A 66,146-nucleotide genomic window follows, 5' to 3' on the forward strand; every position below is an offset into this window, starting at 1 on the left:
GGCTGTTTTGGATGGTACTGCTCTGAGTTTCTCCATTATATATACTGTTGAAATATCTGATTTCGGTTCCTTTCCATGTGTCTCTAGGAGTGGACTTACTGGCACATGGCAATCCTTGTCTTTATTTTATTATTTTGCATGTATGAGTGTTTGCTCTGTGTGTATGTATGTGTACCGCATGCATGCCTGGTGCCTGCTGAGGTCAGAAGAGAGCCATGGACCCCCTGGAACGGGAGTACGGATGGTTCTGAGCCTCCATATGGATGCTGGGAATTGAACCTAGGTCTTTTGCAAGAGTAGCAAGTACTGTTAACCGCTGAGCCAACTCTCCATCCCTGCCAGGGCCATACAGAGACTCTAACCTCTGTGCCAAGCTTAATGGCACATGCCCCTAAACCCACTTATTGGGAGGCAGAGGCAGACAGATCTCTGGCTAGCCTGGTCAACATAGAGAGTTCCAGGCTAGCTAGGGCTGCGTACTGAAGCCCTGTCTCAAAACAAAGCCAAAAGCACAAAAAGTTTCAGCTTCTCTACATCCTTACCAATGTCTGTTATTTCCTTATATATTAATATATTTAATAATATAACTGTCTTATAAAGTGTAAATTGTGGGTTTGATCCCTCCTCTCCATAAAGTCTAATTATGTTGAGCATGTTTTCAGGTGCTCACTGGCTGTATGTTGAGCATGTTTTCATATGCTCACTGGCCGTGTGTATACTTTCTTTAGATGAAAAGCCATTAAAGTCCTTTGCACACTTCTTTTTTTTAAGAAATTATGATTTTTAATTGTGGGGAGGGTTGTACATGTGGACGCAGGTGCATGAAGAGGCCAGAGGCTTTGGGCCCCAGAAGCTAGAATTACAGGTGGCTGTGAACCACCTGATGTGGAGCTGGGAATCGAGTCTGGGTCCTGGGAAGAGTAGTATGTGCTCCTAACTGCTGGGCCATCTTGCAGCCCCTTTGCTCCTTTCTTCACTAGGCTGTCCTTGTCCTGTTGAGTCGCAAGAGTTCCGCTCTGGTCAGAGCACCAAGCCCTGGCTAGAAACGAGTCATCTGCAGGTTGCCTTTTCTCCATCTGCAGGTTGCCTTTTTCCTTAAAACCTCACCTGCCCGCAAGGTTTTCGTGGCTGGAGAGGGGGGCCTTACTGTTTACCTCAAGGTGGCCTCGAACTCACGATCCTTTTACATTAGCCTCTCAAACATAACACACACCATCACGCCCCACTCCTCCCACTTTCTCCGTAGTGTTAGATGTATATCAGTGTCCTATGCCCTGAAGTGCTCCCCAAAGAGGGAGGGGGAGACCGTGAGACTTGGGGAGTCTTGAAACTTATCAGACCCAAAAAGTTCCAACAGCCTCAAGGCCACCCGCAGTTATCACAGGAGTAAACAGCCACTGAGGAGAGACACCTGTCCTGTGGGACTGACTGCAGCTGGGCAGGGTGCTCCAGAGGCCCGGCTCTCCTGGCCCAGCACCCGCGCTGGCGTGGGCTTTTGGTGACTTAGCCATGCTCCTGCATGTAACTCCTCCCTTGTACCCCTGCTGGAACTCCCTGTAAACCTACTGGCTCACTAAGATGGACTCTCTTCTTTAGTCTGTCATCAGTGCCCTACCTGGGCTGAGGTGTTTGCTCACACCTCCCCAGGAAGTGTGAACTGTTAACTTGGCCCAAAGCCTTACCACAATGCTGGCCGTAGTGGTTCACACCTATAATCCCAGTGCTTGAAGAAGGTAGAGAGTTGTGAGTTTAAGACCAGCCTGGGCTACAGAGGCCTTGTCTCAAATAAGACAAAACAAAATAAAACAAAGCAACCTCTTCTAATTGTTTTTAAACTTTCTTGAATCCCAGGAGTTTATCTATTTTGTCTCATCTACCCCTGATCCCAGAGTTACACAAATCTTCCCTTTTCCTTTCCTCTGAGAGCTCTGTGGCTTTAACTGCTGCATTTGTGTGTTGCGTACATTTGATTTATTTTGTAGATGATATGAGAGACGCAAGCGCATCGCTTGGAGTATTTCTACCTCTCCCAGAAAGCATCCTGAAGTGGCTTTCCCAGCAGCCCCCTGGGCTGGCCGCCAGCTACTCACCAGGGCTGTGCAAATGTAAGGAGGGTCACATTGTCTTTAGGCAGCGGGACATTTGGAGAGATCGACAGACTGGCAGATGTGCACCTCTGACACTGCTCAAAGGCAGCTTGTTGCACATACAGCAGAGATTTAGAGCCCTTAGGTCATGCAAGGGAGGGGAAGATGGTGCCAGTCTTAAGAATACCCCACAGTAAGCCAGGACCTGCTGGGCAGGACCAGAGACAGGCAACGTCTGCCTGCTGGACTTACGGCAATGGCACCGTAGAGTCGGGAAGTCCTGGAGATCACAGCCCCGGAGAGAGGACCAAGGGCTGAACATAGCCACAGTCCTCGCAAACACCAGACTCATCTGCTGCCTTACTGAGGACCATGACCTTGACATCCCTTCCCTAAAGGTGGTGACAATCGTGGCATTCCAGTGAGAAGTCATCAACCCTGCTGCCTGCCAGGCCTGAGCTGGCTCACAGGGGTGTGACGCAGGCTAGGTCAGCCACTCTGAGAAGCAGCTTCCCTGTGCGTCCCACAGCTGTGACTTGTGCATTTCCTGCAGGACTAGGTGACAATCAGGGGCAACACATACAGGGTTCCTGACAACCTGGCACATAGTAGGTGCTTGGCGGGTGGAAGTGGCCATTATTGATACCACACGCAGTGGTAAAAAGGCTGCGAGTCTCTTCCACGTGGTCTGAAGAGGACCCACGAACTTGTAGGTTCTCCTGATCAATCCAGTCACCGTACATGGCCTCACCGACGGGACAGAGAAGGCTGCCAGAGTCCCACAGTCTGAGAAGGGCAGAAATCTAGACGACTGAGACTATACCTCAGTGCTCCTCTTTTCTCCCCACTGCCTTCCTCTTTCCTTTCTGGATGAGTATCGCCTCCTTCGTTCAAGAAGGCCCAGGGGGCTGGAGTTTCCAAAGCCTCCTGAGAGCTGAAGGCAAGAAAAGTCAGAAGCCCGCATGAGACCACCGACAGCTGACCCTGTCGATCAGAGCTTGAAGTGGGTAGTGGGTAGTCTGTGTGCTAGAGGAAGTCCTAGAACTCAGGGCTGGAGGCTTCAAGTGTGACAGGCATCTCTGGCTTATCAAGTGGCCTTCCTGGCCAGGGTACCTACAGCAACACTCTTTGTCCTGGGAGTGAGTGCCTGAGGTCTCCTGCTCTTGATCCTCCAGGGTTGGTTTGGTTCTTTCGAGAGGTGCTGAGGCCGCCACATGGCCAGCCCCAGAGTCAGAGCTCCGGGAGCTTGGGTGACAACCCTGGGAACCGTAGCTGCTGTTGATGACAGCTGAAGAAGAAGAGCCTAGAGCCAGTGTCTGTCAGCAAGTGTCAACTGTGGTAACTGCTGTCTCCCTCCGTGGAAGTCGAAGTACATAGACGGTGAATGGGACCCTGTCAGGTGAGAATGTGCGACGGGACGGCATAGAACAGATGCCTGCCGTCTGGGATACCCTGGGGAACTGACCACGCCCAAGCCTCTCTCTAGACAGCAGGACCCAGGGAAGGAGCAACGAACAGACAAGGGTGTGACTTTCAATCACTTTTTCTAGGGACAAAAGGTGGAAAGTGCTGCTGACTGTCACAGGACAGCCGGAAGCTTTCAGGTGAGGGAAGATCCCAGTTAGTACAGCACTGTGTCCCAGGCCCTGGCTTCCTCAGCCTAGCCCAGCCCCAGGGTACTCACAGACGCTCACAGAGGATCGGTTCTCACCAGACATCCTGCAATACAGAAAGGTAAAGGATAAGACCATTTAAGAGGCTGAGGCCAGAGGATCACCATGGGTTTCAGGCCAGCCTGGGCTACAGACAGAGAACCTGTTTTGTTCTTTTAGCAACACAGGAAGATGCAGATCTCCGCTCTCCAGATGATGCACCTCCAGCCCCCACCTGCTCCCCTCGCCCTCCAGCATCTTGTGGTAGGTGGCGATCTCCATGCCCAGTGTCAGCTTCACACTCAACAGCTCCTGGTACTCACATAGCATCTGTGCCAGCTCCTCCTTGGCCTGCTGAAGAGACCATCCAGCTCATTCAGTTTGACCCAGGCATCCTTGAGGGTGCAGTCGCCTCGCTGTTCAGCATCAGTGATGGCTTGTCTCCAGGTTGGAGCACTGGGGAATGAAGAACACAGACTGTCAGAACAAGAATGCGATCTTGATCACATAAGTTATGATTGCTGATATTAACTTGATAGACTCACCGAGGAGTCAAGGCTCTAGCTGTGTCCATGAGGGGTGGTCTTGATTAGGTTGGTCCAAATGGGAAGACATTTCCGAGGTTTAGGTCATGGACCACGTACAAAGGAAGAAGGCCTAGGTGGGATCAAGGGTCATCATCTCTGCCTCCTAACTGCAGCTGCAACATGCCCGCCATGATGTACGGTGCTCCCCACGGCGAGCCACGAAAGTCCTTCCTCCCACAAGCTGCTTGTGTGAGGGTATTAAGAAAAACAGCTGAGACAGAGGTAAAGCAGCACAGTGATGACTCTACATAGCACAGTCATTACACACAGCGGGCCTGCGCGTTCCACTGCAGATGGGTGTTTAAAGTTGTGGGCTGAGGAGGTGAAAGCCATGCTACCTGGATAGGAGGGCCTGAGTCTGACTCCCTAGAGCACACAGGAAGAGCTAGGTTTGGCCAGGCACCCGCTTATACCCCAGCGCTGGGGGGGGGGGGGGGAGAATGCTGGCAGCTGACTTATCGACAAGTTCAGTGAAAGGTTCTGACTCAAAACGATAACACAGAGAGTGATGGATCAGACCCCAGTGTCCTCCTCAGACTCCGGACACAGGGCTGTGGACATCTGCATACGTGTTTACATACACTGCACATACACCGCACGCACTCACACATACATGCACACATAGGTCCCAAAGGTAAGGGAAAGAAGACATTATAATGGGACCCTTGGGAGCTGCTGCAAGCCAGGAGGGTAAGAGGAAACCTCAGTGACGCCAACGTTGTGGAGGCTGTCATGGGCTCCAGACCACCAGACCAGGAGAGGCACCAACAGAGTGTGGCTGGAGCACCCCCACACCCCCACACTGTGCAGAGCTTTAGCTGGGCTCCCTGCTGCTCCTGAGCTTGACAGGCTAGGCAGGGCAGCAGCCTTCCCTTCAAAGAGCCTATCTTACAGCCACAGGCCCATGTGCAGGGCTCTGAGGAAGCCCCAGGCTGCTGCAGTTCCAAGGCTAACAGGAGAGTGTTTCTGATGGAGCCTGTAAGCCAGTGCTGCCGGTTTCCCTGCGCCCTGCCCCCACAAGTCACGTGAGGTTCTGAGGCCACAGGCAGAAGAGTCTAAAATAATACATTACTAACAGTGCTGATGTGGTTCCTCGGCGGGTACACACACACACATACTCAGCATTTAGGAATTGCTGTCTTCAGGTGAGAGCCGGGGGACTTCATCCGCTGCTCCAGTCTTCCACTGGGTCCCAGTGTGAGGACAAGAATGCAGGATGGTCACAGTGGGCCCCCATCTTATCCCATGCACCCAGACACTTGAGAAAAGGAGGCCCAAGACCTGGGCTCAGGGAGGCCCACACAAAAGGCATGGGACAGGTGTGTTGGACACAGAAAAAACTGCACAACCAAGCTGCAATCCTGCCTGTTGATGAGAAGCAGGGGAGCAAATCCCTGTTCCTTTCTGCCCAGCTGTCCACTGGGTGAGTGGAGGTACATGCTGACTTTCCCCTTCCGCTGCAGGGAGAGAAAGAGGGGCTGTAGGTGTTCCCGGGGACTCTCACAGCCCGGAGGGAGGCCTGCTCCTTCCTCCAGGCAGCCCAGCCTCTCTGTGCCTGTGTTCGCTTTCCGCCCACCTGCTTCTCCACGTTTGCGATATCATGGCGGCTAAGCCAGTCCAGCATAGCATCACCCCTGGTGTGTCAGGCTGTCCCTGTGGCAGCCGGCCGCCAGCTGCAGCTCCTGGATCTAGTGTCCCAGAGGAGGAAGATGGTGATGAGATGAAGGACCAGTCCTGGGAGGCCACACCTATCCCAAGGAGCTTGATGTGATCCTGAAGCAGAGGTGGTGAAGCCAAAACCAAGAGGCCCTTCCAACTCTGACCAAGAACCCCACTCCTTTCAGACAGAACCTCATGGCCCTCCCTCCTGCTTGTCTCCCGTCCTGAGCCTGTCCCGGGGAAGGCAGGGAACGGTGTAGTTCCCATTCTTTAAGCACTCTCCAGTGTGAGCATTCTGACCCCTCTTCGTTCATCATCCTGTATTCGAAGAGGGCTATTCTAGAGGCCCAGCTTGCCTCTGCCCCTGGCATCACAGAGGCAGCCCCCTGCTTCTGAGGCCCACTCTTCCCTGCAGTACCTTCCCTGGTTCCAGTCAGAGGGAAGGAAGTCTGGTGTGTGTGTGTCTTTAGAAGAGGTTACAGACAGGACCAGGGTAAGGTAGGAGAAGTGGGGTATGATGGGAAGACTGGGGTAGGGCGGGAGGACCAGGGTAGGGTAGGAGGACCAGTGGCTGTCCTCTTCCTGTGTCCAGCACTTCAGGACAGAGGAAGTGGCATGCTCGTGTCAGGAACAGGGGTCAGGAGGGGGTAGTGAGATTGAACTGCACCTGCCATCCTTCCTTGGTGGGTCATTACTTTAAATTGGGAGTGTCCCCCAAAGCCCCATGTGTTCCTAGCTTGGATCCAGCATGGCTCTATTGGGGGAAAGTCCTAGTAAAGAGTTTGCGTCACCGCAGAGTGCCCTTGAAGGAGCTCTTGGGACCCGAGGCACTCGGCCTCTCTCCTTTCTCCTCTGCTTCCTAGATGCTGTGAAGGGAGCTGTCCCCTCTGCCATGGGCTCCCACTGTGCTGTGCTTCCCCAAGGCCGAGAATCTACGGACTGAAACCCCTGCAACCCTGACCAAAGCAAACCTCCACCTCACGTTCCCCAGCTGATCTCCTCACCATTTTGTTAGAGAAGTGGCAAGTTGGCACACTGGGATTTCACGACTGTGAAAATGGGGGTGAGAGCAGGAGCACTAGAGGCTTTTGCTCACCACCTTGTCAATTACTCCGAGTTTTCTTAGAATTCCGGCTTGTTCTCGAGGTCTTCCAATACCCATGTGTGGCAGAAAGGAGTGTTCTGTTCTCTCCCCACCAGGATACGCTCACCCACCACTATGCTGTGCTGTGACCTCCTTTCCTGTGTCACTGAACCTGTGCCCATGAGAGCATCTACTTTACAACGGGAGCCTGTCTCTGCCTCCTGAAGGGCTAGCTGCCTCTATCTTGGATTTGTTCGTCCACACTAATTTCATGGCTGAGAATGCCTTTGGATGGAATACAACAAGCTGCAGCCTTTCTGTGATGTTTCCCAAGAAGGAAAGAGGCTCCTCCTCCCCCGTCAGCACCCACCTTGGTCTGGTACAACGCCTCAGCTTCTGCCTTCCTCGAAGTGGCCATGGACCTCGGCCATGATGCTGTCCAGGTACAGATCCTGATTGTTGTTCATGGACAGAAATCAGAGAGGTCTCGCTGGTGTGAGTCTGGAGCTGGGCAATCTCCTGGATGGGGGATGGAAATGGAGTCAGCCCCTCAGCCCCTCCCCTCTTCTCCATCGGGCTTCTGTGGTCTCTGACAGAGCAGGTCACACTTGCAGGCGCAAGCACCTTTATCTAGGGTGTCGTACGCCCCTCAGATGCAGCTCCAGGCTGGAGAGGGGCAGCAGTGTGGGGAAGGGTGCTCCTCACCGCATCGTGCAGACCCTTGAGAAATGTGATGTCTTTGTCCAGAGACTGCACCTTGGCTGTGTAGGCTGCGCCTGCATGCTGCCGAGAGGCCCCCATGACATCATCAATACGTCCATCTGTCATTGCGCCAACCCCTGCCGCTGCTGCTGCCCTGTCCTGTCGCCATCTGACTTTCAGGATGCTGATGCAGTCAGTCAACATTGACTTTTCTCAGACTGACTGAGCCTTTGGGACAGAGGAAGGGAACAGGGACCAGTCTTCCATCGCTTCACCTACAGGACACTTGGCCCAGAGAGGCGCGTGCATTTCCTCAGGCCACTCAGGATTCTCTCCTGTCCCTTTTGAGGGAATGAGAAACAACTGTGATTATTTAAATTGAAGCCAGGTGCAGAGAGCTCTTGAAGGGCGGGGTGAACTGTTCTGAGAAACAACCAGCTGTGAGCTATCTACAACCAGCTGTAAACTATCTACAACCAGCTGCAAACTATAGAGCAAAAGTGATCTGATTTTCAGGTATAAAAACCCCGTGCTTTGCATGTTCGAGGTCGTCATCTCCTGTCTTTGGAGGGGCGACCCTATCGTGATAGCAATAAAACCTTTTGCTTTTGCATCGAGCTGTAGTCTGTGAGAGTTCTGGGAAGGGCGCGATCCTGAACAGTGAGACTCCAGGTCTTACACTTTCTATCCAGTTTCTGGCTATATGTCTTTCCTCTCCAACTTGCTGGAAGACCTAATTCTGGTCCTAATCAAACCCAGCCCCATCCCTCTCCAGGTATCCTGGATGAAGTCCAGAGTTGCTTAGGATACAGGTGTGGGAGACACCAGAGCCTGGACCAGAGCTTCTGATCTGACCTTCTTAAGCAGCACAAAGTGGTTCTCCACTGCTGTGTATTGGGTAATCTCTATCTCGTACCTGTGGGGGAGGAGAGAGATGGCCAGGATTCTATCTGTCAGGGAACCTCCTGTTTCAACTACAGGACAAGCCCTGGGGCTTCTGGGATCTGTGGATATTGTGATCTGAGTGTTACATGTGCCCACAGACTCATATGTTTGCACACTTGGTCCACAGGAAGCTTCTAGTCAAGGCTGCCATGTGGCTGAGGGGCAGGGCTGAGGAGTTAAAGCTCACCCCTACTTCTGGCCTCAGCTCTCTGCCTCTTGGTTGGCACCATGCAATTAGCCACTGCCACAGGGGCTCATCACCCTAGAGCTGCCAGCTGATGTGCACTCCCTGCCAGGAAGGACCGTGTCCCCTCAGACCATGAGCCAAAGTAAACCTCTCCTTTCTTACGTTGCTTCCTGTCGAGCTTTGGTAGCAGCAACTAGGAAGGAAATGGATATGTCAGAAGTGAGTGTCAAGAAGCCAGTGGTGTTCGTCAGAAGGCCTTGGATTTTGTCATCACATCCCAGGAAAATACCCAACTGCCTATATAACATCCCTAGCAGCAACCGAAGCATCCCAGAAGACCAGTGAGCCCAGGAACCTACCACCCTGGGAAGCTGTTACCACAGGGTAGGTATACCCTCCTATACCCAGAGCCCACATGACCTGACCTTCTGACCCTGGAGCTTTGGGCTTTGTTACATGACCCAGGAACCTCTGGCAGCCAGCTCACTTTTTCTTATAGTCCTCCACCGCGTCCCGCATGCCCCTCAGCTCTGAGTCCAGCCCTACTCTGTCCCCAGACAGCGTATCCAGCTGCTTTTTCAGGCTCCTGATGTGGGCCTCATACACAGGCTCCAGGTTCTTCCTGCAGTTGTTCAGGCCCAGCTGCTGCAGCAGCTCCCACTTGGTCTCCAGCACCTGGTTCTGCTGCTCCAGGAAGCGCACCTGGAACCCAGACCCACAGCCACCTGGAGCCCAGACCCACAGCCACCTGGAGCCCAGACCCACAGACACCTGGAGCCCAGACCCACACCACCTGGAGCCTGGACCCACAGACACCTGGAGCCCGGACCCACAGACACTTGGAGCCCAGACCCATACCACCTGGAACCCAGACCCACAGACACCTGGAATCCAGACCCACACCACCTGGAGCCCAGACCCACAGCACCTGAAACCACACAGGTAACATCACACCCCACAGATGTATGACGTTGACTTCCCAAGAGAAGGCGAGTGTTATAAAATTGTAGGGGTTGAGCCCTCCCTGTGCACCCTGGGATATTAACAAGTGTTCCTTCCCAGTCTTCCGATGCCACCCCTGCCCCCTCCATCACTGAGCACTTGCCCAAGAGGCAGCATCCTAACTTCTGTGGCCTGACCCTGGACACAGGAGACGTTCTCCCTCAGGTCTCAGTATGTCTTCTGTACTGTGACCCTGACCTCTAGCTTGCACTTGATTCTCCCTGCCCTTCTCGTCCTTTAAAAAACAAACAACAAACAAAAACTGCACCCCCCCCCCGCTATTGGACCTTCAGAAACTCAGCACTTTTCTCAAAATGAGGCTACCTCTATCCAATTTCCCACCTTCTCTCTAAAGTTCTGGAAAGAGCCAAACTTCATTTATTGCCTATTCTGAGCCCTTTGTAAGCATGAGGGCCCCAGCCGGGCGCCATCATATCCGTCCATCCATCCATATGGCCCAGCAAACAGGAGAGGCTCCCGCTGTGGTTGCAGTATGTCTTCCTGGAAGACTCACCTTGGCGATGAAGGAGGTAAACTTGTTCAGGGCCTTGATGTGCTCCTGTGCGCTCACCTTCTGGATCTCAGGGTCCAGCTCCACATTCCGGGGGGCCAGGAGGCTCTTGACAATGACATGGTGGGTGCTCCAATCGGACACACAGATGGACAAGGGTACCCAGAGCCACGCTGCCACACTGTTGATGAAGCCACTGGCTGGACCCCCTCCACACCCACAGTCATGCCCAAAGCTGTGCCCTGTGGCCCGAGTGCCGCCACCTGCCATGTTGAGGGAATGACACTCATCCCCTCCAAGACTGTAGTGGCTCCTGCTGCTGAAGCCAGCCCCAGCCTTGTGGCCAGTTGCCTGCTAGAAGCCACGCTGCCCACGGGCTTCCTTGGCACCACGGCAGAAGGCACACTGAAGTTGCCCTTGTCTCTGCCAGACCTGGAGTTCGGCTGCCGACTCACGGCAGAGCGGCGCTGGGGAAATGTGGTAACGCAGTGCCGGGGCAGAAGAGGGCTGCCTCCTTTTATCCCTGCCCAGAACACCGGAAAAGCACGTCTCTCCTCTACCTCCTTCCCTAACTAAAGGACTGAGGCAATTTGCAGAGCAGAGATCTCCAAGCCCTTGAGCAACAAAGCCCCTTTGATAGAAGGTGGAAATGCTGCCCTTGCACACCATAGTGGTCTAATTTGGAGTTTATCTGGTCCCTCATTAGGGACCTGTGGAGTTATCCCTTGCAGCGATCTCTTACCTTTATCTTTCCAATGGCACCTCCTTCCTCCTTATTTACCAACAAGGCACAGGGGAAATGCTTGCCTTCATCCAAAGAAAGGTCTTCTGAGCACTCCAGGCTTTTCCTACAAAGGACCCGTCTCCTGTCACCTGATCTTCACGAGGAACAAGGTCCTGAGAAAGGAGATGGCTCTGTCCTCACAGGTCTAGATTGATGAAAGAAAGAAAGAAAGAAAGAAAGAAAGAAAGAAAGAAAGGAAGGAAGGAAGGAAGGAAGGAAGGAAGGAAGGAAGGAAGGAAGGAAGGAAGGAAGGAAAAAGGTCCATAAAGTCACCATCATTTGGGTTATGCTAAGGACCACAGCTGTCCTGCAATAAACAGGCCTCAAGACAGGGTAGAAATGAGAGCCAGCACCGGTCTGACCCCTGTGCGAGCACTGTGCAGGCTTTCTGTGTCGAGCAGGCAGCGCCCGGCTTAGGGTGACTTTATAGGTACACTTTCACCAGGGACAACCATCTCCCGCAGCCGCCATTTTGTCCACTGGGATTTCTCTCCTGGCTGAGGTTCCCTGTCTGCCCTGAGAGCTCTGGCAGGACCAGACAGCAGCCGACCTCCAGCCGTGTGAACACATCCTGGCTAAAGTTAATCAGAGGCTTCCAGGGCACTGGTCTGTCAATTCCCCAACCCCTTCCCAAGCTGCCGGATATTAGGACAGAAGATATCAGCCCTTGGGAACAGGGAGGTCTGGTGGAATGGGATCTTCTTGAAATATCTCAAAACAAAGTATCTGGTGGCCATCTCAGTGTGGGGTCCTATCCATCCTCTGTGAGTGCGCCCAGGAGGGGTGGCAAGCTCTGATCAGGCAGAGGGCGGTGGAGAGCTTCCCCTGCAAAGACACAGAGACGCTCATGAGACAAGTGTGGTATGAGGGAAAAGGAGGCTGCGGTGGATCCAGGGCTCACACCGAGGGAAACCAAAGATTAGACACCAGTCTAGTGTTCAGAGAAAACAGTGGCCAAAGCGGTGATGAGGAGACAGAAGGAGAAGAGCCACCTTCAAATGAGAGGCTACTCGGAAATTTTAGTGCCTGCCTCCCATCACCAGCTCCAAAGGAGATTCCTGGGGTGAGTCTGCACGTCCACGGCCTGGTGGGGCGGGAGCCCAGTCTAGGAGGAGGGGCTCTTCCTCAAAATGGCGCACTGGCAACGCAGTGAGTGCTGGGGAGACTTGGGGCACACAGCACAGATTTCCAGGTGTCAAGGAACACGCCGCAGAACTGGGCCAGCCACCAACCCTCACCGCACCCTCTCCCCGAAGCTCAGGGACCACCCCGGAAGAGGGGAGCATGAGGGTTATGATAGTGAGAGGTCAGAGGGGACCAGAGAAAAGTGCATCTTCTGGGTCTGACGGGCGCCGCATTCGGGGGCTCCCAGCAGTGGGATTGCCCTCCGACAACATCCTCGCTCAGGGTGGGGGTGGGGAGGGCAGCGTGAACACCACTCCTGAGAGCTGTGGGTGGCTGAGTTTCTGGGCCCATCCAGAGATGCTCCGTTTTCTTCAAGGGTGTGGTTCCTGATGGTCAGCCATGCTCTAGTGAAGGGCCCCACACCCAGGAGCTCATAGGCCGTCGCTTGTTATTAAAAAAAAAATGGAGTTGATTGTTATAAAAACAATACAGCAGTAAGGTGCAGGGTAGATCAGGGAGGAGTCAGGGTGGATATTATCAAAACACACCATATAAAATTCTTAAAGAAAGCAAGCAAGCTGAAGAATGAGCGGAGCCCACCACACTCCTCAAAGCAGCAGTCTGTGGGGAACTAGGAAGGGGCCCTGGGGTCCTGTAACCCTTTATGAACTCCCAAAGAAGTCCTGAGTGGCCCCTGTGCACAGGCCCTGATCAACAAGGGTGTCATGGCTGTCGTGATGGTGACGAAGGCGACAGCAGTGTGTAACTGATCTCACTTTGGACCGTTGGCTCCTTCCCTGCCTGGGATAAGGAGATCTTAGTTGTTATCATCATTGTCATCGTGTGTATTTGTGTGTGTGTCTCCAGGAAAGACACGGTTTGCCTAAGTGGAGACAGCGCCCTCCTGATTGCCTGAGGATCTTCTCTAGCCCCACCCTGCACCATCTTGGCCACCCTTCAGTTATTCACCCATCCACACCCCTCTGTAGGTTCATTAGAATAATGAGCATCTGAAGCCTGGAGAGACTGATTCAGCCAATGGGTGTGGAGCTGGGAACCTACGTGTGTACGCGCCATGTTACACTAAAGAGACAAGCCGACCAGGCTGGAGACGACCTGGAAGTGGAATGTGGAATGTGGAATGCGGTGGAGTTTGTCTCTGCCTGTGTCGATGACCGACTCAGACACACACACACACACACACACAACAACGATGGCGATGACAACCAAGATCTCTGTGTCCCACACAGGGAAGGAGCTAATGACCCAAAGTGAGACTACATCAGATTTGTGTATTGGGGTCACGGATGCAGGTAACTCAGGGCCCCATAGCACCGAAAAGTCCCCAGCCCATCCTTTGTTTGCTCTTATGTGGTAGCAGCTGGATCGCTGGGGATTAAAAATGCCAGGTAACGATATCACAAATGTATCTGGAGTCCTGTGTCATGGGTTTGCTGACCGTCCCTCTCCCTCTCCAAAATGTCAAACGTCCCGATCTCCTGAGGGTGTCTGTGGGTCACCACAGTTGCTCTGCTTCAGGATGGCAAAGGTCATATCCAGCTGGGAGGAATCCACACACTGGGCAGCTATTGTTGAAATTTGGATTCTTTGAACAATTACTTTCAAGTATGCTTTACCAGCAAATCTGAGGCTGGGCTTTCTGGTGTGGGGTGGGATCTGGGAGGCCAGGCAGCTGGGCAGGGGCAGGGAACAGGCTGCAGGCAGCCCCCTTCTCCCCGTGGGCACCCAAGACTGAGGCAACCTCACAGAGGCTGTATTGTAAGTGGGCTCTGCATCGCTTGGGAGCTTCAGGACTTTCAGGGACTCTGGGAAGTCCCAGGGAAACTGAGGCCACTGTGCTCTGATTCATCACCATCTTGACAGACTATTTTGGGAAGGCGAGAATTCAGTCCTGCGAAGCACGCCACACCAGAGAAAGACAGACAGGAGTACCAACTGGGACACCACGGCAAGGCCAAGCAGATGAAGCTGAGGTCACATCTGCGTGCTTGCAGAGGGTGACGAAGGTCGTGTTTCTCTAACCCTTTGCTCTACTGACTGACCCAGGACCCATGACAGTGTCCCAGGTGGATTCTGCAGATCAAGGTCATTCGTGGAGCGAGGAAGAGGCTGAGGGATTCCGAGCTAACTGGAGCACTAAGGCGATGAACCAGCTGGAGAGGGTCTGGTGGGCACTGAGGCCCCTGCTTACCCTTGCCGGGCAAGCTCTGTGCTGAAACCAGTCCACCCTCTGTGCTGAAACCAGTCCACCCCGTCCTCAGCAGGAAGGCCTGGTTCCTTCACTCTTGGCCCAAAGTCAGGCAGCTCCATCATCAGGAGCCATCTTTTCTCCTTCAACTTTTGTGCTCCCTTCCAAGCTCATCACCCTCCCACCGTGAACCTCGTTGGCTGTTGTAGGCTTCTGTCCTGTTAGGAGAGGAGCCGGCACCAAAGGAGATGACCCAGGTGTGAGTCTGAGCTGTCATCCAGGACCCTGGACTTTCAGGGCGCCTCCTGGGAAGTCCTCCAGGGTCCCCCAGGGGTCGGTCACCTGGACGTCCCTGCTCCTGGCTCTCAAGGCTGTGTGTAGGAAGGTGTGCTTCCCCAGGGCACTGTGGAAAGTTCTGTGAGACGGGCAGTAAGAAGGAGATGGCCACCAGGGTTCAGGTCACTGTTCCACTTCCCGATGCCTACACTGTGCTCACATGGCAGTGGCGGCCATGGTGACCCCTGACTTGGACGGGGCTCACACCACGTCTGTAAGAGAATGCACATCCCAGCTCACTAGGGCTCTGGCCTTGCCCGCACTTCAGCAAATCTGCCCTGGGTCCCGCTGAGCTTCCTCCACAGTGCTCTCCTCCCCTCTCCTGCTCTACATCCCCCCCCCCCCGCCGCCGTAGCCACATCCCGGTTGGCCCCTCGCTCTTCACTGCAGCCCAAGCTCTCTCCTTTAGAGGACAGGCTCTCTGAGGCCCTGCAACCCCGCCCCCTACCTGCCCAGTCATCACAAGGCTCTCAGGTATGTCCAGGCGAGTGCAGTCTTGCTCAGAGAAAGATGAAATTTCTTCCCCTCACTTGTTCCAAAATACCGGGGGAGGGGAAAGGCATTCAGGTACTGGTTCATCTGTCTCTTTGTCCCAGAATCCCTCCACCCTCTGTCACTTCTGGGAGTTGTGGGTATGATATTTTCTGACTTCAGCCTTCTCTAAGGCATGATTCTTTTTCAAAAACAGAACAAAAGGGCTGGGGAGGGAGAAGGCCTTAATCTTTTGATCATGACTGGAAAGTCCGATGCCTGATCCACCTCTTCCTTTGCACATTTGCAGAGTAAACAAGCCTGGCTCTGCTGCGGGCTGTAATTAAGCCAAGTCATCACTAATGACATGCTCTTCGTCTCCCACCTTCCCTGTCCAAACAGGAAGGAGGAGCCCTGCCCCATCTCTTCCCAAGGAGACGCTGGAGTGGTGGGCCAGGCCTGTGGTGGCACATGCCTCGGTGTAGACAGAATGGCCGGACCCCTCTCCAGGTCAACGTTATAACTGAGCCTGCCAGACCCCGAAGATAGAATTGGGAGGGGGGTGGAGGAGGGGGAGACAGCAGCGGGTAGAGCCAGAGCACTGGGCACCAGATAACACAAGACAAGGTGGGAACTGGGAGGAAGAGATGCAATCGGGATATCAAGGAAGAACCAAGGGTCCCGAGGGAGAGAGTCGGTTAGAAGCCGAGACTGAAGGAGGGGCTGAGCACCGAGGCTGCGGACTGACGGTGACCCAGGCCCTTGGGGTTCACACGGCTGCATGCGGCTAGCGGGGACGGAAGGGACAGGTTATCCACTGACTTGCCCCATCCCCACAGGAGCAGACTGCTCACAGAGCTAGAGACAGGGCAGACAGCACTGAGGGGCCACTAGATGAGGTGCCTGGAGCTCGGGCCACAGCGTCAGCTCCTCCCCTGCCGCAGGGAAATTCTTCCCCCTGCCAGCAGAAGTGCAGGGGATTCTGGAAGCGAGGAAACCAAGTCCTCGCTTCCCTGGCTGCCAGGGGTCCCTGGAAGGCAAGTGGGGTTTTACGGCTGTAGCCAGCTGAGGTACCCGCTGCCAGATCAGAAGGAGGCTTGCAGAAATGAGTCCGTCAGGAGCTATCAGAGCTGAGAGGGGAGGCTAACACCCCGCAGGGAGCCTGGCAGTGAGAACCATGACGCAGGACTGGGACACGCTGGTTTTCCAGTGAGGGGCAGTGCGGAGCAAGCTGTGAGGCCAGTGCCCCAGGAGCCAGCGCCCCAGGAAAGAACCTTCTAGGGGCTGAGGAGAACGCCATGAGACTAGAACGGGGCAGACACTGGGATGAAGTTGGCCTGGCAGACACCTCGGCAAAACACGGAGCGACCACTTGCCCACGGCTCACGGGCACTAGTTGCTAGATTCACCACTTTGAATATTTTTTTCTCATTTCACACTCATGCCGATCCTCCCCCCCCCCCCCCCACTGTAAAAAGGAACAAACAAAGCAGAGTTGCCAGTTATGAGTAGCAGAAGAAACAAAGCCAGGGGTCAGCGCACCACTGGTGGGCCGCAGGGGGTCCTTCCACGAACACTCCTGTCCTGTTCCAGGCCTGAGTGGCTTTTATTTCACACTGGATGCTTTGTCTGTAGTTCAGCTAGAAGAACCTGGCACCTCAGAGATCCAGACCTAAAATCCCACGCCTTGTGGGGATGGATGGTGGGAGGTACGAGGGAGGGTCTGGACCATAGGTCTTCCTGAGAGAGAGCAACAGCAGCACAGGAGTGGAGTCGATGCCACGCTGGCACAGGAGGAGGTGGGAAGGACCCCCCAGCCCCTCGTGGTGCTGGGAGTAGATGCCAAAGAGGAGCCTAGAGACGGAAGGACAGTGCAGGACGCTCGTCCGCCATGTGGTCGTCGCCCTGCAGCTAGTGGATGTGGTGGAGCCCTAGAAACCTGCAGAGTCTTCACCAAGCTCCCCTCTCCAGTGGTTCGCCCCCTCCCACACCCTCCCCCAGAAAGCCTTCCAAGACTTCCCCTGTGTAGCTCTGTACTGCCCTGACTTTCCCTGCTTTGTTTGCTTTGAGAGACAGAGTTTTCAAGGGCTGCCCTCATCGCCGGGGCTGGGGCTCACACAGTGCCCCAGCAGGGCTGGGAGGAGGGAGTGTTGCTGAGTGACAGACCTCCCATACTCCCAGGACCTCTGACAAGCACCGAGGTTCTCAGGCACCTGATGAAAAGCTGTGTGAAAGAACAGCTAGCTACTGAAGGTGAGGAGGTTCCGTAAGAGGGGGCCTCCTTTCTCCTTCCGTGAGAGGAGAGGAGGAGGGCAGACAGGACACAGGACCAGTCAGGGCATGCCAGGGAGCCGAGCAGCACCTCCTTCAGAGAGGCACTGAGCTGACACAGATTACCACCAAGCTTCCGCAGTCTCTTCTCAGGGACACGGGAGGTGCAGTACCAGAAGCTGCTGGCAGAGGGCAGTGTGTGCTCATCTTGGAGGTACCAGAGGGCTAGCACTATCCTGGCCCAGATCCACCGGGTTCTGCTGCTGCTGGTCTCCTGGGCCTGAACCAACCAAGGCGCATCCTACAGAGAGACTCAGGCCCTTATAGACACAGACTCAAGGAAATACGGTCCCGTGGGCAGAGTGTGGTGCCGGCCTCCCAGCACTCTGGATGCAGGGACAGGAAGACCACTGCAAGTCGAAGGCCAGCCTGGGCTACGTAGGGTGTTCAGCTAGACAGTGCTCCTCGGAGAGACTCTCTCTAAATGAAGCTACCTAACCAGCAAAAGCAGTGGCACATCGCATGCTCAGTCCTGTAGGGGGACAACAAGGCTGAAAAATTCCCGTCACTCCGTGAAGCTCCAGCTATCGAGCCCTGGGCAGGACTCGGGGTCCACGGTGAGGCTGGGGTGCACCGCCAGGGGCGAACAGCTGCAGCTTACACATTCACGGGCAGTGGCAACGCTTGACAAGGTGAATGGTTGTTTCGTGTGTCTGCGAAGCCACACTGCGTGCGGAATCACCATCTTACAGTGCACTGCGTGCCCCAGCAGCTGCTGTGCACAACTTAGGTCTGGCACATCTCTTCAGGGGTGGGTGTGATCACACTGATGTTTGCAGTGGCACAACTACCTAGTGTCTTCATTAGGCAAAGCGCAGCTGCAATCAGAACCGCAGCTGGGGTGTCCAACTGGGTGCACAGACCCCAGAACCTCCCAGGGTTCCAGTGCCCACCTCTGCCCTCCCCCTCCCAAATATGTGATCCCAATGCCCCCATGGCACTTCTGTCATTAACAACGATTCCTATCGGTTATCAGGAGAATTAACCATGCTGCCTGGTAGAAGGCGCCCCGGCAGGGCTGAGACGAGTGGCCGGCATACCGAAGGCCAGCTAATGCTAAGCCATTCTACACTGCGTGATTGTGCCGGGCTGCAACTAGTAATTAAAAAGAACCAACACTCAAAGCCAGAATGCCGGGTCGAGGGATCGTGAACCTGAACGTCTTTGCTTGGCCTCTTTCCAAGGATCAGTGTGTCATCTGATGATACCAAAAGGCCCAGTGTGAATAAAAAAATGATAACTGGGAGTATGTGGATCTGTAAAACACACGAACTTGTTAACCTGGCCTTTTCTCACCCATGTGCCGAGGCGTTGGGATGTTTGTGTTACACTAGCTCTCATTCCCCAGAGAAGAGGACTCTGCTCACCAGCACATTCCTGCATCAAATGAATCCTGAGCTGGGCTGCCCCTGACGACCTCGTGACAAAGGAGCGTTGAAGGATGGAGAAGAGAGCAGCGCAGAGGTTGGGGGTCACAGCTTTATGGGTGGGTACGTCCACACCCCTGCTGCCCCTCACTAGGCAGCTTTCATCCCCCTGTGCTCCGCTTGCTCGCTTGAAGAGTGGGGGTTGGGAGCTGCTGGGCTGGCAGCTGGAGCCTTGTTCCTCGGAGGAGCTGGGCACCTCGGGCACATGGGGGGAATGGCACTTCAGCCCAACTACGAAGGACGAGCAAGCTTCTGATAAACGGGAAATAGACGATGGCCCTGGGAGCGAAGAGCCAGGCTGGCTGAGGGAAAGGCTAATGGGTCAAGGAGGGGTGGGACATGGGAGCAGATAGGCCACAGGCACCGGAAGGCCACCCGTCAGCAGGCTCATTCTTGAAAGGCGGGCCTGCTCGAGATGAAAACTGTGTTCACAGCGGTTGGCTAGCCACTCGAGAAATCACACACACCCTACAAAGACCACCCAGATGGCTCCTCTCCCTGTGCCACGTGACTCTCCATCACAGCAGCTGACACTGCTCAAGGACTCGCTACACACTGCCTTGCTAGTTGCCAGATTCCCCTGCCCTCTCCATCTCCCCTCCGGAGACAGAGAGCCCCGCAGGTCTCTGCCTGTGCTGTCTGTTTGGGTATCCTCAGCGGCAGACAATGGCTCTCCCCATCCTTGTTCTATAAGCCGCACACCATAGGAGCAGATGCAGCCGGAAGATCCCGCCTACACGAACTTCCTGCTTGTGCTAGAAGAAAAGGAAAATGAGGCCACTGCAGGGGGAAATGAAGGGCCACCGGGCTGACCCCAGGGCGAGAGAACCTGAGTAACAAGCCCCACTGAAGCTCTACTCTGTGTCTCCTCAGTGGGGTGACATCATGCATCTCACACATGACCACGTGGGAAGCAGTGTTGAGCCCTCCCTGCAGCCGCCATCAGTGATAAGTCTCCTCAGCTGTTTGTCCCCTGATGCCAACCTGGCTGAAACCAGATGATACAGGGCGTGTGTGACTGATGGCCTGGGGTGGAGCAAGAGTCAGCCCCAAAAGAAGTTTGGCCAATGTAAAGGCTGATGTTTGGGCAACACGCAGAAAAACACAGGAGCAAGTCTGGACATGTTTGTCCCCACCTAAGTCACGGAGAAACTCACTTCCAGTGGGATCTTTGGACTTCAATCGAGCTGTGGAGATGCTGCCCTGGGATTGGATGAATGACTCACTAGAGCAAGTTAATTAAGCAATCCTGACAACCTCCATCGCTCAGCCTTGAAGACAAGCTCCCTCCATTCGGGCCCCCCCCCCATCTGCATCTTCACTGTGCTGTGACCTCCAGAAGATGGAGAGATGCTGGTGAGGAGCTCTTAGACCCGCAGAACCGTGAGCCAAAGTAAGCCCTGTTCTTTAAGAATTACGGGCTGAAACTCCTTTGGGGAGGAGGTTTGTTGTTGCTTATGGGTTGAGAGGACTGGTGTCGACTTGCTCATGGGGTGGAGTGTGTGGCAGAGACTCCTCAGGTGGCTGGCGTCTGAACCAGGAGTACAGAGAGCAGGCTGGCGCCCACCCCCACTGACCTCCTCCACCAACCAGGCCCCATCCCCTAAAGCTTCCGCAGACCTCAAAATAATGCCACAAGCACAGCATGAGCTTGTGGGGTGACCTTTCCTGTTCCACCCGCAGTACCCGACCTCAAGTGTTCTGTTACAGTGACGGGAAGCAGACCAGGGTGATGGCATCAATCAATCCTTTATTGCAGGAGCAGCAGAGGACTAGACAGAAGCATGAGCACAAAGGCCCCCTGACAGGGAAGGCTGGAAGAAGACACAACAGAGGGGCTGGCAGGTGGCTTCAGGGAAGTATTTTGGACCCTTGGGTCACCTGTGTGGGGTGTGGCTACCCAATAAAAAGCAAGTGGGAGAGAGGTCACTGAGAGAAGGCATGATAGTTTCCTGAGAGCGCATGGCTGCGGGCCTTCCTGCTCCAGGCTGTTCCCTGAGCTGAGGGAAAGGGGCTGGGAGAATGTGGAGACCCCAGTGATAGAGAAAACACTTCCTGGCTGGGAAAGGGACCCAAGGACAGAGAGGAGGGGCGGCTGGGGTCCACAGCCTTCTGCTCACAGCACCGTCTGTCATCTGGAGGCCTTTTTGGCCACACAGCCTGAGGTTTTGGCTGTGAGGTCCTTGAGCTCGCTGCCGCAGCTGCCCTTGGTCTTCACCTCCAGGGCCAGAGGTCTGTGGCTGTAACTGCTGGAGGCACCAAAGCCCACACTGAAGCCAGCGCCTCCTGCTCCGGCATTGGTGCTGCTAATGACGGCTGGAAGGGGGGCCCAGACCCGGTCAGTCTCCACCTCGTCAGAGCCCATCATGGGCACCATGCCACTCCCTTAGCTCTCTCTCTCTTTCTGTCTGTCTGTCTCCCTCTGTCTCTCTCTGTCTCTGTCTCTCTGTCTCTCTCTGTTTCAGTCTCTCAGTTCTGAGATATCTTTGTTGACACCATTCATAGCTGTATCTTCATTTTACCTGTACCCCAAACATTCAACCTTTTTTTTTTTTTTTTTTTGCATGTGATTTGGGTCTATATATCGGTATAGGACTTTGCACTCCCTACAGAGAAGTAAGCTGAGGGCGCAGCCGCGCCATTGGGCCTGGGGAGGAAGAGTGCCGCCATCAGAATCATTGCAGCTGGATGTGCTGTTGTTTTCCCTGAAGAATGTTTCAGAACATTCTTCTCCGCCTTTGCTTCTTCCCTTGGCCATTGAAGCCAGACCCTCTTTCTGTCTTTAACCCCTTCCTTACTCCCACTCTCCCTGTGATTCCAGTTTCTCCTTTGTGCCTTGAAATGAGAGCTACTTAGACTCCTGATAGGATAACCAAGCACGGACCAAGACAAATGGGTACTTACAAATGCTCACAGAATTTGGGTGCTCACCAGCCATCCTATAGAGAGAGAACAGGTAAATCCAACGTGAGCAATCCCCCATCTACTCAGGGAGTCACCTCCAAGGTTCAGTCTTTCCCAGCAGGGCGAGCCAGTCCGAGCCTCCCCTCTCCCCCTCCTGAGCAACCCTGCTGTAGGGAGCCCCTTTGGGGACACCTGACACTCCAGGCCATCTGCAACACAGAAGTATGGCCCCATTGCTCTCTAGAGTGATAGTAAGAACGATCCCACGTCCTCGCTGAGCCTCAGGCCTTGCCACAGTCACTCTGAACTTGCACGGCTCTTCCCTGCCTCTCTCCCCATCTGAGCCAGGGCGCATTCTAAGCGGTGGCATCCACGCGTGCTCTCCCACCGCCCTTTCCGTATTTTACAAGTTGCTCCTTTTTCTGTCTAATTTATGTCTGTGGCGTGATTTAACTTCATTGGAACCTGAACAGAGCCAAATAGCCTTTGACCTTTCTATCACAGCAGAGAGCAAACTCCCCCCAGACAAAGGATGTGCCCTCACCTGCTCTCCTCGCTCTCCAGCAGCTTGAAGTACGTAGTGATCTCCAGGTCCAGGGCCAGCTTCACACTTATCAGCTCCTGGTACTCAAGGTGCATCCGCGCCAGCTCCTCCTTGCCCTGCTGTAGGGCACCGTCCAGCTCGTCCAGCTTGGCCCGGGCATCCTTGAGGGCGCAGTCACCTCGCTGCTCGGCGTCAGCGATGGCCGTCTCCAGGTTGGAGCACTGCAGAAGAAACGATCTGGGTGTTCCGGCCCTGAAGTCCTGCTCGCCCTCCTCTCCTGCTGCTGCCTGAGAGCAGATGCTCGGGGTCCAGCCTGGACATCCCTGGAGGTGAGGCTATCCTTCCCTGCCTCCCGGTACCGTCGGCCTCGACGACTCCTCCTCCCCTGCCACCACCCCGTCCCTGACCTCCAAAGGTAGAATCCTCCCACGAGAGAGGACGACCGCCTGCGTGTGTGCCCCAGCCCTGCCCCACTTGGTTAGAGGCTGCCAGCTGTCAGATTCTAAAGACAACCCGTGGAGGTCTCCCCGCGGCTGGAGCTCAGCAGTTCGGCAGCACAGGCTGACCCAGGCGTGCCCACACCGGAGGGTGGAAGTGTTGGCTGGTAACTTCCTCTTAGTCAAATGTCTGTCTAGCAGGACCACTATGCCTTCAGTCTGCACCCCCACCCACTGGGAATCACACTCAGAGACAAGAACGGGCTTCACTGTGCATTTGCACGGCTTTGAGGGTGGCAGACATCTTCAGTGGTGAATCTTGCAATCGTGGGCTCAAGTGTTGGCGAGTGTAAGGACTCGAGGGGCTTCTTGGGTCTTTTAGTTCATGTGTTTCAGTCTTTCAGCTAAGGCTTTGGGGGGAGGGGCTTCCTATACAAGTTTGCTTCAGAGGGAAGAAGCGACAGCCAGTCCTGATCCCTAATGACCTCTGGACTTTCTCCTCAGCTGCCAGCCCCTCCTCTGATGAGCAGCCGCAGATCTGCCAACATGCCCAGAATTTTGCATGAGTGGATCACAGGAGACTGCCATGGCCTGGCAGCCCGGCAGTGGAAAATCATGGGTCATCCTCAGGGCCCGGGAGGCCGGGTCATGCGGGAGGGTGACAGGAAGCTGGTGAGACTGTCCCCTGCTCTTTGACTGACTGGACTGCCTGCACAGGGTAAACTTGGGGATGCCTTATGAGTGCTGCGAATTGGGAGGACGTGAGATTTGGGCACCCTTCAAACATCACAAGCACAGAGACTCGGGTGTGAAGCGGCGGGCTGCTCTGGTGAAGGGGTGAGGAGGGCAGGCCAGCCCCTCCACTAGGAACCTCAGAGGACACGCCACGGAGTGAGTATCACAGGGGAGCCCATCTGTCCCCCGCAGAGGCACCCTCCCAGAGAGCCAGGCACAGCGGCATTCTCATCTAAAGTTGCCTCTTGTAAGAGCCGTGCCCAGCTGGGAGCATGCAGCACCGTGTCAAAGCAGACACCTCGGCTCATGGCTGAAAGGGCCTGGAATATTGTGTTTGTCGTGCACTGTCTTTCAAAAAAAATTCCTAAGCTCTTACTTAATCCTGGGATCATGAACCCAATGAACACAGAAATTGTGTGTGTGTGTGTGTGTGTGTGTGTGTGTGTGTGTGTGTGTGGTGTGTGTGTGTGTGTGTGTGTGTGTGCAAACACTCATAGGAGTGTTCAGAGGTGGAGGATGGAGAGGCCAAGAAAGTGGGAAATGTGAGCTCTCTGGCCAGCTGAGGCTCCCAAACCTGGCTCTGGCTTCCATACAGCACTCCTGTTCAGGAAACTCCTGGTCTCAATGGCTTTAGAACCACAGGTGTGATGCAGGTGAGTTTCCAGTCAAATGCTCCCACAGAGAAGAATGCCAGGAACGGTCCCCACCTGTTTCTTCACGTTTCCTATCTCCGAATGGATCCTCTGCATCAGCCTGTTGACCTCTGTGATCTCGGACTTGGTGACTTTGAGGTCGTCCCCGTGCTGGCCTGCTGTGGCCTGCAGCTCCTGGATCTGTGGTCAAATCAGAAGAGTGCATGGTAGTTAAGGCCTTACCCGCCTGGGAGCACCCAGCACAGGGAGGGGTGCTCAGCACAAAGTGGGTGCTCATCAGGAAGTGGGGGTGCTCATCAGGAAGTGGGGGCTCATCAGGAAGTGGGGGTGCTCATCAGGAAGTGGGGGCTCAGCATGAAGTGGGGGCTCAGCATGGGGACAGGGGCTCAGCACGGAGGGCAGTGCTCTGTGCCTGTGGTCCCCTTGTTAGGAGTGTACACACCAGCCAAGGAGGGAGGGAGGAGAAGGGGGAGAATGTCAGGAACTGGGAAAGTAGCAACTCCCACCGCAGAGCAAGGTCCTGCTCTAGCTCAGCAGGGCCTTGGCTTCTTAACCATGATGGCCCGGTGGAATCTGAGTTCCTGTCGCCAAAGTTGGAAACAAAAAGAAAAGCTGAGAGTGGGTTACTCAAACTCTGAGGTTGTAGCCGGCCTGTCTCGTCTGTCAGAGCCACGGTAAGGCGAGGGCTAAACTCGTTTGTGTCCCTAAGGAATGCTAATATGGGCTGACCTCCCTGCACCACAGTGAGGCATTTCTAGGAGCTTCAATTCCAAAAGAAAAAGACACTCAGCTGAGTGCATGCAGACATCCAGGACCAGATGTGCACTCAGCGCACGGCAGCTGTGCCCCGAGCACTCTGCACAGGGCACCGGGCTCACTTTGGTCTGGTACAGGGCCTCGGCCTCGGCCTTGCTCTTCTCGGCGATGTCCTCATACTGGGCGCGGACCTCGGCGATGATGCTGTCCAGGTCCAGGCTGCGGTTGTTGTCCATGGACAGGATGACGGACGTGTCACTGATGTGAGACTGCATCTGAGCAATCTCCTGGCAGTCCATGGAGGAAGGGAGTGTGTTAGGGGCTCCTCCGTGAGGGCACCACCTCTCCTGACCCACCCCGGTCAAACCTTCCCCCTCCCGCAGCTGCATGTGACTGAACAACCTGGAACTTCTGTCCCAAGCTAGGCTCTCCATGGTCTCAGGTCCCCATACCCTCCTCCAAAGCCAGGAGTGCTAATCGCATCAAGACTCCAGGTGGCACTCCACCTGGCCTCGCCAGTTCCCTTCCCTTCCCAGACCTCTGCAGAGGCATAATCCCCTGAAGGCCTCTGCTCCCCCAAAGCTCCTTCACACGCTGTTTCTCATGCCTGGAGGACAAACGCCCTGATACTCCCCATGGTGTTCTCAAAGTCTGGCTCTGTGCCCAGCCCTCAGCACGACCTCCAAGAATGTCAGTGGCACTGGGACGAGAGAGAGCAAGCAAGTCCTTACCCCTTCGTAGAGGACCTTGAAGAATTTGATGTCGTCTGTCAGGGCGTCCACCTTGGCCTGGAGCTCCACCTTGTTCATGTAGGCAGCGTCCACGTCCTGGGGCACACACAATGGTCGAGATACCCTCTCCAACCTGCCACCCTGCCCTCCTCTCCCTCCTCGCTCTTCAACTCTTCATTCCCTTCACCTCCCTTCAAAAGTGTCCCAGTCCCAAGGCGGAAACTGACCCGTGTGGACACACCAAAAATGCTGCAGAGTAGCTTGGACTCTGCTGAATGGGTTCTAGGAGTTTACAGGATGCGCCCAGGGGAGGGGGTGAGCAGAAGCGCCTGAGGAGTCAGACTCCCAAGGAACTGTGACAGAGGCTGGAAAGGCCTCTTCCTACCCCAACCACAGCCACCCTCACCTTCTTCAGCACCACGAACTCATTCTCGGCAGCTGTGCGCCTGTTAATCTCCATCTCGTACCTGTTAGAGGAGACAGTGTTGCCACTGGGGCGCTCCAGTTCTGCGGAGGTCCACCCATCGCGTCCACCCACCCACCGTGCCGTCTGCGTCACAGCTGCTCCCAAGGCTCCCCCTTCTCCAAGGGCGAGCGAGCGCTGCTTCAAAGAGCACTTTCTCCAGCCCTTAGCCAGGATGCAGTCTGCCCTGAGGGATTAGCCGGCGGCTCTGTGGTGGGGACCTGTGGGACCCACACTCCTCCTTCAAGCGCGTCCTCCGTGTGACAGCCGACGGGTTCACACCCCCACCCCCACTAATGTGATGTGGCGGCCAGGGCTCTCTTCACACCGGGCGTCCATTTCAGGCGAAGCAAGTTCGGATGCAGCGGCTGCTTTCCATGAGGAGACGTTGTAGATTGGAAAAGGAGTACAAGTGGCTTTTTTTTTTAATTTAAGAAGCTGAAAATGGTTAAATGTTGTTGTACCTATTTTACTGCATTAAAGGGGGGATCTGATTCTAGAAAGCATTTCCTCAGACATGCTTAAATGTGAGCAGCACATTGCAGACACGGCCCTAAGGCATGTCGCTGGCAGCCCCTCCACCCAGAGAGTATGATTAAGACAAAGTCAGTGTGAGTTAGGAAGTGGGGGCGGTAGCCCCTGGCAGGGCGCTTGCCTAGCATGGCGGCAGCGATCTCTAATAGGTTCGATCTCTAACACAACCAACCAACAAACAAATAAACACACCTGGGAGGTTTGCTGAGAACGCCTGTGTTTCTAACAGTGTTGGATAAAGAGTTCACACGATTTATCCCAGACTCTGTGTGGGGCTCGATGCCAATTTCAGCTTCACTATTAGCTGGCTTTGAGCCCTTCGCCAAACACAGGAAACACACACACACACACACACACACACACGCCTCACATAAAAATCAGGATAGCACAGGAGGCCTCACAGAATAACAGAAAATACTTTTTTCTGTCTCAGCGGGTGACGGAGAGCTTTCAGATGGCATTGTGTGATAAAATGTCCTTCACTGTGGTCCTTACCTCATTGTATAGACGGTTAATGTCTGCCGCCTCTCGATAAAAATTAAAGCATGTGTTAGTTGCCAGACTGATTAGATTTTAGTATTTTAAAGCTTTCTATTTCCTAAGAGAATAGACAGTGTCTGGCCAAGATGATGGTCAGAAGCAACATGGCTTCTCTTTATTTACTTGTAGGACCGCACATTCGACACACGCCTTCACCTGTTTGCGGGTGATGATTTTAAACCATCGTAAGACGTGCTCTTCTCATTGCTGCATGCTAGACAACACGCTAAATGTCTCATCATCTCATTTATTCCCCGTAACAGCTTACAGAACGCAAGGTCTCTTTCTGTGTATTCTTAGCTGACCTTGAACTCACCGCGTAGACCAGGCTGGCCTTGAACTCACAGACATCTTCCTACCTCTGCCTCCCCACTGCTGGGATTAAGGGTGTGTGCCACCATGCTCAGCTCCACAACAGCTCTAATTTTCGTTATTCTATCACGGCTTTTCTGTTTCCTGATTTTGTGTGTGCTTGGCCAAGTTCGCACACATGGCCCGACTGAACTTCAAGCTTCTAAGCACCGTTAGTCGGCACACTGCCATTTGCCTCTTTCCTCTCAGAAGCTCCTGCGGGCGCTGAGACAGCCATCGGTGTTTGATGTCACAGGCACCGTGACAAAGCCACAGTTCCAGAGGGCTGAGAGGCCCACCTAAAGCCACTCAGCAAACAGTTCAGGAACTCCAGGTCTTCACCCTGTGGAAGGCCCTGACACAGCCCAGCCTCCACCCTAGACCTCAGGACTTTCTGCCCCTTGTCTGTAGACCCTGCTCACCCAGCCCCTTCTGCATTCCACTGATCTCAGCTGTGCTGTAATCCTGGTAACTGTTAGAAAGTGTTTCTCTCGGCCTGTGCCCGTAGTCTCTCTGTGGTCAGGGCAATGGCCAGCTCTGTTAGCATCTCCACGCAGAGCTCAAGCCAGGATTCTGACAGAGGGGACTGCAGAACAGGGCTGTCAGGCCTTTTGGATATAGAACAAGTGACATATGCAAGCTCTGACCATCTCCACCTCTCAGAACGGTGGCAGCCAGGGTCTGTCCCCAGAGGCTCCTAGAAGCAAACTTTCCAAACACCAGGTTCATGTCCCACCTTCTCTCAGTCTGGTTTTCTCAGAGATGAGAGTCCACTGGGTATGTGCACTTCGAGACAAACTAAATTTTAAATTTTATTTTGCTTAGTTTTAAATCTTGTTCCAAGGTTGGTGAGGTGCCTATCTTTTGAGGAACTGCCGTAGGAAAACTTAGGAGAAACCACAAAGCCATTTGTGCTAAACAGCCGGGTTTCAGCTAGTGCTCTTTGCCCCCATCCCCCATTTCCAGGGCTAGAAACTGAACAGATTTCCTGGGCAACTCAGTTGCATTCTGGGCAGACCTACCATCCTTCTGACCCCACTCTATCTAGGCATGTCTTCTGTGGAATGTGAAAGAAACACCAGCAGCCTCAGCACAGGCGCTAAGGCGGAAGTGCTGGCTTGACAGGGGACCTTCGCCTCCGCCTGGCCCCCACTCACCTCTTCTTGCACTCCTCTACCACTTCCCGCACGTTCCTCAGCTCCGAGTCCAGCCTCACCCTGTCCCCGGACAGGGTCTCCAGCTGCTTCTGCAGATTGCTGACGTAGCTCTCGTGAACGGGCTCCAGGCTCCTCCTGGAGTTGCTCTGGTCCAGCTGCTGCAGCAGCGCCCACTTGGTCTCCAGCACCTGGTTCTGCTGCTCCAGGAAGCGCACCTGGAACCGAGACCCACAGCCACCTGGAACCTAGACCCACAGATATCTGGAGCCCAGACCCACAGACACCCACAGCTCCCCATGCTATTGGCTCTTAAGAGCGAGGCAGGAGAACATGAAGGTTTATCTGAGGGGACTCTGAGAGTTCCAGGGAAGAAGACACAGTCTAAAAGAAATGTGGGAGCCAAGCTTGGGCAGTGGTGTCATCTCTCTGGTGAGCTGTCATGTGACGGGCTCAGTTTCTCTTGTTGAAGATGCTGGGAACTGGGGAGTGAGGGGGAAATTGGGCATTTGGGGGGAGGGGAGCAGTGCTCCTTTTCTCTAGGAACTTAGATGCTACTGGTTAATTTTTCAGTTTGTTCAAAGTTGGTTCTCACACATTTCAGGATTTCTCTTGTTTCTGGTCCTCTGCTGCTCACCTGCCTTCCTCTCCTACCTGTCTCTGAGCGCAGGGACAGAGGAAGCATGCTTGAGTAGAGGAGTTAAGAGGAGAAAAACACATTATTCTATGAACACGGGCTCATTTCCAATTGTTCCAGCCTTGATCACTTCACATAAAAGCCAGAAAAACAGACTCAGAAGCCTTGAGTTGGTAAGAGTCTCCAGGGAAACCCAGGAATGCAGAAATGTCTGTCAGAGCCAACTGTTGCTATCATGTTCCTAACACCTTCTGATGGGGTGGAAGTCAAGAGCTCTGATGGGGTGGAAGAGAGGAAAGCCCGTTCCTTTTCTTCTTCAACTCTCTGGGGTTCCTGTCACTGAAGCCCCAAAGACACCTTGCTGGTTGCCCATTGCTGTGCACCTTGCTCTGCCTTCCCTGCCAATGTCCCTAAGCTGGGATTGAATGTTCTGGCCCCTTTCTCTCCCCTCTTCGGGAAACCGCCTTCCCTCCTTTTATGTCTGTGCCTTATGACACCCGCTGGCCTTTGCCCCTCCAGTGCCCCTGTTCTGAATGTGCGTCCTCATTGTCTGGTCTAACCTGGGAGGCCCTCGTGGGACGCGTGCCACAGGAGTGCAGTCCTTCCCAAAGCCTTCCCTCGAGGAAGGACGAGGTTCCCCTTCACTGGGGTAAGATACGTCCCTAAGCCCCCTTGACAGATGCAGACAGGAAGCTCGTCCCCGTTCCCAGTGGCAGAGCAGGTGTACCACTCAGCGCCTGCCAATGCCAGACTGCAGGAGCCGAAGAACCCACCTTGTCGATAAAGGAGGCGAACTTGTTGTTCAGGGCCTTGATCTGCTCCCGCTCCTGGGCGCGCACCTTCTGGATCTCGGGGTCCAGCTCCACATTGAGGGGGGCCAGGAGGCTCTTGTTGACAATAACCTGGGGGATGCCGCCAGGTGGGCACACGGATGGGTACGTGGGCCCCAGCCCCGAGCTGCCGAAGACGGTGCCCACGAAGCCCCCGGGACGTCCACCACTGGCCACTCCGTGGCCTCTCGTGAAGCCACCGCTCCGCCCGGCAGCACTCAGTGCCAGTCGGCGGCCACCCCCCACGCAGAACAGGCTCCTGCTGCCAAACGTGGCCGAGCCCTTGACCCCGGCCCGGACCGAGGCACGGCTGCTGCTGAGCCGGCCAGAGATGACGGCGGAGCAGCCGCTGAAGCCCAGGCGCTCGGCACCAGGATACAGGCCTAACTGGCGGCTCATGGCTGGCGGCGGGCAAGGACTGGCAGGGTGGCAGCAGGCAGGCCTTGGGGCACAGATGCAGCTGCACTCCTGGCCCAGCTCCCCCCTTAAATAGCCCTGCTTGGGAGGACAGGGTCGAGTCAGCTAATTTGTATGTTAGAACCCCCCTTTTGGGTCACTGGGGTAGGGTGGGAGGACCTCTTGGGTCCTTCATTTAGGAAATTACCATTCACTTGCAAAGATTCCTGTCTCTTCCCTTTACCTGTCCACAAATCCCCTATAAAATGGCCCGAACCCTGAATTGCCTGTGCTCATCTCCTGCATTATAATAATTTCCCAACCTTATCTCTACAGGCTTCCCTCCAATTACATAGGTCATCACTACCAAGATCTTCCTTAGAAAATTCCAGTGGGCCCGGCTTGTGGAGGACGGGGGCAGAGGACTCCAGGTGGAGCAGACGGACAGGCTGGCTCTGCTTCAGAAACAGCCCTTTGACTGACAGCCCAGGCCGGACCCTCGGGGCACAGAGCCGCAGACGGGACTCCTCGTTAGGCCCTGAGCCTTCCTTCCCCCCGGGGCGTCCTGGAGTGGTCAGGCACACCCTGGAGCAGTGACACGGCCTCCAGCGAGCCCATCAGAGGGTATAATAACAGCCATGCTATTGCCCACACTGCACAGTGTGACATGGGTATCGGGAGTGGCGAAGATGGCGGCGCCAGGAGAAGATGGACAGATAGAGGAACCTGAGGCAGACCCATGGAGAGGAAGTGGGCTCTCTGTGCTGAGGGGTGGGGAGACTTGGGTTCAACGGTCCCTTAAGAAACTTCAGGCTTTTCAACATTTTGTTATTTCAATTTCACCCCACTCAATTTTCGCCTCCCCCCCGCCCCAACAAGAACAAGAGTTTATTAGTGCTAGCCATTTAGACCAGAAAAATAAGATATTTAAAGAGCATAGCCCTTATAGGACATTGGCTTACAAAAGGAGCCTTTGTGGTCACCTTTCCCTGAGAACTACGACACAGGGACATCTGTGTCCCCAGGGCCCCGTCTCCTCTCCTGAAGAGAGGGAACAGGTAAAATGCTCTTTTCCTGCCTCCCCCTGAGGGCGCGTGGTGGTTTCGCGAGTCAGGAGGTCCCCACCCCTGTACTGCCTTTATTACAGCTGGGGAGACACACAAGTGACACACGTCACTCGGAGGCTTCTGATATGTGGGGACGTGGGCAGATCAAAGGTGGCTGAGGCCCGGGAGAGGGGGCGTCCTGGCACCTGCCTCTGATCGCAGGTTGCTGTGTCACCTCAGCCCTGGAGGAGCTGTTTTGGATTGAATTGTCCCTAGGTTGGTAGAGGAAGGCAGGACTGTCTCCCTTCAAATCCAGAGCTCTCCAACCAAAGGCGGACCAAGCCACTCCGGGATGGCAGTTGCAAACGTGCCAGTTTAAACTGGGTTGTTTTTGCCCTAGAACCTCTATTCTCGAGAAACTAATAAGTCTCATGTGAAAAATTGTTAGTTTGGAGGGGTTTTTATGTTAAAAAAAAAAGTTAGGCAGCAGAAGCCAGATGTGGTGGCACCCACCTTTAATCCCAGCACTCAGGGAGGCAGAGGCAGGAGGGAGGATCCCTGAGAGTTCAAGGCCAGCCTGGTCTACAGAGCTACACTGTCTCAAAAAAAAAAAAAAAAAAAAATTAAAGCCAAAAGTTAGCCAGATCTCTAGTGCAAGATTTGTTAGTCTGTTGACACACTTAGTAGTGGGTGGACAGCAAGATGATTCAAGGCAGTATGAGGCAGTCAGTGGCGGGTGAGTGCTGCCGTACATTTATCCAGACCCGTAAGATGTCCTGCCCCAGAGCTGAGGAGCGTGCGCAGAGGATAGGGTGTGTGTCATTCATCTGAGAAGACCGGAGTTTGGGTCAACAACAACCACGGAAGTGCCAGATGGATGTGGTGTGTCGCCTGCGTGTGGTAGGGAGAGACAGTCGAGACAGGGGATTCCTAGAGCAGGCTGGCTAGTTAGACTTAGCCCAACCAGCGGGCCCTGGAGTGAAGGAAGAAACGCTGCAGCAGGCTGTAGAGCGTGATCAAAGAAAAGCACCAGACATCAACCGTGGCACTTCACACACGCGTGTGAACATGCAGACAAACGAGCAACAATGTCCAACACCGAGTGAGCAGTGGACTCCAGCGGCAGTGATGCCCATTCGCCAGCCATATCGATGTGCCACTTGAGAGGTTCGTTGACGAGGGGGAGGCTGTGCCTTGAGGGCACAGGGCATGTGGGAAAGTACTGTACCTGCCACTCTGTGACCCTTAACATTTTTCCTTTAAAAAAATTAAATGCAAGCCAGGAACGCCAGTGCTTGTCTTTAATCCCAGCACTTGGGAGGCAGAGGCAGGTGGATCTCTGAAAGTTCAAGGCCAGCCTGGTCTACAGAGTGAGTTTCAAGATAGCCATGGATGCACAGAAAGACCCCATCTCAAAACAAAACAAAACAAACAAATAAACAAAGGCAGGATACATAAATAGATGAATGGGTGGCCCATGATGTTAACAGCATCAAAGGCAGTCCCGCTTTCTGCTGGCCAAAGGCTGCTGTAAGCCCTGACCCTTCCATCATGTGGAGCTGAGCGGGGGTTAAGGATGGTTGGCTTTTTAAACTTATTACTATTTCTTGCTTTTCACATATGGGCAGAAAATGTTTTCGTAAATGAGGTACTTCCCAATAAAACCAGAGAGTAACTAAGAGAAACTTAGTCTTTATATCAGACGTTAAATACTCCTCTTATTCTAAACCAATGAAAGCCTCTGGTGTCCAGAGCCTTTTTAACTAAAGAGCTCGTGTTGGTTACATATCTCATGGAAACCAGAGTCCTAAGACACAGCCTTTGAGAGACACTGAAGACCTCACCACTTTATCATTCAATGGACTTAAATTGCCCAAATCCAGAAAGATTGTCCTTCTCTTCTTGTAACGTATATCAGATTGGTAAGTTGTCATGTGCCTTTGGAGCTCACTGGGAAGCTGGGTCTGGAGACAGTCCCCTCCTCCTCATTTCAGACCCAGGCATGTTTGCCTCAAACTGTCCTCCTCCTCATCCAGGATGAGCCGGCCTCCCTCACTCTGTGACAGAGAAAGAATGGATGAGCTGAACAGCCCGAATAAAACCACTGTATCCTTGACAATAACTAGAAGGTCAGCCATTTCCAACAGAGGTTACTATTGTTCGCCCCACGATGTAAAAATCACTGGAGAGGGAATGAGAAGCCGGGAGTTCAGCTGTGCACTGCTCATTCATGGTGAAAAGCGTTCAATCAGGAACTCCTGCTGGCTGCTTCGGCCTCCCCAGTCATTTCTGCTGGGTGTCTACCTGCACTTTGTGCTTAAGAGCCTGGCCGGGCCGCTAGTCCCCCGGACTGTCCACTCAGACTCCAGCCCTGTCTCAACAGGGCTTTCCCATTTGACTTCCTGGCTTGCTGGTGTGAGCATGTGCTTGCTCTCTTAATGCTGGGCTGCTCTAGTCAGCTCTGCCGGATGCTGTGAGTGCGTGATTTGCCAATGCTTGCCATACATCTGCTGTTTCTCTCTACCAGCTTTGCTATTTGTCCTTTTGCTTGATATGCTTAACGAATTTACATATTCAAAGGAAAAACCTGGTTACTGTATAGATAATTCTCCAAGCTAAACAAAATGCCTCTTAGCAGTGTTTTGTTTGTTTGTTTGTTTGTTTTAAGACCTAATTGCAATGTGCAGCGTCATGTAGCTTATGATAATGTGCTCCAGGTTGTTGTCAAAACCAAAGGGAAGTGTGTCTGCATGGGCTCTGGAGAGTGTGTCCCGTGCCTCCCAGCTCTGGCCAACGGCAAAGGAACTTTCAGCCTGGTGAGTGGGCACCTCAGCTGAGGCAGCCTGTTCCAGAATGATCTCAGGATGACAGAGAGCCCCACTCTCTTCTTCATCTCCCAGCCTCCTTTGGGATTCCACTAGTGTTTGGAGCCATAGACCAGTATTGGCCATTGAAGAGAGATACTTCTGGGATGATGAAGCAGTTAGGAGCCTGAGTGGCCTTTTCTTCTATCTCTGTGACCTTGACAGCCATGCATCCCATATGTCCTTGCTAAGAAAAGCCTAAGATCCCGAGACACCCACTGGAACAGCCCTGGGAGATAGGTGCTGTAGCCAGCCCTGGACAGCAGATGAGGAACGGACCCTGTGTATTAAGACATTCAGATTTCAGGGTTTGTCCATGGAGGCAGTGGGCATGATTCTCGGGATCTAAACATAGAAGCCAATGGCGGAACTATCTTTTAATGTTCTTTATTCTAAGTTCATGTTCGTCAGATAGTCTGATTTCTATTCTTCTTTGCATCCCCCTTCATGTAAACTGCTTGGATTAACATCCTGCACCTCATGATGCCAAGAGCATGATGTTTTCCAAGCAGGCAGTGAGGCAATGACTCTCAAACACTACCCCATTAAAGCTCATCATCATAGTAAGTTCATCCGGTAACTATCGCTGTTATTAACCATTTAAGAGATGAGGACTCTGAGACCCACACAGTGAGAGTTTCCTGTCACAGCCAGGGTCCAAGTCCTCTCGATTCTTCATCTGGCAGCTGTGGCGTCCTTTCTCCCTCACGCTCCGCAGAAAGAATCCTGGCTCTCAGCAGAGAAGCGAGGCTCTCTCTGATCCCCTGTTGCTGCCTCCCCAGCTCCAGCAGCTGCCACGCCTCTCACCCGAGCCCCCACACCCCTGTTTCATCAGCCACACTCTAGCAACAAGAAACAAGTTTGCCCATTCAAGTGCCTCTGGTCCAATCTTCACTTCTTCCTGTTGTCCATGAGGCGAGCTACCTCCGAAGGCCCCCCTGACAAACTGCCTCCTGACAGACTGCCCTCCCTCCCCCTCCTTCCTTTCTTCCCTCCGTCAGTCCTCTCTCCTTGTGCCTCCTCACTGCCAAGGCTGCCCCTGGGTGCTCTTTTGTGTTGTTGCCCCCCCCGGGGCACAGTTGCCCTTTCTTGCACTCCTGCCTTCCTGAAGATCGCAGGGCAGGTTTCTCCATCCCTATGGTCCATGTGTTAGCACGTGGAATAAAAAGATGTCTTACCACAGGGCTTCCTAGTTCGTTAGCTTTCTCAGTGCCAGAGGATCTATGGAACACTGAAAAACTCTGTATCTTGCCATGATAGTAGATACATATCTGTTGTAAATTTTTAAAAAAAAATGAGTGTTGGGCTGTATAATGTTGATTATTTATCCTATGATTGGTATTATTTAACCTGTAAGAAGTAAGAAGACACAGACACCTGTTAGGTTTCATAATTGCCTTATTTACCTTGGACTGAGCAGATATTTCACCTACGCTGGCTCAATAACCTCACCATCCACCTCCCAGCCCCATCCAAAGCCATCTGCCTTAACCATCCTCATCTGGACTGCCTTCCATCCATAGTCTTGTAACTACTTGCTTGTATTCTTCATCTGGGCTGTTCCATGCCATTATTGGAGTCCTTCCTCCCGGCCCACATTGTTCCTTCTCCACACTAACCCATTATGGCTTCTTCCTTCTTTTTCTCTTCCTTTCCATCTGTTTTCTTCCTATGAGTCTCTTCTTCCCCAAAGCCCAGGAACCTTAGCCACGCCTACCCCTTTCTGTCCTGCCCAGGTTTTAGGCCTTTAATCAACTAATCGGTGTAATGTCTTAGGCAGGTTCACACAACCAGGATAGGTATATCCAGACAGTAACCAGATCTTGAGGGCCAGTAATTAGCACCAAAATACAAGCATCAGACCAACTCCCAACACATACCATTACACGTTTGTCCAAATCCACCAAGTGTCCAATACGAAGAATGAACATATGTCATGACAGACTCTAACCCGTCAAGCTACCACTCTTCACCGGCCCCAAGAGTTTGTCCCTGCGGCTATGGAAAACATGGTTGGACTGTCCTCGCGGTGTTTAATCTTCACTGTCAATCTGATTTAGAATCAGATCTCCATGGAAACATATAACTGGGTGTGTTTTTGAGAATTTCTCCAGAAAGTTTTGAAGACAGCCGAGAACACTGACCGTGAGCAGCATTGTCCCAACGGCTGAGGCCTCTGGCTGCATAAAAAGGAGAAAGAGCGCTTCCTCCCTCTCCCTTCCGCATTCTGCCTTTTGCCCTTTCTCAGTTCTCTCTGCGTCCTGACTACAAGAGCACGGTGACCACCCCACCTTCTGCCGCCTTCCCTGCCACGGCAGACTGTAGCCCTCTCTTCCTCCTTCCCCCTTCCCTTCATTGCTTATGCTGGGAATGAGTCCGCAGCAATCCCCGATGAGACGGTCTCTCCAAGTACGGATTTAGTGAATCGCTTTCCTAGTTCCTACACACCTTTTAGTGAGCAAATTAAGTCACGCTTTTAAACCAAGGCGTTGGCAAGCTTCTGTCTCGACTCGGTACTCCAGGAATTGCTCGTGCCCCCTCTTAGGTCTCACTCCAGCTAACATCAGAAGCGCCATTTTACCTGCTTTGTGAATGAAGAAATGAAGCTCACTCGGGCTGACAGTTTTGCTCAGGATCAACAATTAGCTGCAGGACCAGAATTCCAAATTCCTAGCTCTGTTCTTGAAGTCCATTTTCTCCCTGGGCCTGCAGGGAGCCAGCTCAGATGCCACCCCCGAGTCTCCATCCGAACATATTTGCATTTGCCTGTGCTGCAGCTGACATATCCCTGCAGCGTGGACCCCGGAGACGTTCACACACGTAAATCCCTGCGTGCACACACGCTCATGCTCGACTCAGCACAAACTTTGTTAAGGACTTGGGTCTTTATTTCAAAGAGGAATCTACCATCGAGGCGTTTAGTGAGAAGACATCAAGTCCTAAGCTTTTCAGAACTGTCTCTCCACTGCCTCTCGGTCGGCTTTAGGCTTGCTGCCAGGCACTTGACTGCTCCTTGTAGCCCACACGTCGCTAGACATTGTGCACCCTGACTGTAGCTGAGGAAGCAGGACTTAGAAGGCACACCTGTCGGCTGTGGACAGGTGAATGTTAGGGATCAGTGCAGGTGGTGCTGGGGCCCACGCAGGCTGGTGGGGACCCAGCCTGGTCAGGGCCTCATCACCCAGATCAATACTCGGGGTTCTGTGGACTGGAGAGACCTCAGATGCCAGAGGCTCGGTGAGCACTCCACATACCAGAGGGACGTGGCCTGAAATGAGGGTTCCTTCAGGAAAGAGGTAGTCTGACCTTCCATGGGTTTTATATGTTTATTAGTGGGGTACAGGAACAGAGGACTGGAGCTGAACCAGGTCCAGATGGGATGGGGACTCCCAGCCCTACACCAACAGAGACCGTGCCAGATGCATCTGTGGCCCGGTGCTGCGGCAGGCTGGGCCGGCTCTCGAAAGACCGTCCTTCAACACACTTCCTGTCTCATGTGCCCAGACGGTAATGGGCAGCAGAGGATCAGGATTAGCCTAGACGGAAGCTCCACCAGAAAGGGGCATGCAGGTGAGCCATCACGAGGATATGGAAGGCTCAGAGAAGTGGTCCCTTTGCACTGAGGCAGAAGGATTCATGAGATAGCTTCAACCTGAGAGTTCTGGTATGGCTAATAAAGACAAAGGCAGCGGGGTTGGTAGCAAAGAACGGCAAGAAGTGAGCGAGCAAGCGATGGCAAACAGAGGGGTTTCCCGGCAGAGGCTCCAGAGAAAACCACAGCTGGGCAGAAACGGGCGCCCAGCTGTCAGTCTATCTCATGGTTTTCTTTGTGGGCGAGCCCAAAGCCACGTTCTTTCCTGAAACTTCCTTAAATTCACTGGTGCTACCAAGCCTGGTCTTGGTCTCTCCACAGGGGCTGCAATTCCCGCTACCGGTGACACAGCCCCCAGACAGGATGCCGTAGCCCCCACCAACGGAGCTGGGCCGGTAGCCATAGGCGCCAGTGCTACCGAACCCAAAACCGGCCCCTCCGCTGGTCCCAGGCGCAGAGCTGCTGATGACGGCTGTGAAGGGGAGAAGGCACGTCAGTGGGTGTCTATGGCCAAAGTGGCCCTAATTCCCTCCAATACCCCCATCCCACTCACTCAAAGACCTCTCTGCTGCCTAAACTTCTCACACGGACCCCACATTTAAGAACACATGCTGGCTCCTGAGCACAGCAAGCGTTGAGAGAAGCAGCCCAGCTGTCACAGCCAGGCCCCTGTTCTTCCTTAGAGGACCAGGAATGCAAGGTCTCCCCAACGGACAGATGATACCCCAACATAAGCTGATCTCTTGTGTCTACCCTGAGAAGGCGCCCTGACGCTGTTCCCACTGTGCTTACGGAGGCTGGAATTGGGGTGTTTGTGCTGGGCCCCCCTCCTTGAAGAGAGCATGGCTGAGCCTTGCGGGGCCAGCACTGACACTGTGCCACACGGCTGCGCAGGTGTCTCCTCCCAGAGAGGACAGGCACCTTGTACTCCATCATGCACGACAGTGTGGGTGTGGGTAGAGGAGAGGGCTTCATGCCAGCACTGGGGAAGTGAAGGGCGTGCAAAGTCACAGCTGTGAGAGGCTAACGCTGCCGGTGAAGGAGCAGCTCGGAGGTGGAACCCGGGCTGCTCCACAGAGGCCCTGGCTCAGACCCCGGCTCAGCACTCTGTGCTTGCTGGCTGCCTGGAACTACCCACCCACCCCCCAGACATGAAATACTCACAAATGCTCACGGCACTGCTGTGTTCTCCAGACATCCTGCGCAGGAAAAAGCACGGGTATACTCCATCACACTTAGGACACACTGAGGACCAGACAGTGCCTAGAATCGCCAGCTGGTCCATTCCACCCACCCCCGCCCCCCAGTCAGAAAGACTTAGCAACCTCTGTCTCGAGGCTAGAGCCTCCCAGTCTCTCCTGCCCTCCCTCGTCCACCGCCCACCACAGAGAAAGGCTGTACTACTGGGGCTCCCAGGCAAACACCACGGCCAGGGCGCCGTCTGCCTGTGCAGCTTCTGAGCCCGTTGCTTGACTGCTGGGTAGCTGAGGCCTGAGCCATAGAGGCAGGGGAAGACAGACGACTAAAGTAGCAGTGAATGAAGCACCGGGATTTCCAGATGACAAAGATCTGTGTCCTTTCCCTCCAATTGGCTGGACTCAGCACAGCCTACATTGCTGCTGAGTACTTTTATAGGGAAAAGAATGCATCTCTCTTAAAAGGTTTTATGTTTCTATGGGCAAACCGGAACTACATAACCAAATGAAAAAAGAAATGCCACTAAAAATAAATCAGTGAAAACCAGCAGTTTGGCTGGAGGAGGAGAGCTGGTTGGTGCTGAGACACTGAGCTTAGGATGTGTAAAGGAGGGATAGCGAGACCTTGAGGCTGGCGACACTTAAAAGCTGGGACTCTGGAGGCTGAAGGCAAGCTTAGAGGACATTGCTGCCCTACTGTGTGGCTGGAAATCGCTCTGTGTGGCTAAACTGGAAAGCATCTGCAGTCCCTCCAATGTCTGCTTCCCTCATTGCAGGGAGTGCCATCCAGGGAGGATTGCAAAGGTTCTCTCACCTGCACTCCTCGCCCTCCAGCAGCTTGCGGTACGTGGCGATCTCAATGTCCAGGGCCAGCTTCACACTCATCAGCTCCTGGTGTTCACGCAGCATCCGTGCCAGCTCCTCCTTGGCCTGCTGCAGAGCACCTTCCAGCTCGTCCAGCTTGGCCCGGGCATCCTTGAGGGCGCAGTCGCCTCGCTGCTCGGCGTCAGCAATGGCCGTCTCCAGGTTGGAGCACTGAGGGCAGACGGTAGCATCCCCTGAGCTCTGAGGTCCCCAGCCCCGCTCTGGTCCCCGTGCTAATGGGAGGATGGGCCCTACTCTGTCCTGGACATATCCGGCAGTGAGGACTTTCACTTGGCCACAGGGAAGCTTGTTGTTCAGTCTTGTAGATGTGGTGGGGAGCCCTATAAGGATTCTAGGTTTCAGGTGAGAGCAAATGGGAGGAGCTGAGCCTTCTCTGAGGAAGAGGTTTCTAGGACAGAGCCCGAAGTGGAGGAGGCAGGGCAGGGAGGCTCTAAGCCTCTTAGCCTTCTCCTGGTTGGGGGGCAGAGGAGGCCCCTGCCAGGAGCCCTGATCCCTCACCTGCTTCTTCACACTCTCGATTTCTGATCGCAGTCTCTGGATGAGCCGGGTCAACTCTGAGATCTCGTTCTTGGTGTGCTTGAGGTCATCCCCGTGCCGGCCGGCTGCCAGCTGCAGCTCCTGGAACTGCCAGGGAAGTGACAAAGCACACACGCGATTTAAGAGTTGTGTGTGCCTAATCTAGCACAGAAACGGTGCCTTCGCTCAGGGCTGCGTGGCAAGGGGGAGAAGGGATCTCCATTCCCCCTTCATAGCCTCCTCCTGCTTAACCATCTGTCCCTGGACTTTATTCATTTGCCTTAAGCCTGGCTCATCTTCAGAGACTTAGACTTGGCCATAGGACTCTTGGAAGTCCCACCTTTCACACTGCATCTCTGTGAGATGAGTCTCCCACCATGCACCTCTCTGCCTGTGGCCCACGGAAGATGAAATTCAAACTCTTAGCATGGCATCAAGGTGCTTGTTTCTCACTGCCTTCATTTATCTGGTTCTCAGCTTTGACAAATATCCTTCCCTGGAGTGACTCTCACGTGTTCCTGTGTCTGTGAGGGACTATGAGCTCCCCCACAGGACCTCACCCATACCCGCCATCTTCCTTAAGCAGCTGTAGCTCAGCCAGGAAGGAAGGCTTTCTGGTTAGGTACAGTTCTGTCCCCATGATCCTACGCTCCCAAAGTCAGACATGCCGCACCGAGAGGACATGTTCTCTGCCTTCCTCGGTGGATGGACGTTTTCTTTTGTTTCTGAATTCTCTGTACACAGCACAGTGCCTCGCTGGTACTCAAGAGAAGATCACGTGACTGGCTGAATGAGGAGCCAGTCAGCTGTGTTTCCCTCCTCTCCCCCTTCTCTGAGGTGGGCACAGGCTCTCCGGGCTGTCTAGTTGGATTGGCAGGAGGCTGGGTATCAGCCGTGACTCAGTCTCCTCCTGCCCCTGGGGTTGCCTATTCAACCGTCAACAGAGGGAACCCAGCATAGTCCTAGAATTCAACTTACAGGGAAAACAGAACAGCTGTGGTCTTTGGCGCTCTGGGGTGAAGTTTTGCCTGACCCCTCCCCTCTGCCCCCACCCCCCACCCCTGAACCTTCAGCCCTGATCCACTCTGGCACCCCAGCCAGTGCCCCAGACACAGCAGCACCATCATCCCTTCTTTACTAAACACTCTAGGCGCATCTCCCACACCATCGCATCTCCCGCATCGTTAAATGGTGATGGTGAAAACGACCTCGCAACACCTTGGCCAGCAGCGGTGGCCTCCCTGTCCCTAAGCCCATGGGGAGGGGGAGGTGCCCACGACCCACACAGAAAACGGTCAATAACCGCAGCTGTGAGGCTCCTCTTTTTCTTCCAGGAAGGACCGTGGAGGAGACAGCCTGGCTTTGAGTGCTGGGCCCGGACAGCCCACAGGGGCTAAGCGGCCATTCTCAACCCTGGCTTAGGAGAATAGATAGGGAAGGAACCTGGGCCAGTCTAAGCCGTCCCCAAGAGCCCAGGCCTGTGCTGTCCCTTAGGCCCTGAGGGCTAACCCTTTCCCAACAGGCTAAACCTCTCCATTCCAGGCTTCGAAGGAGATGTAAGGAGTGATAAGGTCTGGGGGAGGGGTCATTTCCCTAGGGAAAGTGCCCAGTGAACAGCAAGGAACAATTAGAAAGTTAGCATCCTGATCCGAGGAACCAGATTATCTGAGTCACCCTCCCGCCCACACCTATCAGGGGAGCTAAGATGTGATGCAGAGTGACGCCCTCTTCTTCCTTGGAGATGGACTTGATCCCAGATCACCAGGAAGAGACCTGTGATTTACCATAATGACGGAGCTGAAGGACCGACCGCTCCCCTTCCCCGAGCACCTCAGAGTTCACTGCCTCCAGAAAGCAGGCCCTGCCCCATCCCAGCCAGCCCTGCGTTAGGATGCTTCGCAGGCATCTTGCAGTTTGCACCCTGCAATGGCTGCCACAGGTCTGAGGGAACCCAAAGACAGAGCAGTCTTCTCCCTTCTTGCTCCCCGAGGTGCCAAGGTCGGTGTGGTGTTACCAGCAAGCTGGGCCTGTGTTAAGTCATGGAGCAGAGAAAGGCGGACCTAACCAGATTCCCTCACACCCACCTTGGTCTGGTACACCGTCTCGGCCTCCGCCTTGCTCTTCAGGGCGATGTCCTCGTACTGAGCTCGGACCTCGGCGATGATGCTGTCCAGGTCCAGGCTGCGGTTGTTGTCCATGGACAGGATGACGGACGTGTCGCTGATGTGGGACTGCATCTGGGCAATCTCCTGCAGGGGCACAAGAATGCGTGACAGGGAAAGGTGACAACAGGATGGCCGTGTCCCCGCAGGATGACCCCAGGCTGTCCCAGACAGGTACATGCAGAGCAGCTCTCTGAAAGAACAGAGCTGAAGGTTTCCACACCACGGTGAAAGACTGCCAACTGAGAAGAAAATCCATGTATTCACCCCAAGAGGGGGCAGGAGCCAGGAAACTGAAGGGAAGCCGCCTGCCCGGCTGTCACCAGCCTGTGAACGCAAAGCTGAACGCAAAGCCCTCAGCACCCAAACACTGGAGGGGTTGAGCTGACTGATAAACAAGTCCCTCCTGAATCCAAAGCCAGGGGGAAGGGGAGGCCTTACCCCCTCATACAGACACTTGAGGAATTTGATCTCGCCGTCCAGGGCGTCCACCTTGGCCTGCAGCTCCACCTTGCTCATGTACGCTGCGTCCACATCCTAAGGGAGACCAAGACACCTGCACTGACCTGTCTCACAGAAGCCCCATCCTGCGGCTGCCTGCCCCAGGAGGATACTCAAGACCCCAGGGGTAGGAACTTGACCTCAGCCCGGACTCACTGTGAGAACTTCTTCCAAGGCCGGGTACAGAGCCCGTTCCTCCCCACAGTGATTTGTCAGAGATGAGAAGGGTTAGAAGCAGGACTTGGCCCTTCCCAGAGTCCTGTGTGCTCTGGCATAAGCCCGGACTGACTATCCGCAGGGGGACTCTTGTTCTGGCAAAGCGATCTATGTCCATAGATCACCAGGGTCCACGGTGGACACGACTGGCCTCCGTCTCTGGGGCTGTCGGATGTGCAGGCCTCACTGCCCCCTCCTCTTCCCCCTGCACTGGGGCACTGAGGCCAGCCCCCCTCACCCCTTACCTTCTTAAGCACCACAAATTCGTTCTCCGCAGTCGTGCGTTTGTTTATCTCTTCCTCGTACCTGTAGGGAAGCATCGGTGAGCGGGGCTGGGGGGCCGGTGTGTGGGCACCTACAGCTGTGGTTCTCGATGGGAAATGCAGGGGGTCTGAGCTGTGGGTCATTAAGCCGGTTTTCAGCTGTCTCAGCTTGGTAGGGCTGTTTGGCTGAGCTCTCAGTAGAGACCTGGTGGCTGGAGGGTTCTGGTCTAGGGTTCTTCTGATGCCTGTGGCTGAGTGGAGGTTTCCTCCTCTTTCTCAGCATCCAGATCACAGGAACAGGGCTCTGCCAGCAGAAACAGCACTGCCTGCCTGATACCCTTGCCAATAATGCCACTCCAGCCTGAGGTGGGTAGCCAGAGCTACCCCTACTCAGGTCAAGAAAGAATATGGCTCAGATGGGTTTCCAGGACCCAGTGAAAATGAGAGGAGAAGACCTACAGGAATCCCACCTCCTGCCTGAGTTTCCTTGGAACTTGGGGCACCTGGGTGAGCTTAGGAACTGGAGTTCTGTGTTGGGCACACACAACGGCTGTCTGGAAGGGCGTGGGAAGCCACACATGAAGAAGGATGCCCTCAAGGGCCTCACTGGCACCGCCCAGCAGTACCCACAGTCCAGCCTGCTGAGTTAAGCCCATAAAGGCTCTTGGCCCACCAGCTGAGCTCAGGTGGCTTGTTCTACCCAAATTATGGCTCCCTGAAGACACACACAAAAGCCCCAGGACCTTCTTAGAAAGCCCCAGGAATCAGCTAGCCCACATAGTGTCCCCACTGACCTCTTCTTGCAGTCCTCCACTGCGTCCCGCATGCCCCTCAGCTCTGAGTCCAGCCGTACTCTGTCCCCAGACAGTGTGTCCAGCTGCTTTTGCAGGCTGCTGATGTGGGCCTCATATACAGGCTCCAGGTTCTTCCTGCAGTTGTTCAGGTCCAGCTGCTGCAGCAGCTCCCACTTGGTCTCCAGCACCTGGTTCTGCTGCTCCAGGAAGCGCACCTGGAACCCAGACCCACAGCCACCTGGAGCCCAGACCCATACCACCTGGAACCCAGACCCACAGACACCTGGATCCCAGACCCACAGACACCTGGAGCCCAGACCCACACCACCTGGAGCCCAGACTGACAGACACCTGGAGCCCAGACCCACAGACACCTGGAGCACAGACCCACAGACACCTGGAACCCAGACCCACAGACCCCTGGAACCTAGACCCACACCACCTGGAGCCCAGACCCACAGACACCTGAGCCCATCCCACAGTCAACAGAGAGGATGGGACGGGAAACTTTCTTTTCAGAGGAAAGGATGGATTTTGATCTGCTATGTGACCTTCAAAGGTAAGCTCTGGGAAAAAGAAAATGCCCCCCAAATACCTCCAGGCTCTTCGGGGCCTGGTGGTCTAGTTTGTTTGGCCTGCTCCTTCCTTCCTTGTCATGGCCTTCCACAGCCTACCTGAAAGCCATCAACTGGGACCTTGAGCCCCCTCTGGTTCCCACCCCCACCCCGGAAGTTTCCTTTGCTCAAGACTCGCCTACCTAGAGGGCTCCTCAAAATGCAGACTGCACAGGCTCGGCATCCTGCACCTCCCAAGGCTCCTGCGGCCTCTCCTTTACCTGCATTCTAAGTCTCACTGCCTCTGCCCCTAGACACCTTCCAAATGACGCTCTCTCTTATTTTCACAGGCCTTTGGTCCTGTCTCTCCCTCAGCCCTGGTGCCCAGGGTACCATCTGCTACCTCTCTGCTCTGTCCTGTGGTGTCTGTATCCTGGGAAGGGGTCCCATCATCCTGTCTCCAGCTAGGAAGCCCCTGAGGACGGTGAAGGTGGAGGAGGAAGGAGATACTTAGCCTCTGCAGTCCTACCTTGTCGATGAAGGAGGCGAACTTGTTGTTCAGGGCCTTGATCTGCTCCCGCTCCTGGGTGCGCACCTTCTGGATCTCGGGGTCCAGCTCCACATTGAGGGGGGCCAGGAGGCTCTTGTTGACTGTGACCTGGTGGATGCCGCTGGGCAGGCATGGGGATGTATTTGAAGGCCCCAGAGCCACACTGCCAAACATGCTGCCTGCGAAGCCGCTGGCCCGGTTCCGGCCAAACGCATAACCCCCTGTGCGCCCGCTGCCGCTGGCCACATTGAAGGAGATGCTCCTGGCGCCCCTCAGGCTGTAGAGACTCCGGCTGCTGAAGCCCCCGCTGAGCCCTTTGCCCCCTGCCCGGTAGGAGGAGGTGCTGCCCCCAGACAGCACTGCGGAGCAGCCACTGAAGCCCCTGCTGCCAGCTCCTGGCCTGCAGGTGAATTGGCGATTCATTGCGGAGAAGCCACAGAATGGAAACGAGACGCGCGCCGGCACGGAAGAGGCTGAGTGTTGACCACCTGTGATCTTGGCCTTCCCCTTTATAGAGCTCAACAGAACAATTGTCCTAATTGGTGGGTTTAATTTGCCTTCGAGGAAGAAATCATTTTCTCCTATCAAAATCAGAGACATGGGGTGACTTGAAAACCCCAAAGTGCTGGGCTTGCAGGTCCTCTGCGTGTAATTGAGTCTTATCTTATTAGCACGGGGTAATTAACTGGCCGTATTATCCCCAGGAAGATCTTGCCTAGGAAGCTTGTCATGGTCCTAGCTGTCCTTCTCCAGAGGGCTGGGGCGGTAGGAAAGCTGGAGGAGACGGTAATTGACGGTGTCGTCTCTGAGAAATCTCCCACCTGTGCCAGCGTCAGATCATCTGCCTCAGGGACCCTGGCTGAGCTGCTTTCATGTGGTTATGAAGCCCCGAGGCCTGGCTTCCCAAGGCTGCGGGAGACAGTTCTCATGGCTCACTGGCTGGGACACAGGAGAGGAATCCACAGCCGGGCCCCACCCTGTGGTGGGGAGCCTCCTGTCCTGCCTCCACGTGGATCCCTTGGTCCCCTGCCAGCCTGGTCTACAAAGAGAGTCTAGGACAGTCATGACCACACACAGAAATCCTGTCTCAAAAAAACCAAAAAACAAAACAATACAAAAGCTTTCAGGGGATGGAAACAGTGTTACTTTTAAGCATTTTTCATTTATTTATGTATATGAGTATTTTCTCGGCATGTCTCTGTATGTGTGCATGCCTGATGCCAAAGAGTTAGGGTTACAGAAGACTGTGAGCGGACAAGTGGGTGCTAGGACTCAAACCTGAGTCCTCTGGAAGAGCAGCCAGTGCTTTTAACTGTGAGCCATCGCCCCGCCTTATGGTGTTAACCCTTGCCGCTGACATTTTACAAAGGTAAATATTTGTCTATTCTGTTCCCCGTCCGAAGCCATGGAACATCGTGAGATCATTGTATTTCAGGGCTATTAGGTTCTTGGCCAGGAGAATTGTTCTTGAGCTTCTTAACCCCCCTGACAGCACTAGGAGGCAGACACTACTGAAGTCCTTTCAGAAGTAGAAACTAAGGTTCAAGAGATTAAGTGCTTTCCCAAAATAATTCAACTAGCCCAGGGATGGAAGCAGGATCTGAACCAATGCCAACAGGCTGTATGCTCAATGCACACGAGGAGACTTGAATCAAGGACTAGATCTGTAAGTGCCCGAGGAGACGCACGTGGAGCAGCCTGGGTGGAGCTGGTGGCCCTTGGGCTTTCGGGCAGCACCTCCTACAGTGTTTCTCAATGGAAAGCAATAACATATTTGGAAAGCACCAAGTTATAAATATCACCAGCATTTGTGTGCGTCAACATAACACAGGCATGCTAGCCAATACCAGCCAACTTCTTTGGGACTTTGTACAAACATCAGCATTGACTGTATAGATAAAATCAGTCTTGTTTCCTCCTTCCAACCTGTATGGCTTATATTTCTTGTACTTTTTGGAACCTCCAGCAAAATGCTACATTAGATCAATACCTGTTCCCAGTCTTATAGGAAAAGCATTAAGACTTTCAACATTTAATGTTTGCTATAAGAAAAATCTCTGTTGTGTGTGTGGGGGGGGTATGTGTTATCTGCCTCATGTGACTGTGGAAGTTTTACAATCCAAAATCTGTTGGGGGAGATGGCAAGCCAAAGAATGCAGTTAAAATTCAAAAGCTGAGTCCAAAGTCCACCTGCCAGGGCGTTTTCCAGAAAGTCCCAGCCGTCTTGTTTGTTCACACTGTACTGTCTGCCTAATTTTTTAATAAATGAATGCTCAGTTTTATCAAGTGAGTCTGCATTTGTTCAGATGGTTTTCTTCTACAATATAACAATACAGCAAATATGACTTGGCTTGGCTTGGCTTGGTTTGGTTTGGCTTGGTTTGGTTTGGTTTTTCGGTTCTGTAGAGTGAACCCAGTAATTGATTCTTACTGTGGGCCAGCTTTTTTATTTCTGGGACAAGCCTCCCATAGCATGATGTATCCTTTTCACATATTCCTAAATCAGATTTGCTCATATCTTCTTGAGAATTTTGGAGTCTGTGTTTTCAGACATGTGAACGTGTCTAGCTGTTTTACAATGTCTTGCTGTGGTTCTATAAAGCAAGATGCAAGGTAATGGCTATTTCTGTCTTCTGGAAGAGTTTATGTGGAGCTGCTATCATCTTGTCGTTAATCCTGCATAGCCTTTAGTGCCTGGATTTGAACCAGCTCATCTGTGAAACCCTCCCAGCCTCACAATACTCTCTAACAACAGTAAGGAGCACAGGGCTGCATGTGTGAGGGCCCAGGCCCTAAGGGGTAGGAAGACGTTTCACATTTTCATTGTGTTTATCTTTCTAACAGCCCCGCAAAGAGATACATTTTATTGTTTTATAAATGTGTAAACCAAGACTCTGAATTGTTAAATTGCTAAAATGTACCAGAGGCTCTATATTCTCTCATGCAATCCTTTTGTTTTGGTTTGGTTTGGTTTTTACTAAGCGCCTACTGAATTTCAAAGTACCAGAAAATGAGCAACCACACAACCAGCGGAGTGCGGTTCCCAAGCCCCAGCCTTGGCGCACCTGGAACTTATTAATCGGGGGATTTCCAGGATCCTCCCAACTCCAACTGCAACTAAGACTGTGTTTTAAATAAGCATCCAAAAGACTTTGACTTACACAATGAGACCTAGAGTAGCCACTGCTAACTGTACCCCAGTTTGCATGAGCAGCTGCTTGTAAGTTCCCATCCATCCCTAGACTGGGATCTCCCTGCAGGACGCTCCACCTTTATCTCCCTGCAGCAGTCAGTCACAGCCCCAGCCTGAGACACTCGGCTAAACAGAATGGGAAGGACTTGGGGCGCCCCATGCTCACTCTCATGCTCAGACAGGTCGAAGCCTCCTCACTGACTCTGAGTTCCAAACCTTGTCTCTGGGGAACTGGAGGACACACAGGGGCACACAGACTATCCTTGCCTTCAGAGTTCTCAGTCTGACCCCTGAAATGATGCCGAAATAAAGTCTGGGAGGAAAAATGATCTCCTGATGTCGCCGGGCACTGCACCCCCAGGGTGAGGCCCATGTCACAGCTGAGTGTGCGGCTCCTCCTAGCGAAAGCTAGTGAGAAGGGGCAAGCAAAAGACCCAGCTGAATTTACACAGGACATATAAACAGAGAAAACGATGGGCTTGCTGTGCTCTTTTCTAAACTCTATTTTATTTGGGGTGTTTAGGCCTCCATCTCCCTTCCACCAACCCTTCAACCTTAGGTAAGAGAGAGAAGGTTAGTGGGGTGAGGGGGTTAGAAAGCAGGACATTACCAGCTGGCGAAGACCACATCCCGCAGGAGGCAGTTATCAGCTGTGGACAAACTAAAGCCCAAACTAAAATCCCACACTTGGGATTAAAACAAAAACATATTTACATAACATAACTGAGTTCTTAAAGAAACCAAAATTTCCACTACAGGGAGTAGGCGTCCTGAAAACCTTCCCATCGTCACTGTGTAAATAAATCCCTGTCCTTGTCGTCTGTGAAAATGGAATGCACACAATCTTGCCTTTAAAGCCCAGAACTTGACAAATCCATCTTTGAACCTGATGGAAATAGGATGGGTGTGGGGTGGAGAGACTGTGACCAGATTCTAGATGAGTCTGCTCAGGAGGAAACAAAAACCCTCTGGAAAGCTTGCCTCTTGTCCAGTTGTAGCCTCTGAAAGCCTCAGGCCGAATCTGTCTGTGCTAACATTCAAGGCGGCTTTGGGCTGTTGGGAGTCCAGCATGAAAGCAGCTGGAGGGAGAAAGCAGCTGGAGGGAGCCGGCTGTCTCCGTGGGAGGCCTGGGGATCTGGGGATCCAAAGGCTGAGATGCAGGTCACTGGTAGAGTCAGAGAACCCTGCCACCTGCTCTGCCTTACCTCCTCTCTACCTCTCAGAGTTGTCTCTACCTTTCAAAGCTCCCCACTTCGCAGAACAGGAACCGGGAAGAGGACCGCTTTCTTGTCTAGAGTGGAAGTTCAAATTCACTGACTGCTGGAGCTCCTTCCTGCTCTGTTTGTCTGGGCATCTAGCTCCTGCTTATGGTTGCCCTCATGCTTCTCAGAGGCAGCACTTCTGCCTAGAAAGACATTTTCTATAATGTCTATAAAGGCCAGAGTCCCCATTCTGGCAAATCCTTTCTGAGAGTGGTTCACCAACCCTGACTCCAGGGCCACCCCTTGCCCCCTCCTAACACAGGAAAACCTTCCAAGCTCCTTAGCTGCCCCTTCCTTAAAGACTCATCCCTCCCCCATTCCAAAATGGCCCCACTCCCGCCAAAGCTTGACAATGGACAGTACACAGTATCGATTGCAAATGAAGTTTATTATGCAGACACCCAGACCGCAGCACTCAGAGAGCAGAGGCCATTCGAGAGGCTATGTACACAGAAGCACAGTTCCCCAACCACTGTTGGGGGATGGAACAGGGGGCTACCCCGGGGTCCTCAGCAGAACACCATCTGGGAAGGACTGCCAGGTGGGCAATGCAAGGAGACCAGGAGCGGGACACGGCTTGAAGACACAGTTGGACAGCACAGATTCTTTCTCAGAACACATATCTCTGACTCTAATTGTTTAGGGTGGTTCTTTCATCACCTCCTCACAAGAAGAAAATGCCATCGGAGGTGGATTGTAAATATTAGGGTTACTCTGAGTTAGAGATACAGAGATACAGCTGGAGTTCCGGAACCAAAGAGTAGGGAGAGGACCATCTCTATCTAAAGGAGAAGGTCACCCCGGAGCCACAACCTTCCTCTGACCCAGAACCACCCCTTTCAGAGCCAGACACTGCCCCTCCAGAGGCTGACCCTCCCCTAGAGCCTCCGCCTCCCGATCCTCCCCCGGAGCTGTATCCCCCTCCGGATCCACCTCTGGAGCCTCCTCCAGAGCTGTAACCTCCTCCAGAACCACCCTTGGAGCCTCTTCCAGAATTGTAACCTCCTCCTCCAGGGCCTGAACCGCCCCTGGAGCCTCCTCCGGAGCTGTAACCTCCTCCGGATGTAGATCCAGACCCTCCTCTGGAGCCAGAGCCTCTGCCTCCAGAGCCGTAGCTGCTTCCTCCTCCACCGCCATACGACCCTCTTCCTCCAGAACTTCCTCCTGACCCTCCAGCGCCAAAGCCAGCCTTGGATGCCACAGACGAGGAGACGGTGCTGCTTGTCACGGCTGTAAGAGAGATGCTGTCAACCAGGAGTTCTGGCCGCCTCTACCCTCCACTGCCCCACTCCACAGGCGACACCCCATACCCCATACGTACACACAGATACATTGTCGCTGAACTCCCCAGACATCCTGTCAGGGAGAGAGAGGGGGATTCGCGAGGCACATCCTGATGCAGTGTGGATGAGCAAAGTGGCTTCACAACTTCCGCTGACTTGAGTGCAGTTTAGCTACTTCAGCCAGCCACACCTTCTACGCTGACAGATAGCGGGCGCTGACAGAGGGCGGTGACAGACCCCACCCTTATCTACAGCCTGAATCTCAGCCCATCCAGAGGTCTCACTCCAATCAAACCAAACCCTTGCACTGCAGATCCAGAGGGGCTGAAAAGCCAAGTCACTCTGACGGCCTTCCCCAGTTTGTACTCGGCAGCCACATCGGGGAATCTGCTATCCGGAATCCATGCCACACCCAACATTTCAAAACGAGGCTGCGCTGTGAGCCTTCCGCAGAAAGCCCTTCCTGGACTCCCGGCCTCCTGTTTCCACTGGAGCCCAGTCTGTTCCAGCCCAGTTCCCAACGCCTGCCAGCTCCTTCTTGAGAACAGGGGACCTTGCCTCTCAGACAAGTATGGAACGGTCGCTTAAAAAAGGCAGCTCCCTTGTCTTGGTGGCTGCCCACACCGAGGACCTTCCCCTTCCAATAGCTTCAGCCACTTACTTCCCCAAGGATGCTGACAACACAGGAAGCAAGGACCCCCCCTTAAAATAGCCAAGTGGTTCTGTTTGTCATTCTAGGGGCCTTAAAGAACAAAGCGTGCCCCTCCGACAGATCTGACGCCATCTCCCCATTCTGGGTCAAACAAACCGTGGAGGGGAAGGAAGCTACTCCAGCTGTGTGCCTGTGTCCACGTCACTTTGTTTTCTCTTTATGAGAGAACAGTGCCATTGCTCTCATCCTGAATGTCTGATTGGAGAAGCATCAGTCTCGCTAGTCAGAGGCCCTGCTCAGTCCTCAGCTTTCTCTCCCTTCACTCCTGCCCTGGCTCCAAGAGAAAGGAGAGTGTAGGCCCTGATGGCCTCCCCGGTGGTGCCCCCACCTGCACTCCTCGCCCTCCAGCAGCTTGCGGTAGGTTGCGATCTCCATGTCCAGGGCCAGCTTGCAGCTCGTGAGCTCCTGGTAGTCGCGCAGCAGCCGAGCCAGGTTCTCCCGGGCCTGCTGCAGGGCCTCCTCCAGGTCCAGGAGCTTGTTCCTGGCGTCTTTGATGGCGTGCTCTCCCCGCTGCTCCGCGTCTGCAATGGAGTCTTGAACACTCTTACACTATGACAAAAGAAGAGAGGGCCTCCGTTTGCACACAATGGGGTCAGCCTGGTGGAGGGAGGGACTGGCAGGATGCTCAGTGTGGGAGCCCGGAATCGCTGGCCCTGGAAGCCTCAGATGCCCCGTCCCCCTTTGGAGTTAACAGATGCCGCAGACAGCTGTGCTGACTCGCAGCTGCGGTCACTGAGCTATCATCCTCCCATGTCCCCTTGACTGGACCCACAGGCTCTCCTGCAGTGCCGTGACCCTCCCAACACAGGAACTCATCCTTCATCCAGGCTATGCGCAACAAAGACGCTCGACCGACCCTGCCAAGCTTCTGCCGCCTCTTCAGCAGCCTCTGCCCCGAGCATCAGCTCCTAGGCCAGCGTCCAGCTCAGACCAGCCCAGTCACTGCCCCTCTGGGAACAGACATCGCAGCTGGCATCAAGGGCAGCACGATACAGGAACAGGAAGCTACGTCAGCAATCACAGCAGACAGCAGACCAAGCCAGGTTTTGCTTTGTTTGCCATGGGCCCTTTAAGTTGAGCAATTCTTTCCCTTCTCTGAAACTTACTTCAGAACATTTCTTGAAATACTCTGAAAGTCTTAAATAGACAGCATTGATCTGCAGGAAACTGGGACTGGTGCAAACTGCATTAGAACTTCTCAGTTTCTTTTCAGTCTCTTATCTCTCCCTACTCACAGAGAGAGAGACAGAGAGACAGAGAGAGAGGCCCTGAGCACCAAGGTCACCTGCTTCTTCACTTGTGATATCTCCGCTTGCAGCCTTTGGATTGTTCGGTTCAGCTCGCTGATCTCCATCTTGAGTTCTTTCAAGCTGTCCCCGTGTCTCACAGCGGTGACCTGGAGTTCTTCATACTGGTGAGGGAAAAGGCAGACAGTTCGCACGCAGGGAGCGCTCTCTGAGGAAGGCTTGGCCTGAGCTGAAGAAGGCTGGTGTCAGACCAGGAGTGGTGAGCCACCCTGAATGTGACGGTGCCGTGACGGTGCCTTCACGGCCGATAAGAAACCATCTCACGGGCCCCAAGGGTTTAGTGCCATTCTCTGAGCTGTCTTAGGAATGAGGCCAAGCTCCCACTAGACACACACTCTATGCCCTTCCTGGGCATGAAGCTCGGCTCTGGCCCCCGCTGCACCCCAGGACTTGCCTTGCTGTGGTACAGCTCGTCGGCCTCAGCCTTGCTCTTGTGGGCAATGAGCTCGTATTGGCTCCGAACTTCAGCAATGATGCTGTCCAGGTCCAGGCTGCGGTTGTTGTCCATGGACAGGATGACGTTGGTGTCAGTGACACTCTGCTGTAGCTGGGACAGCTCCTACAGCACACAGACTGAGTTGCTGTGACAGCCTGCCACAGGCAGTGAAAGGCAGGCATTGAGGACACCTAAACTCTCAGGCTGAGCATGCTATGTGGGAAAAGCCCAGTCACCACAGGGCCACCCCGGGGATGGTGACGATGGCAGAAGGGTGTCTGCGAGCATTCTAGTAAAACGGCTTCACCATCATGCCTATAGGCCCAAGAAAGAAACTGGTCCATGGCAGAGTCCTTCAAGTTTCCTTCCTACCTCAGAAGTGGGCTGGGAAGTGAGCAGGAGGCATAACACATTTTCACCCCCAAGGTGTAATGGGCTCTGGGAAGGTGTCTTCCAAACGGAGCTGGGTGTGCGGGGGATGGAGGGAAGGAAAGTTGACCTGGCATCTCTCCCCCAACTGCCCTAGGGCAGCATCTTAGAGGACTGCAATAGTTGCCCGGCGTGGCAATCGGCCAGTCAGCGCTTTTCAACCCTGGAAAGGACTGTTCTGGAGTGGGAAAGGTGGGAGTGAGGAAGACAGCTTCCTTTACCATGTCATAGAGCGTCTTCAGGAAATCGACTTCCTGCATCAGTATGTCCGCCTTGGCCTGCAGCTCTGTCTTGTCTATGTAACAACTGTCCAAATCCTGCAGAGAAAGACACGCCCACCGTGAGTGCCCCCCTGAGCGGGCCCCAGGGTCTCTCTGATGCCTCCACCCAGTGCCTCTGACACCGGGCACTCCCAGGTGAGCTGTAGCTCCACGGTGCCTCATTTAGCATGGAAGCCATCATGCACCACTGTCGGGAGCCCCTCGAGGTCCACTGCTCACACCCCCCAGCATGAGAAGTGCGATGGGCCAGCCAAACGCCAGCCAGTCTCCCTCCTGCTGGAGACATGGTGCGTTCCCCTAACAGGTGAGGAGGCGGCTGTGTCCTTCATGCCTCCATCCTGCCTACCCATCCAGACTCTCCGGGATTTACCTGGATTAGTCTCCAAACCCCTTGCAGGTCCTAGGCAAACACTCTAGTTTTCTAGCTCAAACTTTTATCAGCGTAACTCATCAGTCAGCAGGCTTTCTAAGGAGCCCCACTCTACCTCTGCTTTTTAGAAGAATAAAGCGCTTTTTTCTTTTGGTATTTTTTCCATGCCAGTCTTTGAGTGCGTTGTGGAGAGGGGTACTCTCCCAAATGCAGTAAGCAAATTGGGAACTCGCCTATGGGAGTTAGAACACAGAGGCTCCTGGCGCACCCTAGCCCTGGCTGTGTATGCACTCGCAGTGGTTTTCTGGGCATCTCTCTGGGCACGGTGAGCCGCGGCACAGTGCTGCTCCTCCCCTGCCCACCATATTCTCTTGCTCACCTTTTTCATGGCCACGAAATCATTCTCCGCAGATGTGCGCTTGTTGATCTCATCCTCGTAACTGTTGAGGCCCCAAAAGACACCAGCAGTTAGACCAGTTCTGGTTGGCCAATTTTTTTTTTGTCTTTCCCTTTTTCTATTGGAAAATGGAATGCGCTTTCAATGCCTAGATTTAAACTATGAAAGTCCAAACTGAAGGTAGCTTTCTATTAATGAACTCAAGCAGGTGTGACCTCCAAGTCCCTGCCTTCTCTGTGATAACACAGATGCCCCCCCACACCACCTGGCACCCAACACGACTGCTGCTGGGAGATCAACGAGCGGATGGGCGTGGCCACAGGTCCACTCCGGGTCCCTCCGCCACCTACTTCTTCTTAAAGTCCTCCACAAGGTCCTGCATGTTGCTCAGCTCTGAGTCCTGTGAGGTCCTCTCTGCGGAAAGCTGGTCCACCTGTTTCTTGAGCATGCCAATGTAGCCCTGGAAGATGGGCTCCAGGTCGATGGTGCGGCGGCCCACGTCCAGCTGCTGCAGCAGCGCCCACTTGGTCTCCAGCACCTGGTTCTGCTGCTCCAGGAAGCGCACCTGCAGTGGCCGGGGGAAGAACACACGAGGTCGGGCCACCAGCGAGCCGCTGTCGCCCAAGGACCCCCGGTGCGGCTCCAGGAGACACAGACGTCACAATGCTTCGCCCTCAGCGTCCAAGGCGGCCGGGGAACACCAGGCAGAGCTTCTGAGCTCCCGACGTCAAACATGGAAAGTTCTAGAGACGCCCATCTGTGCCGCTCCATGCTCAATGTCTTGTTCACAGCTCCTCCCCAGACTCTAGGCATTTCCCTCCCTCGTACTGTACCCTGCCAAAGCCCTGTCAATTCTGGAGAAAGCGTGCGCCTGCGGTCCCGGCAGCTAACTGCACCAAACGGGAGGGTCCTGGGGACAGGCGGGGCTTCTCCTGAGTTTTAAGGGCCTCGTAAATTCATGTCTAATTCAAGGCAGAGGAGCCCAGACAGCAACACCCCAAACGACACCAATAAAGACTTTATAGGTCACCAAAATGAGACTGGTTTCAACTGGAATTTTAATCACCTGCAAACGTATTTCCCGTACGGGTTCCGTGATTTATTAGACTCATAACACTCCAGAGAGGCAAGCACTGCCCTTTTCTCACTATGACTTTCCAGTCCTGTCACCCTGCATGACCTGTTCTGTCATTACTTGCCCATTTCAGCTTGTCTATGAAAGTCAGAATTTTCTATAAGTAGTATTTATTTGGACTTAAAAACATAACATACAAAGGAATTATTATTGTGGAATGTGTAGTCCACAGGACCAGCACCTCTCCTACGTGGAATTTGCAAAGGCCGCTGGCTGTGCTGGCCTCATCAAAGGCTCCTGAGGGAAAGTCTGTCATTTCCTTTTCACAGGGTCCCAGCATCTCTTCACAGGGGTGCACTGCCTCTCCTACTCACCTTGTCGATGAAAGAGGCGAATCTGTTGTTGAGGGTTTTGATCTGCTCGCGCTCCTGAGACTTCACATTCTGGATCTCGGGGTCTACTTTGACATCAAGAGGCTGCAAGAGGCTCTGGTTGACAGACACTTCATGGATGCCTCCTCCAGGTAATCCACCAGGGCCCCCAAAACCTCTAAAGCCGCTGCTTCCTCCAAATCCTCGGCCTCCTCCAAAGCCAGAGCCACCTCCGAAGCCACTGCTACCTCCAAATCCTCGGCCTCCTCCAAAGCCAGAGCCACCTCCGAAGCCACTGCTACCTCCAAATCCTCGGCCTCCTCCAAAGCCAGAGCCACCTCCGAAGCTGCTGCCTCCAAAGCAGCTGCCACCAAATCCACCAGCCACGCTAAAAGAAATGCTCTTGTGCCCTCCAAGGCCAACCAGGCTCCGACTGCCAAAGCCACCTCCACCTCCTCTGCCACCACCCTGGTGGCTCAGGCAGAAGAAGCTGGTGGTCGACCTCCGGCTCCCTGCAGAGGCCACTGCCGAACCACTACTGAAGCCCCGGAACCTGCTGCCTCCGCCTCCACCGCCTCCCCTTTGGGACTTGCAGGAGATCTGGCAACTCATGGTGGTTCTGCTCAGCAAGGAAAGTAGAAGGTTGGTTCCTGGGCAGATCCGAGGCTGTTGGGAGACTCATGGGGTCCTCTTATATACCTGCCAACTAGGTGTTGGTGAGCTTGGGTGTGGGCCCACTTATGCATGGGTTTGGTCTGCCTGGAAGCTATTCTTGGTGAGTGATTATCAACCTAATGGCCATTAAAACATCTACTAATCAGCTTCATCCCAGAACCTGCTTTGATTGCGACCGTCTCCTGTTTATCTCTGCATCTGTCACGCAATTTGATTTTTGTAAAATCATCAAAAGAGGAGATTAGGATTTGGGTTTCTCAACTTGGAAAAAAATATCCTGCAGAATGCTGCTCCCTGTTCTGGACTGACCCACGGGAAGCTAGCCACCACCCAGGCCTGTGCGGGCTGCCCGTCTGGCTGGCCGTGGGAGGGAGGTCGGGTCTGAAGCTCTGAGAGCACTCCCTCCAGCTTTCCAGCTTTCTTGCTTCCCTGTGGCCTGGCGGCAGTCTTTACACACTGTGACTGTGGTGGAGGCCAGCTTGTGCTCACCAGAGAAGCTGAACTACAATGCTGTGACACTATGAGACTATCTCAGCCCCTTTGTTCCTGGCCAAGTGCTGGGAGGGATTCCAGGTTTTGGCTCTGTCACCAGGAATCTTTATGACCAAGGACTTTATCACCTTAGGACAAAAGGACGAGTTATGTCCTTAAGTCCATGACCCACGGTGCTCTGAGAGCCAAGTATGGACCGAGCGTTACTGCCTTCTCATTCTGACAGCAATAAGAAGGCAGGCTCTACACTGACATTGAAAGATGGCTGAGCCTTGGAAAACCCAGCCAGCCTGTCCAGGGTTGACAAACATTCATTCACACCAAATTCAGGCACAGTTTCTCCTGTCCATATGGCTCTGCATATAAGACAATGCTGTGGAGAAAGAGAACCATCTCAAAGTTAGAGATTCTAGATTTAAATCTCAATTTTGCCATTTATTGACTGTGTGACCTTGAATTAAACTTTGAGTCTTTGTTGCATTAGCTTTAGTGTAGAAATTTGATATGTATTTTATTATTATTATTATTATTGTTATTGTTATTATTATTATTATTATTATTATTATTAGCTTTTGGCTTTTTTGGTTTTTCTAGTCAGGGCTTCTCTGTGTAGTGTTGGCTTACTGGACTTGCTTTAGACCAGGCTAGGTTCAAACTCACAGAGCTCCATCAGCCTCTGCCTCCCCGAGTACTGGGATTACAGGTATTGGCCAGACATGTAGTAGTTTGATAACCATGCTATTGTAAAGGTGAAATGATATTACTTTGACTGAGACAAAGATATTTTCTTATTTCCTTCAACCTCAGTATGCTAGTCTCTCTTCTAATGGCCTAGGTCACACTTTGGTTGTGTTTGAGAGAGATGGTGTTGGATAAGGCACACTGTTCTGTGAGCCTCAGTTGCTCAGTCTCCTCACCTGTAAAACATGAGGAAGGAGGAGGAAAAGGGGGAGAAGGAAGAACAGGAGGACAGAGGGGAGGAGGAAGAAGAGGAGGAAAAGGAAAAGAAGAAAAAAAGAAGAAAGGAAAGGGAAAGGGGAGGAGGAAGAAAAGCAGGAGATGGAAGAGGAGGGGGAGGACAAAGGGGAGAGGGAGAAGAGAAGGAGGAAGGAAAAGAGGAAGGGCGAAGAGGGTGAGGAGAAGAGAATACGCACACATACAGGACACGGGTGCTAGTCAGTCGCTGAAACTTGCTGACTTTTATTTACCCCCTCATTCTCCCCTTCCCAGCTCTGTGTGGTAACTACACAGCAGGGGTGGGAACGGAGATAAGGAAGGAGCGATTTGATTTGCCATAAAAGAATGCTGAAGACAGCAATCCACGAGTCTCCTGGATTTTTTTCCATTCCAGCTTATATAATTACAATCATGCAAATAAACTATGAAGCTAACAGCTTTAGAGTCTCAATCCACAGCCAAATGTGTCATTATCTTCGGATATCTCAGCTCCACCCTAATTGTCCATTACTCCATCATGAGTGTGCTGAGGCCATGCCAGCTCCAGAGGGGTCTCAGCCCCCACGTGAGGAAGAGGAACAAACTTCAGTGAGTGTTTCCTGCGTCCTACTTTTACGTCCAGCACTCGGTCGACATGAACATTTTGATTTCACTCTCAGCACTGTCCCACCCCTCCACTGAGCACCTGCCCTGTCCAGACCCAGTCTCCGGTGTATGAAAATCAAGTCGAAAAAGACTCCTCCTCTACTGAATGTAGGGATTAGAGTTAATGGAACTTGGTTAATATAAGATTTTATTTCTATGTGGGTTTTCTAATCTCACCTCAAAAAACACAACCTCAATGTACTTTTTAAAATAACGAGTTTTGCATTCTCTGAGGGGGTGAAATGGGATTTAAGAGTGCTGGTCTGGCCGTGGACTTGATGTTTGTCCCAGGTCCTCACTGTGCCACAGGGACGTTAGCTTTCTGGTGAAAGGACAAACATCCTGTGGGACAGAGCCCTTCCTGTACCCCAATTCCTTTCCGATGAGCTGCCCAAAGCTCCTGATGCTGCTTGTGGGTTTGCAGAGCTGTCTGCAAGCCAGAGGGACAGAGCACTGAGTCCTCAGCAGTAAGTAGGTGGCGGGAGGTCAGCACATGTGGGTGCTGACACTTCACCATGCCCTTGTCCTTTCCCAATGAACTTGTCCCTGGGCTTCTGCAGGGAGAGCCAAGGTCATGTTCACCTTCACCAGAAACCTCCATCTCCAAGAGTATTCACCCAGGAACAAGCCTGTGACCGACTCCTTTCTAGGGTGTCAGGACTGCAGGGTGACCCCGCCTGAGCTGAGCCTTCCCAGCATCCCCTGCCATCTCTGGCGAGCCCACTGTGGGGGTGGGGCAGGTTTCTGTGCCACTCTGGCGGGGTTCCCTTTGTACCCCCTTCCCGGCAGTCTGTGTGTTAGCTGGACAGAGTGCTCACGCTCCCGGGATAGAAGACAAGCGTTGGGGTTTCCAAAGCAAAACTAAGACAACAATCTCCTCCTCCAGCCCCCTGTTTGTTAAAAGTGGCAAAGCCCAGAGTGGTGCCAGTCGTGTCCCGAGGTAGCCAGTATACCCAAGCCGCCTGCAGCTTCCTTCTGCTTCCATCAGAGCACGCTGCTCCAGAGAACAGCATCACACAGCCAGTGGCTCCAAGGAAAGGTGGGACAGCGCCTGGCAGGGCCCCAGCGGGAGCCACTTGCTCACCTTCTCCCCCCAGGGCCTTTCTTTGTAAACGATTATGCTAAGGCTGCTAACAGGCCCAGCCTCTGACCCAGTTCCCCGCTGGCCAGCTCCCCTCCTGTCTCACCTAACCTGTTCCTTTTCAGTGGTTGGGACTTTTGTTTGGTTTCCAGCTGCCCCCCTTTCCTGAAATGAAAACATGCGGCTGTTGATTTTAAAGGGTCCTGGCCAAGGCGGCTTTACTGAAAAGGCTAGCTGGCTGTTCCCATAAGCCTTGCTCTGCAGGGCAGTCTTCCGGAGAAAGTGAGTTGTGCAAGCTTGAGAAGCAGAGGGACAGTGAGGACAGGGACAGCCCAGTGGACAGCTGGCGTTTGATACACCTTTGAGGAGTGCAGTAATTAGTGAAAACAAATCAAATGAAAACCTCAGCACAGAACCTAGCTTATGCTCTGCAATGAAAGAATGTCACTTCATTTCCCCTTGCTATGTACATACATGACGTATGTAATGTAATTTTAAGTGTGTATGTGGGTGTCTGTGGGGGGGGGTGTCTGTGTGTGTGTGTGTTTAGACATTTTGAAATGGGGTCCCACAACCAAGACTAGCACTGAATTCAGGATCCTCCTGCGTTAGGCTCCCAGGTGAGGATTATGGACATTACAGACATATACTGTTGTGCCCAGCTTGTGGCCCAGAATACTGCAAGTTTACGTATTGTGGATTTGTTCTCTACACGGTAGATTTGCCTTCATCAGCTCAGCTTTTCGTACAGGCATCCTCGGGGTCTGTGGAGACCTGTGCCGTGTTGGCTGACATGCTGCCACATGGGCACACGTGTGGTTCCATGCCTCCCTCCACACAGAGAGAACTACAGAGAGGGGACTGGGGCTCCAGCCTCAGTCCTCCTTCCAGCCGCACTGGTTGGACCACGTTCTCTGCTGAGCCCCTGAAACTTGCCAGAACCAGGCCTTCGGATGTCCCGTGCCACCCCAGTCAGGACCAGAGCAGGCGCGCCATTGACCCCACGTGCCCAGGCCTTCCTCGAGGGTCAGAGACCTTCCCGGATTCTACAGGTTCTATGCAGTCCCCTTCTCGCCCAGCCCCTCAACGGTGAGGACCTTCCAATCCACACTGCAATGCCACCACCAGGCCATGAGTCACAGCTGGCCTTCCCTCCAACACCAGTGGGAAGAGCGCTTCTTTCTTGTCAGGATTTCTGCCTTGCCTCCATGAGGGTAACTGTAAATGGTGGGGGGAGGGGCCGGTGGAGTGACGATGCCCCTCGCCCAGTAAAATGAGTCAAGATATGCATAAAACAACTTTTATTTTAAAAGCCTAAATTTAAGAGATTTCCGCCACTAAGTCTAGCAATAAACTTTTTAAAGGCCACTTAGAGACAGCCACAGGCTTCATCCTGGGCAAGCTGCTTGCTGTGAGGATTTCAGGGAGAGACGGCTGCTGGGAAGTCTTTGAACAGCAGTTTGTTTCTTGACCTTGAAAGTGATGGATCTTGCAAATCTTCCTTGAAAGCCTTTGAAACACGAAACAACAATAACAACATAACGTTGAGGGAAACCGTTGCTAATTAAGCGATTAAATGTAGACCTAGTACACTCATTCACCCAGGATGTTTTACATTTATGAGATGAATTATATTTTTATGAGCTTTAGGCACACTTCACAGCCCATGTGGCTAGCAGACTTTTACAAGAGAAACCGTGTGACTGCACAGGGAGAGAGCGCCTAGGAGCAAAAGTCAAGCCCTTGCAGCAGAAAGCAAGTGTGTCCCCTGCACATGGCCCCTCACAATTCAGGGACATTCAGAGCTGAGCCCTTCTGAGAGTCGGGGAGCCTGGAAACACCCAACGTGCTTACACCCACTCCCAGGCAGAGACGAAAGACAGCTGAACCTCAGGAGCCCCCCAGCCGGGAGAGGAAGGGAAAGCAGCTGGGATGGGATTCTCCTGTGGGTGGACAGTTAGGACCTGAGAGGACAGCTTCCTTGAATCTGATGCCCAACTGTGAGCTCCTGGGGCGTGGCCACCCCTGATCGCTCACGGATGTCTAGAGCAGACGCACACAGAGGGTCTCCTTAGAACTCCACAACCGAGCTGAGCCGCTCCGGCCCAGCTCTGCTGCTCTGGCCTCTTCTCTTCTCTCAGGACCAGGGCACGCTGGAGGCTTCACCTCCTCCTCTGGGGTAGCACACTCATCCTGTAGGAACACTTCAAACAACCTCTAAAAGACAGGAATCTCTCAACACGTGATTCTCCCAAGCCCTCTCCTCCCTCAGACACCCGTGTCTACCGCTCACCGCCACACTTGCCTTGTTTGGGTCTGCATGCTTCTATGCCGTGTCTCCTGCACTGTGCAAGACCCACAAATGCAGATGTCATCACGGGGCTGGACAGAATCCTCACCGAAGAAGGCTTGTCCCCACCCCAGCCATTCACCGTCAAGCAGAAATAAATAATGCCTCCCCACAAAGAAAAACCATAATGTCAGAATTTTACGATGAAGATGTTATAGCAGGCTTGTCCAGGCAGATCTGGGAAGCCAGATCATTGCCAGCTACATCACCATTGTCCTACTTGGTGCAGATGCTGGAAGGCAGAGAGGAGGGCCCAGTTTCTCAAGCAGATCTCTCCAAGCTCCTCCCACCCCACAGCAGAGCCTGCATCTTGACTTATTGTCTCCCAGGAGCAGAGGAATCAGCTCAGGCAGCTGCTCCATTCTCTTTGGCATCCTTGGTGGGACCTGAAAGTCCTCTCACTGGACTGGTACTTCCGTGTGTGTGTGTGTGTGTGTGTGTGTGTGTGTGTGTGTGTGTGTGTGTCTTAATCTGCTAACAATCTCTCATTCTTAATCTGCTAACAATTCCACAAGAGGAGAATCATGACAGAGTAGAAAATGGGGATGGGAGAGTTCCTTCTAGGTGCGTAGGGTCTGTGCCCAGGACATCTGCTGGTGGTGTGCGTCACAGGGCTCCCTGGCACCTCTGTGAACCCCCGGTGGTTGGTGGTAGAGGTGTTCACGTCCCTGGCTTCCTCTCCAACCTGCTCCTCCTTTCCCCGTTCCTCTCCACATCTCCTGTGCCGATGACCCTGACGTCAGCCTTGATTCCTTCACACTGATGCTCCTGCTGTTTGCCTGACGCTTTGCCATCACCTCTCCTTCTTCTCTTACACCAGGTCTGGATGCCTAGTAGCACTTGGGGTTCTCCAATCACAAGCTTGGTTCTTACACAAGAATCGCTGTCAGGCTCTGTGCAAACATTTTCTTGAAGGAAGCTCACATGCTCACAGGCCTACAACCTAAATGTATGAGCCTCTGTCCCACACTGCTCTCCCTTCCCTGTGCATCCCACCAGGCACTCCAGGCCATGGCCCCCAAACCAACTACAGAACAGGACAGTGCCCAGGCAGGATCTTGACCGACTGCCTCTTCTTAGGCCTCTGCTCCCCGGGCACACACCAAGACACGTGTAGAAAGAGCTTTGCTGTGTCTGGACTCTTGGTTTCTGCGCACACCCCGGAGGGTGGGGAGGGTGGGCGGTCCAGCAGAGAGTGGGGGGGCCGCAGGAGCAGGAGAGAGAACTGCAGCTTGTCAGCTCTAATGTGAGGAAGAAGAGTGGACCCCGATCTTTCTGGAGGCCACCAGCTGGAAGAGGCAGGGAAGCTGGCCATCCTCTCTCCCTGAGAGCACATCTTACCTCCTACCGGTCACGTGACATCAGCAGAAAACTACCACGACACCTTTTAAAGACATGTTCTGGAGGCCCTGGTCCTGTTGATGTTGGAAGCACAAAAGCAATGTTGGGCTAAGCCTGGTGACAGTCTGAAGACAGAGTTAACAAAAGAGGGGCCGGCCTGCCTCACCCGGCCCTGCTGTGGGCTCGGTGGGAGTCAGGCATAAAGCTGGCCTGCCACCCCAGCACCATGAGTTCCAGTGTCCCTGGGAGCAGGCCGTGACAGCTGAGGGAAGACCAGATGCTCCGGGCCTCCAAAAGAAGACGTAGACCGTGGGTTGCCCAGATGAGCCGATGCACCTGGGAGGGAAGGACAGGGCATCTGGGATGCAGGGAGCCAGCACCAGCTGCCGACCAAGTACCAGTGCATCTGCTCGGCTCCTGCCTCAGACCTGATCTCTCGCTCACCACACCCTTCTTCCGCAGATGAGCGCTGAGACACGGAGCCCAGCTCCTGCCTGGGGAGGGGGTGCTGCACCCCAGGAGATCCATGCCAAAGCCCATGGCCCAGCACCACAGCACTGCTGCCTGGCACCGGGGCCCTCTGGGCAGGGTGAACCCATCCCCAATCACAGGGCACCACACTAGACCAGGCAGGTACCCACTTCACTTTGAAAAGCAGGTTTCACCTTTGCCCAAATGATGGCCCTATCTGCCACCTAAGGGTGGACAGTCATGCCGCCCACTTCCCCTAAGACGTGGGGAAGGAGTGTTGTTGAGCATCGAAAGAGCTTCTCCCTGTTTTTGGGGGATTCTTTTTGCCTTAGGCCCAGTATTTTTCTCTTCAAAGCCTGCGGTATCCTCATGGAAATGCTCTTGAGGCATTAACTGTTTAGGGGCTAAAGCGATGGTTCTCATCCTTGCATGGGCCCCTTGAATGGGCAGGGCAGCAAGGCTGTCCGGGGCGCAGACTGTCTGAGGAGAGTTGGCGAGGCAGTGGGCGTTCCTACATTAGCCCTGCTCTACTTACGCACTAATGAAGGACATGTCCACATGTCCCCCACAGCTGGACGGAGGCTGGCTCCGTCACTCTCCTCTGGACTTCACAAGCCTTACCTTCCCTTGCTGGCCTTTGTCACTGGCCTGTGAAGAGGATGGCAGTGCCAGGATTAGCTGAGGAACTGTCAGTGCCTGCAACACTCGGCCAGTGCAAAGAAAGTGTTCCACCTTTCCTGTGCTTTGCACAAGTTATAGAAGGTGCTTAGAAATCCTGTGACAAGAAGCAAAAACACGCACATCTCCTGGGCTTCATCTTGCTGCCTATTGGGATACCCTTCACCCACGGTTCCTTAGCCCGTCTCCCAGGCTCTTCCCACTCCCTGCAGCATTCTGCCCCTTCTTGCCAATCCCAACTAGCTCTGGGCTCCTCCCGGGGCAGGTGCCAGGCACCCAGCCATTACATAGCAGTTTTAGGAAAAGGACTTTCTCATAATAAATGGATTTTGCCTCTTTTTTTTTTTTAATTGCAATTTGTGTATGTGTATGTTCACCGTACAGGCATAGGTGTGTGTGTGTGTGTGTGTGTGTGTGTGTGTGTGTGTGTGTGTGTG

At 53.7% G+C, this 66,146-nt stretch overlaps 3 protein-coding genes and 1 pseudogene across 4 annotated transcripts; all 4 read right to left on the reverse strand.

The window, feature by feature from the left end:
- Positions 1 to 2,977: 2,977 nt before the first annotated feature.
- On the reverse strand, positions 2,978 to 12,486 carry LOC129684960 (keratin, type II cytoskeletal 74-like; annotated as a pseudogene).
- An 8,730-nt stretch (positions 12,487 to 21,216) lies between these two features.
- LOC129684957 (keratin, type II cytoskeletal 72) lies at positions 21,217 to 30,767 on the reverse strand. 2 transcript variants are annotated; one of them, XM_055618234.1, is made up of 9 exons: positions 30,312 to 30,767; positions 28,905 to 29,119; positions 26,266 to 26,326; positions 25,860 to 25,955; positions 25,251 to 25,415; positions 24,427 to 24,552; positions 22,548 to 22,768; positions 22,004 to 22,038; positions 21,217 to 21,415 (listed from the first exon to the last, which is right to left on the reverse strand). In XM_055618234.1, the coding sequence occupies exons 1-9, from the start codon at positions 30,765 to 30,767 to the stop codon at positions 21,231 to 21,233; spliced, it is 1,560 nt and encodes a 519-aa protein (XP_055474209.1). In that variant the 3' UTR covers positions 21,217 to 21,230. The 2 variants fall into 2 exon arrangements, with proteins under 2 accessions (XP_055474209.1, XP_055474210.1); XM_055618235.1 differs by lacking the exon at positions 24,427 to 24,552.
- A 7,717-nt stretch (positions 30,768 to 38,484) lies between these two features.
- Positions 38,485 to 46,326, reverse strand: LOC129684954 (keratin, type II cytoskeletal 73). The gene is made up of 9 exons (XM_055618231.1): positions 45,883 to 46,326; positions 44,800 to 45,014; positions 43,988 to 44,048; positions 43,467 to 43,562; positions 42,948 to 43,112; positions 40,846 to 40,971; positions 40,277 to 40,497; positions 39,431 to 39,465; positions 38,485 to 38,738 (listed from the first exon to the last, which is right to left on the reverse strand). The coding sequence occupies exons 1-9, from the start codon at positions 46,324 to 46,326 to the stop codon at positions 38,485 to 38,487; spliced, it is 1,617 nt and encodes a 538-aa protein (XP_055474206.1).
- Positions 46,327 to 50,737: 4,411 nt separating this feature from the next.
- Krt2 (keratin 2) lies at positions 50,738 to 57,631 on the reverse strand. The gene is made up of 9 exons (XM_055618227.1): positions 57,023 to 57,631; positions 55,924 to 56,138; positions 55,556 to 55,616; positions 54,747 to 54,842; positions 54,055 to 54,219; positions 53,639 to 53,764; positions 52,682 to 52,902; positions 51,680 to 51,714; positions 50,738 to 51,588 (listed from the first exon to the last, which is right to left on the reverse strand). The coding sequence occupies exons 1-9, from the start codon at positions 57,629 to 57,631 to the stop codon at positions 51,137 to 51,139; spliced, it is 1,980 nt and encodes a 659-aa protein (XP_055474202.1). The 3' UTR covers positions 50,738 to 51,136.
- Positions 57,632 to 66,146: the final 8,515 nt, after the last annotated feature.

This window comes from Psammomys obesus, unplaced genomic scaffold (genome assembly GCF_907164565.1).
Source record: "Psammomys obesus unplaced genomic scaffold, mPsaObe1.curated_primary_1811, whole genome shotgun sequence".
In the NCBI taxonomy this organism is placed as follows: Eukaryota; Metazoa; Chordata; class Mammalia; order Rodentia; family Muridae; genus Psammomys; species Psammomys obesus.

Bases quoted from the DNA above. Each gene is read 5' to 3' on its own strand.
- Krt2 (XM_055618227.1), bottom strand. From the start codon at position 57,631: ATGAGTTGCCAGATCTCCTGCAAGTCCCAAAGGGGAGGCGGTGGAGGC. The intron at 51,715-52,681 runs GTGGGGGCACCA...TCTCCCTGACAG, and splicing joins CTGGAGGGCGAGGAGTGCAG to GATGTCTGGGGAGTTCAGCG. The intron at 51,589-51,679 runs GTACGTATGGGG...TCTCTCTTACAG, and splicing joins CAGCGACAATGTATCTGTGT to CCGTGACAAGCAGCACCGTC.
- LOC129684957 (XM_055618234.1), bottom strand. From the start codon at position 30,767: ATGAGCCGCCAGTTAGGCCTGTATCCTGGTGCCGAGCGCCTGGGCTTC. The intron at 22,769-24,426 runs GTGGGGACCGTT...TTTCTTCTGCAG, and splicing joins TAGGAAACGTGAAGAAACAG to TGCTCCAACCTGGAGACGGC. The intron at 21,416-22,003 runs GTAAGTACCCAT...CCCCCCTTCCAG, and splicing joins CCCAAATTCTGTGAGCATTT to CCGTCATTAGCAGCACCAAT.
- LOC129684954 (XM_055618231.1), bottom strand. From the start codon at position 46,326: ATGAATCGCCAATTCACCTGCAGGCCAGGAGCTGGCAGCAGGGGCTTC. The intron at 40,498-40,845 runs GTGAGGGATCAG...GTCTGCCCTCAG, and splicing joins TCGAGAGTGTGAAGAAGCAG to TGCTCCAACCTGGAGACGGC. The intron at 38,739-39,430 runs GTGAGTATTTCA...TCCCCTTCACAG, and splicing joins CAGCAGTGCCGTGAGCATTT to CCGTCATCAGCAGCTCTGCG.